The following is a 72,089-nucleotide window of genomic DNA, read 5'->3' on the forward strand; positions in this document are numbered from 1 at the left end:
ATACCTTATATTTTAGAGTTCTGAATTTTTATTTTGTATTACCAAATAGTTGTGCTGTCCTTATTTCAGTGGCCCAATTGTAGCCTAAATTCAGGTGAACTTCTGTAGTCAAAGACAAGAGTTGACCACTCTTGCTTTGAAATTCTTCTTCCTTGTCCTTTGTGACACTATCTTTTCTTATACATCTTCCCATGTTCCTATGAGGATCTCACCCGCAGTCTCTTTTTCAAATGTCCCAGTTTCTACAGTTCCACTGGGTCTCAAGTGAGATCTCATATGTGGTAAGGTTGCCATTAAATTCATCATTTCATGAAGCTAGCCATCCCTGCTTGCCGCTTAACCTTGAGGAAAACCCAGAACTTTGCAACATTTCATTTGAGTGCTGTTCATCTAAAAAAATAAATTTTAATGTTTATTTATTTATTTTGAGAGAGAGAGAGAGAGAGAGAGAGAGAGAGCAGGGGAGAGAGAGAGAGAGAGAGAGAGAGAGAGAGAATCCCAAGCAGGCTCCACACTGCCAGCGCAGAGCTGACATGGGGCTCGAACTTTTGAACCAAGAATCAAGTTGCTTAACTGACTGAGCCACCCAGGCACCCCCAACACCCCCATTTGATTGCTGTTCAAAGATGACAATATACCTACCTCATTAGGTTTTTGACTGCTGTCATCCTGTTGAAACTTACAACTTAAATCAGTCAGTCCCACCCTGTGTGAGTTTCATTCCTATCTTCCACCATTGTTCCAAATGCAAATATCCAGCTTTCTTTTCACTATGCTGTACTTTTTACCCTACGCTTTACTTTCTATTGCTGACCTCACTCCAGTCTTCTCTAATTTGCCCTCTGAAATCCTTAATCCATGATAAATGAGTTCCTTACATGTTAAACCTCTTTGCAGAGTGCTGCCCCCAACTCGGCCCTTAAATCCTCTGAAAAAAAAAATAGACGAGAAACTCCCAGCAATAGATATCTGTAAGGAATAGCATATGGGGATGAGGGGGACAAGAGTGGAAAAGATTCTAATTTGACAATTATTACGGAGTGTTTATTATGTGCCAGGCAGGTCTGGAAGTAAGGCTGTACTTTTCCTATATTATCAATCCAATGTGGTTTTAGCTTGAAAACATTCACATTTATATGTAGTTGGCAACCTAACTTTATTGAATGTGAACTTTTTTTTTACATTAATGGTTTTGCTCTCTACATATTGTTCAACATTTATTTATTTTTGAGAGGTAGAGCACAAGCAGGAGAGGGGCAGAAAGAGACACACACACACACACACACACACACACACAGAATCCAAAGCAGGCTCCAGGCTCAGGACTGTCAGCACAGAGCCTGACACGAGGCTTGAGCTCACGGAGATGCGAGATCATGACCTGAGCCGAAGTCGGACACTTAACCGGCTGAACCACCCAGGCGCCCCTCTACATATTGTTCAGAACCTAATTTTTCACTTAATAATATGAGGGGAATATTTTTCAATGGCATTAAATATTTTCCACAACATGGCTTGTAAAGATTCCTTGGCATTTATAAAGAAGATAATATAGAATTAATTGAACCAATACTGTATTGTTAGACCTTAAATTTAGAACTTAAGTTGTTAGGCCTTAAACTGTTAGACCTAATTTCCATTATAAACTATGCTGTAACAATCAACTTTGTACATCAATCATTGCAGTCATATCTGATTAGATAAACAGATCCTAAATTCTGATTGGGGCATATTCTTCGATGTTGAACTGTTGGGTCAGTTGGGTCTAAGTGTATGAACGTTTTCAAGACTTTTTGTTTTTGTTCTTCCAGGTGAACTTGTTTTTTAAAACTAACATGTTTGTCTTCATTGGAAAGTTTATACGTGTTCATCAGAGACAATTTGGAAAACATAGATGAGCAAACAGAATAAAATACAATTAATATATAATTCTAAAGGTGATCAGTATTAGCACTCCAGTTTCTTTCTCCTCTGTCTTTTGTAAATAGAATTGGGATAATAGACATCCTATTTTGTAATCCAATTTTTCACTAAATACATCATGAATATTTTACATGTCATTAAAAAGTTTTCAGAAACATTCTTTTCTTTTTTTTAATGTTTATTTTTGAGAGAGAGAGAGAGAGAGAGAATGCATGAATGGGAAGGGGCAGAGAGCAAGGGAGACAGAGAATCCACAGCTAGGCTTCACATTGTCAGCACAAAGCCGGATGTGGGGCTCGAACTCCTAGACCTTGAGATCATGACCTGACTTCCTGACTGAGCCACCCAGGCTCCCCAGAAACATCATTTTCTAATCGCTCTATATAGGTACGTTATATTAGTGTACTATATTTTATTTATCTACAGTTTTAGGTATTTGGTGGTTTCTTAATTTATTATTATAAATAAAACTGATGAATATCTAAATCTTTACACATGTCTATAATTGTTCCCTTAGGGTAATTCTAGAAATGGAATTGATGGGTCAAACTGTGTGATTATTTTAACTGACATAATTAGAAGAGAAAGATTGTACTGATTTCCATTCCTGCAGCAAGATATTAATGTGCCTGTACATCCCTTACTCCTACAAACATTGGACTTTAAAATCATGTTAATCTTATCAGCAAAAATATTGGTATTAATTTGAATTTATTTGACCGTTTTCAGTCTTTCACCTTTAAGTATACCATTAGCTGTGGTTTTTTATAAATGCCCTTTATCAGGTTGAGGAGAGCTGTTCTATTTTTAGTTTTGTGAGCTCTTATCATGAAAGGGTTGGATTTTTGTCAAAATTTTAAATATTTATTGACCATAATCTATAAAAATGGAGGCAAGACTATACAATGGAGAAAAAAAAACAGTCTTTTCAATGAATGGTGTTGGGAAAACTGGACAGCTACATACAAAAGAATGAAACTGGGCACCTTTTTTACACCATACACAAAAATAAACTCAAAATAGATTAAAGACCTAAATATAAGACCTGAAACCATAAAACTCCTTAAAAAAAAACATAGGCAGTAAACTCTTATACATTGGTCTTAGTAATAGTTTTTTGGATCTGTCTCCTCAGGCAAGGGTAACAAAAACAAAATTAAATAATTGGGACCACACTAAACTAAAAAGCATCTGCACAGCCACGGAAACCATCAACAAAATGAAAAGGCAACCTACTAAATGAGAGAAGATGTTTGCAAATCATATATCCAACAAGGGGTTAATGTCCAAAATATATAAAGAGGTCATACAACTCAACACACACCAAAAAAACCCAAACAGATTAAAAAATGGTCATTTTTCCATCGAATAGATGCTTTTCCAAAGAAGATACAGATGGCCAACAGACACATGAAAAGATGTTCAACATCGCTAATCATCAGAGAAATGCAAACTGACACCACAATGAGATGTCACCTCACACCAGTGAGAATGGCTAGTACCAAACAAACAAGAAGTAAAAAGTGTTCACCGTTGGTGGGAATGTAAATTGGTGCAGCCACTCTGGAAAACGGTATGGAGTATCCTCAGAAATTTAAAAATGGAACTACCATACAATACGGTATTTCTACTTCTGGGTATTTACCCAAAGAAAACAAAACTACGTGTTTGAAAAAATATACGAACCCCTATGTTTACTGCAGCATTATTTACAACAGCGAAGATATGGAAACAACCTAAGTGTCTATCAACAGATGAATGAATAAAGAAGATGTGGACAAGGGAATATTACCCAGCCATAAAAAAAACACATCTTGCCATTTGCAACAACATGGATGGGCCTAGAGGGTATTATGCTAAGGGAAATAAGTTAGAGAAAGAAAAATACCACACGATTTCACATATATGTGAAATGCATAAAACAAAACAAATGCACAAAGAAACAGAAATAGAAATAGACTCTTACGTACAGAGGCAAATTAGTGATTGCCAGAGGGAAGGGGGTGAGGGGAGGGGCAAAATAGGTGAAGGAATTTCACAGGTACAAAATCCCAGTTACAAAACAAATAAGTCATGGTGTGAAAAGTACAGCATAGTGAATATAGTTAATAATACTGTAATAACTTTGTACGGTGGTAGGCGATAATTACACTCTCATGCTGAGCATTTCATAATGTAGACATTTGTGGTACGCCTGAAACTACTGTAATATTGGGTGACCACTATACTTCAATTAAAAGTAAAAAGTAAAAATATTTATTGATAATGTATTATTTAACGTTAGAAATTAATTTTAATTATGCAAGTGAGGTCGAACTCAAACATTAAAGGCTAACGTCCTTTTGACGTTGCCCTAAAATCTGAGGCCACTCTCTCTCCCTAGAGGTGACTACATTTGTCAATTTGGTGATTATCCTTACAAATATTTTTATGTATCTCCATAGAAAATCTGCAGTATTATGTTTATATGTATACACATAAATGGTATCATAATACACACACACACACACACACACACACACACATATATATATAATAAGGCAAATTACTCTTTTTCTCTCAATTATGTCATATATATTTTGATGTTAGTACACAAAAAGCTACCTTATTCTTCATAAGCCCTATGTTGTATATATGCTGGAGCGTGTTTAGTTTGTCAATATGGAAATGCTGTGGTTTATTTAAGCAGGCGATTTGAATATAGCATATTTAGCCATTTCCCCTACTCGTGGCTCTTAGGTTATTTCCAGCATTTTGCTGTGTAAACAAATGCTTGGGGCGCCGGGGTGGCTCAGCCGGTTAAGTGTCCAACTTCGGCTCGGGTCATGATCTTGCCGTCAGTGGGTTCCAGCCCCACGTCGGGCTCTGTGCTGACAGCTCAGAGCCTGGAGCCTGCTTTGGATTCTGTGTCTCCCTCTCTCTCTCTGTCCCTCCCCTGCTCACACTGTCTCTCTCTATTTCTCAAGAATAAATGAGCATTACAAAATTATAAAAAAAAAACAAATGCTGCAGTAACCATATTTATACACATCTTCTTGTACCTATGTGGTTTTGATTACTAACTACATGCTGATGGCCAACAATGTTTATATTCCTAGCCATCCAGCCCAGATCCACATTGAAGAGAATAAAATAAAATATAAATAAAGAAGTTCTGATTAATATACATAATATGCCATATTATAATTAATATGCTACATGGACTAAATCTAATTTTTTAATTTTTTAAATTCTTTTTAAAAAAACTTTTTTAACGTTTATTCATTTTTGAGAGACACAGAGAGACAGAGCGTGAATGGGGGAGGGGCAGAGAGAGAGGGAGACACAGAATCCAAAGCGGGATCCAGGCCCTGAGCTGTCAGCCCAGAGCCCAACATGGGGCTTGAACTCACAAACCGTGAGGTCGGGCCTGAGCTGAAGTCGGACGCACAACCAACTGAGCCACCCAGGCACTCCGGACTAAATCTAATTTTTAAATGTCTATGGGACATTTACAAAGTTAGATGCTACAGTAGGTTTCATTCTTTCTTCTTTTTTTTAAATTTACTTTATTTTTAATTCTTTTTCTTTTTCAAATTTTTATTTAAATTCTAGTTAGTTAACATATAGTGCAATATTCATTTCAGGAACAGAATTTAGTGATTCATCACTTACAGATGACACCCAGTGCTCATCCCAAGTGTCCTCCTTAATACCTGTCACCCGTTTAGCTTCCCCCCCCCCCCCCCCGCCCATCTCTCCATCAACCCTCAGTTTGTTCTCTATAGACAAGAGTCTCTTATGGTTTATTTCCCTCTTTATTTCCCCTTCCCCTATGTTCATCTGTTTTGTTTCTTAAATTCCACATATGAGTAAAATCATATGGTATTTGTCTTTCTCTGACTTATTTCATTTAGCATTATACTCTCTAGCTCCATCCATGTCATTGCAAATGGTGAGATTTCATCCTTTTTGATAGCTGAGTAATAGAGTAGTATTCCATCATATATATATGTATATATATATATATACACACACATATATATGTATATATATATGTGTATATATATATACACACACACATATATATATATACACATATATATTTCATATCTTCTTTATCCATTTATCAGTCGATGGACACTTGGGCTCTTTCCATAGTTTGGCTATTGGTGATAATGCTGCCATAAACATCAGGGTGCATGTGTCCCTTCAAATCAGTATTTTTGTATCCTTTGGGTAAATACCTAGTAGTGCAATTGCTAGGTTCCATTTTTAACTTTTCGAGGACCCTCCACACTGTTTTCCAGAGCGGCTGCACCAGCTTGCATGCCCACCAATGGTGTAAGAGTTTCCCCTTTCTCCACATCCCCGCCAACACCAGTGGTTTCCTGTGTTAATTTTAGCCATTCTGACAGGTGTGAGGTGATATCTCATTGTGGTTTTGATTTATATTTCCCTGATGATGAGTGATGTTAGGCATCTTTTTATGTGCGTGTTAGCTGTCAGTACAGTAGGTGTTGAATAAAAACCTCTGCAGAGTCTAAAAAACATATTTTACGTACCCCACCTTCTCTGTTTACTATGCAAAAAATTATATAACCCGCATCTTCCTTTTTACTCTTCCATTCCCCAATAAATTAGACATGAAAACTACCCATTTATATATAAACCTGAAATTGCAGAGAAGATTGTCACTGCAATTACAGATTACAGTGATTAGAAAATATCAATAATGAGAACTCAGCATATCACAACTTATGCGAAACATGAAAGCCAAACTCAAATTCATAAGCACAAATGATTCTATCAGAGGAGGAAAGAAAGTAAATGAATAAAGCACCCAACTCATGAAGTTAGAAGAACAACAACACAAATGTATGGAATGTAGGAGAAGGAAGGTCAATAAGATAAACTTGGAAGTTACAAATTAGAAAGATTTGATTGATTAGAAAGATTAAGATTGATTAAGAAAAATCCAGAAGTCATTTGCATGGAAACCCATGCACATACATTCATAAAAAGTTTCAGCAGATCAAATCAAGAAAAAAAGAAAGAAACTTTTGAGATTAGGAATTACCATCGGGACATAAACATAGGTAAGTGTTTCTATAAAGCTTTTAAAATTTGAAAATCTTGGTGTAATTAAAAATGTAAGAAAATACAAATGCTCGATGCTGTCTCAATAACTGGGAAAACATGAACAAACCCGTAATACACAGACAATACTGAAAAGCTGTCAAATTACCATGTTCGTACAAGACGGAGACAGGTTTATAGCTTTCCCCCAACCCTCCTAAACTTCCATGGGACAAATAATTCTTGCCTTAAGCAATTTCAGGGTTAAGAGTAATATTCAAAGTTTCTTAATTCATGCTTACAAAGTTAGCGTAACCCTGTTAGTGAAATCTGACAGTGAAATCTGGCTCATAAATAACTCATGTTATTTATGAGTATATATGGAAAAATCCCAAATGCTTTATCAGCAAATGGTTTCCAGTGTTACTTTAAAAGCATAACACATGTGACTGAGGAGATTGTGTTCATGAAGGGCACTGGCATTTCAGAGTTAGGATATCTGTTAATTAAATTTATCCCAATTATATCAAAGTGTATTTAATACACTGACATAAGTCAGTCAATTAAAAATTTAAATTTGTTCTTGAATTTAAAGAAGCAAAAAGCCCCTAAAATCTAGGCTAGGAATGCAGGTATATTTACATGATATTGTAAAATTTTCTCTAGCAATGATCTCATGGTTCATGAGTTCGAGCCCCGCATTTGGCTCTCTGCCGTCAGCACAGGGCCTGCTTTGGATCCTCTGTCTCCCTTTCTTTGCCTCTCCCCTGATTGCTCGCTCTCTCTCTCTCTCTCTCTCTCTTTCAATAAATAAATAAAGGAAAGAACACAAAGTTATCATTATTTACAATTGTAAAATTGCTCCCTCCTAAAACCGAGAGAATCATCTGAAAAATTATTTGTAAAACAAAAAGAGACCTCAGTAACATTTCCAGCTGCGAAACACAGGGCAAAATTTAAGTTTGATTATCTACCTACAGTAATAAATTAGCACCTATAATGGGAACAATTGTATTCACAAGAGCAAGAACTGTAGCAAAAAAATGTGCAGTTTTATAACGAAAGCTATTAGATTTTATGAACATACACGAGAAGAAACATGAGTAAATGTAGATTCTATGTTTTGGGTGGGAGGACAATATTGCGCTGAGGCCCATTCGCTCCCAAAAGATATAGATGTGTTTATTTCATACAATTCCAATCAAAATTCCCAAAGCTACCGTGATAGTGTGGTGCTGGTGTTAAAATAAATAGCCATAAAAAGGATAAGGAGTGGAAACCCTCCACATAACCCAAACACATTTAATACTTATTATATGACAAAGCTTTCATGTGGCTTGTTTGAATATTTCTTTATTTATTCTCGTGTATGGGTATAATTGTAGATAGATATAGGTTTATTTTATTATTTTTATTATTTTTTTAATGTTGTTTTATTTTGACAGAGAGAGAGAGAGACAGAGCATGAGCGGGAGAGGGTCAGAGAGAGAGGGAGACACAGAATCCGAAGCAGGCTCCAGGCTCCGAGCTGTCAGCAGAGAGCCCGACGCGGGGCTTGAACTCACAGACCATGAGATCATGACCTGAGCCGAAGTCGGACGCTCAACCGACTGAGCCACCCAGGCGCCCCAAATAGATATAGATTTAGATGCAATTGCCAATAAAGATGTAGATATAGAAACAGGAAATGGTTTTTACCCAATTCCCTTTATTTAATGTGTATCTCTTTTGTGAATCCTTTTATTGGGTTTATGGTTTTGATCCAATCTGTGTTTCTTTGACTTTTTTAAAAAAAATGTTTATGTATTTTGAGAGAGAGAGAGCGGGGGAGGGGCAGAAAGGGGAGAGAAAGAGAGAGAAAGAGAGAGAGAGAGAGAGAGAGAGAATCCCAATCAGGCTCCGTGCTGATCAGCCTGGAGCCCCATGCAGGGCTCAGTCTCATGAACTGCAAGATCATGACCTGAACTGAAATCAAGAGTTGGACGCTTAACCAGCTGAGCTAGCCACCCAGGAGCCCCTAGGGATGATTGTGTCTTTTTAAAGTTAGCCTGGGGCTGCCTGGGTGGCTCCGACAGTTAAGCGCCTGACTCTTGATTTCAGCTCAGGTCGTGGGTTCAAGCCCTGCGTTGGGCTCTGCCTTGGGGTCCGTGCTGGATGTGAAGCCTACTTAAAAAAAAGTCTGAAATATGGTGCAATAAATTGATTTATTTTTGAATATCAAATTAGCTTTACATTGCCAGAACAAACCCCACTATTTGCTAGTATTTTGCTATTTTTTGTGTGCCTGTTCATGAGGATTATTGGTTTCTGGGTTTTTTTCCTTGTGATGTGTTTGTCTGGTTTTGATATCTTCGTTAATCTGTGCTTATACAATGATTTGCTAAGACTTCTTCCCTCTTCTGTTCTATGAAAGAGTTTGTGTAGAATTAGTATTATTTCTTCCTTAAAGGTTTGCTGGAAGTCACATGTGAAAGCATGTTGGCCTGAAATTCTATTTGTTGAAATGTTTTAAAATATAAACTCAATTTTCTTAATAGATACGGAAGTGTCCCATTTATCTATTTCTTTTTTTCTAAATTTTTTTTTCAACGTTTATTTATTTTTGAGACAGAGAGAGATAGAGCATGAACAGGGGAGGGGCAGAGAGAGAGGGAGACACAGAATCTGAAACAGGCTGCAGGCTCCGAGCGGTCAGCACAGAGCCCGACGCGGGGCTCGAACTCACGGACCATGAGATCATGACCTGAGCCGAAGTCGGACACTTAACCGACCGAGCCACCCAGGCGCCCCTGTTTTTCCATTTTTAACTTCATGTATTTTTGTTTTTAGCTCTACAATTTTCTGACATCTCCTTGCTTTGGGTCGAATTTGCTTTCCTTTTTATAGATTACTGGTTTGAGACTCTTCCTCTTTTCTAATACAAGCTAATATAAGCATTTAATGCTATACATTTCAGTCTAGTCACTGCTTCAGAACTCCAAAAATTTTGATATCTAATTTCCTGCCCATTCAGCTAAAAATGTTTTATTTTTGAAACTTTTGTTAAAATTATTATCATTTTTTTTAGAGAGAGAGAGCACAAGTGGGGGAGAGGGACAGAGAGAGAGAGTGAGAGAGAGAGAGAGTGAGAGAGAGAGAGAGAGAGAGAGAATATCTTAAGCAGGCCCCATGCTCAGTGCAGAGCCTGACGTGGGGCTCGATCCCACGACCCTGGGATCATGACCTGAGTCAAAATCAAGAGTTGGAGGCTCAACTGACTGAGCTCTCCAAGCGCTCCTAAAAACTTTTTCTATTTTTCCTTGAGGTGTTTTTATTGATGCATGATTTATTTAGAAGTGTTTAGAAATGTTTGAAGTTTTTCTGTTAGTACTTCTTAAAATTTATTTCTAATGAAAGAACTTACTTCATATGCTTTTGATTCCTTTCCATTTTTAAGGCTTTGAAAAATCCTTATACTTTTAATACCATTCAATTTTTAAAGCTTTGATGGCCCAGAGTATGGTCTACCTTAGTGAATGATCCATTTGTATTTGAAAATACTGCTTACTCTTAGGTCTGGTTTCAAGTGTTCAATGAATGTCAATTGTGCCAAATTGGTTGACAGCGTTTGTCAGATCTTCTACGTTCTATGATTTTCTTTCCGCATGTTTAATAAATTAATGATATAACAGCATGATGTCTCCAAGTATATTTGTGGATTTTTCTCTTTTCCTTTCCATTTTATCAGTTTTTGCTTTATGTGTTTTGAAGATCTGTTTTGAGATGCTCTATATATTTAGGATAGTTTTTGCAAGGTACATGTGTTTCTTTCCTATTCCTTTTAATGTATCTTTATCATAATATTTATTTTTTTTTTTTTTTTTTTTTTTTTTTTTTTTTATTTATTTTTGGGACAGAGAGAGACAGAGCATGAACGGGGGAGGGGCAGAGAGAGAGGGAGACACAGAATCGGAAACAGGCTCCAGGCTCCGAGCCGTCAGCCCAGAGCCTGACGCGGGGCTCGAACTCACAGACCGCGAGATCGTGACCTGGCTGAAGTCGGACGCTTAACCGACTGCGCCACCCAGGCGCCCCTTTATCATAATATTTAAAGTGAGTCTTAGTATAGTGTAAAATCTTTTTTCTTTTATTTTTCTTTATTTTAAAAAATTTTTTATGTTTATTTATTTTTGAGAGAGAGAGAGAGAGAGAGCGTGAGCAGGGGAAGGCAGAGAGAGAGGGACACACAGAATCCCAAGCAGGCTCCAGGCGAGCTGTCAGCACAGAGCCCGATGCGGGACTCGAACCCACAGACCGCGAGATCATGACCTGAGCTGAAGGACACTTCACCGACTGAGCCACCAAGGCACCCCAAATCTCTTTTGTTTTAAAACCTAGTGTGACTGGGGCACCTGGGTAGCTCTGTCTGTTGAGAGTCTGTCTTCCGCTCAGGTTATAATCTCACAGCTCATGAGTTCGAGCCCAGCGTCGGGCTCTTTGCTGGCAGCTTGGAGCCTGGAGCCTGCTTAGCATTCTGTGGCTCCCTCTCTCTCTGCCCCAACCCACTCACACTCTGTCTCTCTCCCTCTCTCAAAAGTAAACATTAAAAAAAAAATTTTTAAATCTAGTGTGACTATCTTTGTCTTTCAATTGCTGTCTATAAATCATTTATATTTAATGGTATTATGGGTATATTTGTATTTAGGTCTATCATTTTAGTATTTGTTTTCTGTTTATCTCTTTTGTTTTTTGTTCCTTTGTTAAGTTTTTCCCGATTTCTTTTGGATTATGAGAATATTTATTAGTCTTCTACATTAATTTATTAATTGGCTTTTGGCCATATTTTTGTACTTTTTTTAGTCATTGCTCACAGTGGACTTAGAATATTTTCTCTCTTCATGTGAAATGTAGAAATCGTACTATCTAGGGTCACTCACCCATTGCCATTTGTTATAATTTTAAGATGGTATATTCAAATACATTGAAAACCAAAGTGCACGATTTTATAGATTTCCTTTTAACTCTCATACATATTGTAAAGAACTCAAGAGGAAAATATAGGCTACAGTATTAAACAAGATATTAACCATATTTCTTGTTCCTTCTTCATTCTTGAAGTTACAAATTTCCTTCTGGTATCATTTTCTTTCAGCCTTAAAATTCTGTTAGCTTTTCTTTCAGAGTGTCTTCTGGCAATAAATTCTTAGTTTTCCATTATTTGAGAATGTTTTCATTTTACATTCACTTCTGAATGTTATTTTACTGGATATAGAATCCTGGGTTGACATTTTGGCACTTTACAAGTGTTTTTCTCTTTTTTTTAAATTTAATTTTAAATTTTTGTTTATTTTTAAAATTGAAGTATAATTGACATACAATGCTGTATTTCAGTTTTTTGTTTGTTTGTTTTTTTACCGTCCTCCTGTCTCTGTGGTCGCTGGTGAGAATTCCATAGTAATTTGAATCCTTTTTCCATATACACAATGCTTAATTTTTATCTGGCTGTTTTCAGTGATTTTTTTAAATAAATATTTTAATGTTTTATTTATTTTTGAGAGAGAGAGAGAGAGAGAGAGAGAATGAGCAGGGGAGGGGCAGAGAGAGAGGAAGACACAGAATCCGAAGAAGTCTCCAGGCTCTTAGCTGTCAGCCCAGAGTCTGATGTGGGGCTCGAATTTATGAACTGGGAGACCATGACCTGAGCTGAAGTTGGACGCTTAACCGACTGAGCCACCCAGGCGCCCCACTGGTGATTTTTTTAAAAAATAATTTTTAGTTTCTAGCAATTTATGATATGTAAGGAAATTCTTTCTTTGGAGCTTATCATCTTTGTGTTTCACTGAGCTTCTCACATCTGTAATTTATGTCTTCAACCAAATGTGAGAAGTTTTCAAGCCATGATGTTTTTGAAATACTCTATAGCATTCTTTTTCTCCTCTGTTTCTGGGAATCCAATGGCATGAATGTTGGACATTTTGATATCTCCCATAGGTCTGAAGCTTTCTCCATTTTTTCAATTGCCTTTCACTGTGTTTTTCAGATAAGATAAATGTTATTGCTATATGTTCGTCTACTTTTTCCTTTGTCATCTCCATTATGTTATCAAACTCAAGCAGCAAACTTTATTTCAGACTGTATTTTACTATTCCAAAATTCCAATTTATTTTCATAGTTTTTATTTCTCTGCCGAGAAGTCCTGTGATTTTTTTTTTTTTTTTACTCAAGAATGTTCACATTTGTATCATAGAGAATGGGTATAATAGCTATTTGAAGTCTTTGTCAACCCCATCATGAGTAATTCAGTGTTGGCTTTTTTACATACTTTTTTCTCTTGAGAATTGATTGCATCCTTGACTACCCTTTCATTGTCTATCACACGATTTTGGATTGCATTCTGGCAATTTTTAACATTATGTTTTGAGATTATATTGACCTATTAAAATTATTCTACGTATTATGTATAATACGTGTATGTATACACATGCCTATTAAAGAATATTGATTTTGTTTGTTTTGGCAGGCATGTTAAGACCAAAAGCTTTGCCTTGCATTCTATGGATGGTGGTTTCAATGTCAACTCAAAAAAAAAAATGTCTTTTTTTTTTTAGTTTGTTTACTACTTTATTCATTAAACATTTATTTATTTATTTATTTATTTTTAATTTATATCCAAGTTAGTTAGCCTATAGTGCAACAATGATTTCAGTAGATTCCTTAATGCCCTTTACCCATTTAGCCCATTCCCCCCCCCCACAACCCCTCCAGCAACACTAAGTTTGTTCTCTCTGTTTAAGAATCTCTAATGTTTTGTCCCCCTCCCTGTTTTTATATTATTTTTCCTTCCCTTTCCTTATGTTCATCTGTTTTGTATCTTAAATTCCTCATATGGGTGAAATCATATGATATTTGTCTTTCTCTGACTGACTAATTTCGCTTAGCATAATCCCCTCTAGTTCCATCCATGTAGTTGCAAATGGCAAGATTTCATTCTTTTTGATTGCTGAGTACTACTCCATTGTATCTATATACCACATCTTCTTTATCCATTCATCCATTGATGGACATTTGGGCTCTTTCCATACTTTGGTTATTGTCGATAGTGCTGCTATCAACATTGGGGTGCATGTGCCCCTTCAAAACAGCACACCTGTATCCCTTGGATAAATACCTAGTAGTGCAATTGCTGGGTTGTAGGGTAGTTCTATTTTTAATTTTTTGAGGAGCCTCCATACCGTTTTCCAGAGTGGCTGCACCAGTCTGCATTCCCACCAGCAGTGCAAAAGAGTATTTCCCTGATGTTGAGCATTGTTTCATGTGTCAGTTGGCCATCTGGATGTCTTCTTTGGAGAAGTGTCTATTCATGTCTTTTGCCCATTTCTTCACTGGATTGTTTGTTTTTTTTGGGTGTTGAGTTTGATAAGTCCTGTATAGATTTTGGATACTAACCCTTTATCTGATATGTCGTTTGCAAATATCTTCTCCCATTCTGTTTGTTGCCTTTTAGTTTTTCTGATTGTTTCCTTCGATGTGCAGAAGCTTTTTATTTTGATGAGGTCCCAATCCTTCATTTTTGCTTTTGTTTCCCTTGCCTCCAGAGATGTGTTGAGTACGAAGTTGCTGTGGCCAGGTCAAAGAGGTTTTTGCCTGCTTTCCCCTCTAGGATTTTGATGGCTTCCTGTCTTACATTGAGGTCTTGCATCCACTTTGAGTTTATTTTTGTGTCTGGAGTAAGAAAGTGGTCCAGGTTCATTCTTGTGCATGTCGCTGTCCAGTTTTCCCAACATCATTTGCTGAAGAGACTGTCTTTATTGCATTGGATATTCTTTCCTGCTTTGTCAAAGATTAGTTGGCCATACGTTTGTGAGTCCATTTCTGGGGTCTCTATTCTGTTCCATTGATCTGTGTGTCTGTTTTTGTGCCAGTACCATACTGTCTTGATGATTGCAGCTTTGTAATACAGCTTGAAGTCAGGGATTGTGATGCCTCCAGCTTTGGTTTTCTGTTTTCAAGATTCTTTGGTTATTTGGGGTCTTTTCTGTTACCATAAAAATTTTAGGATTGTTTGTTCTAGCTCTGTGAAGAATGTTGGTGTTATTTTGATAGGGATTGCAAAAAAAAATTTTTTTTTAGAAAGGGTTCAAAATAGCAACATGGGAAGACCCTGAATTCACACTCTTTCACAGACACAAAATCCACAGCTACATATGGATTATTTCTCTCTGAAAAAGATCTAAAAACTAGATGAACTGCACTCTACAACAACAGAGAAGGGGACCGTATTGAGGTGAGTAGGAAAGTCAGAGACATGGTCTCACATTAAAAACCCCACCTTCAATGTAGAGACACACAAAAGGGAAGAAACTCAACAGACAGGCACTTCTCCCAGAGGAGTGAGGGCTTTATGCCCCACCTCAGGCACCCTGATGCCTGGGATCTGTAACACAGAGATGAGCCTTGGAACATCTTCTTGGAAAACCATCAGAACTGACATCTTGGGATCCCAAAGTGTTATAGGAAACTGAGATTCCCCTCTTGTAGGGCTTGCACTCGGTCTTTACCTGCCTGAGACCCAGGGGGAAAAAAAACCCCAACAGCTCGAGAAGTGCCTATTAGTGACCCAAAGGTAGGAGGAATATCACAGGTGCAAAGGTCATCCCTGAAGAACAAGAGGTCCAAACTCCATGCTGGGCACCACCATCCTGGGAATGTATGACTTAGAAATCCACTGGGGCTTAACTCCTGGAGATCTAGAGGGCTACAGGAAACTGAGACTCTACTCTTTTTTTTTTTTAATTTTTTTTTAACGTTTATTTATTTTTTGAGACAGAGAGAGACAGAGCATGAACGGGGGAGGGTCAGAGAGAGGGAGACACAGAATCGGAAGCAGGCTCCAGGCTCCGAGCTGTCAGCACAGAGCCCGACGCGGGGCTCGAACTCACGGACTGCAAGATCGTGACCTGAGCCGAAACCGCCCCTCAACCCTCAACCGACTGAGCCACCCAGGCGCCCCGAGACTCTACTCTTAAAGGGCCAGCAGCAAACAATACCACTCGCTGTGAGCCCCAGCCCAGAGGCAGCAGTTTGAAAAGCACCTGGGCTATATGTGAAAAAGATTTATTGACTAATTTTATGGCATGTGTTGCAGGGGCAGGGATCTGTAGAAACTGTTTCTAGGAATGGAGATGTTGGTAGGCACCATTTGTCTTGCCCGCCTTCAATATAGCTGGCCTGATGTTGGTGGGCCGTAGTTCTGACATTCTCCGTTCACCTTGCTAGCACTGCTCCCCCAGCCACAGCATATTCCCCTGCAGACCGGCTCCACCGAAGCAGCCCGCCCTCCAGGTGTCCCTCCAAAGTGGTGGCTGCCTTGCCACACCTGGCGGGTAGCCTCGGTTAGGATTGGCATCCCCCCCTATGGTGCCGATTGCCTCACCACACTCAGTGGGCTGTCCTGGCTGGGATGGGTACCCTTCTAAAGTGACTACTGCTCCGGAGAAGAGGAGGAGCCAGCCCTAGCCAGCAGTGCGCCAGCACCAACCACAGTGGGGCCTCTCAGGCAGCCACGCCGTGGTGGGGGTCTATCCCCACCCACCAGCAGGCCTGTAGCAGCTGTCGCCAGGCCTCTTAGCCAGCTGCATTGGGGGCCAGCCCCCCCAGCTAGCATGCCTGTAGTAGTTGTGGCTCAGTCACAACAGAAGAGTGCGTTCATCCCGTTCAGGGGACACACCTGGAGCACCTGATTCTGGTGACCATGGGGGATTGTGCTGCTGAGCCCCACAGAATTCCTTCGACATAAGGCCACTAGCTTCAAGACCAGGAGATGTAGCTGACCTACCTAACACATAGAAACAAACACAGAGAGTCAGACAAAGGGCAGAGACAGAGGAATATTTTCCAAACAAAACAACAAGAGAAAACCTAAGAAGTAAATGAAACAACAAGCAATTTACTTAATAAAGAGTTGAAAGTAGGGGCGCCTGGGTGGCTCAGTCGGTTGAGTGACCGACTTCGGCTCAGGTCATGATCTCACGGTTTGTGGGTTCGAGCCCTGCGTCGGGCTCTGTGCTGACAGCTGGGAGCCTGGAGCCTGCTTCGGATTCTGTGTCTCCCTCTCTCTCTGCCCCTCCCCCACTCATGCTCTGTCTCTCTCTCTCTCAGAAATAAATAAACATCAAAAAAAAAGATTTAAGAGTTGAAAGTAATGGTCATAAAGATGCTCACCAGACATGAGAGAAGAGTGGATGAACTTGTGAGAACTTCAACAAAGAGAAAATATTAAAAAAGAAACAACCTGAGCTGAAAGATACAATAGCTGAATTGAAAAAACACTTAGAAATTAAAAATAGAACTACCCCATGATCAGCAATTGCACTACTAGGCATTTATCCAAGGGATACAGGTGTGCTGTTTCGAAGGGGCACTTGCAACCCAATGTTTATAGCAGCACTATCAACAATAGCCAAAGATGGAAGGAGCCCAAATGTCCATCGATGGATGAATGGGTAAAAACGATGTGGTACATATATACAATGGAGTATTACTCGGCAATCAAAAAGAATGAAATCTTGTCATTTTGCAACTACATGGATGGAACTAGAGGGGATTATGCTAAGCGAAATTAGTCAGAGAAAGACAAATATCATATAACTTCACTCATATGAGGACTTTAAGACACAGAACAGATGAACACAAGGGAAGGGAAGCAAAAATAATATAAAAACAGGGAGGGGGACAAAACAGAAGAGACTCTTAAATATGAAGAACAAACAGGTTTACTGGAGGGGTTGTGGGAGGGGGGATGGGCTAAATGGGTAAGGGGCATTAAGGAATCTACTCCTGAAATCATTGTTGCACTATATGCTAACTAACTGGGATGCAAATTAAAAAAAAAACACTTAGAAGGACTCAACAATAGATTAGAGGATGCAGTAGAGGAGATCAGTGACTTGGAAGACAGGGTAGTATAAATCATCCAAGCTGAACAGCAAAAAGAAAAAATGAATTTGAAAAATGAGGATAGGCTAAAGGGACCTCTGGGGCAAAAACAAGCATATTGACCTTCACATTATAGAGGTACTAGAAAGAGGAGAGAGAAAAAAGGGCAGAAAACTTATTTGAAGTAATCATAGTTGTAAGCTTCTCTAACCTGGAGAAGGAAACAGATAGCCAGGTCCAGGAAATAAAGACAGCTCCAAACAGAATGAATCCAAAGAGGTCCACCTCAAGACACATAGTAATGAAAATGTCAAAAATTAAAGATAAAGAGGGAATCTTAAAAGTGGCAGAAGAAAAAAAAAACAGTTACATACAAGAGAAACCCCATAAGACTATCAGCTGAGTTTTCAGCAGAAACTTTACAGGTCAAGGGAGTGGCATAATATATTCAAAGTGCTGAAAAGAGAAAACCTATAACCCAAAGATACTGTACATGGGGAAATTATCTTTCAGAATTGAAGGAGAGGTAAAGTATTTTCCAGACAAACAAAAATGAAGAGTTCATTACCACCAAACCAGCTTTAGAAGAAATGTTGAGGGGACTTTTTTAAGCAGAAAAGGCCATACATTGAAGCAAGAATATTGTGAAAAAAAATTTACTAGTAAGGGCATACCTATAGTAAAGTTAGAACATCAATCACTTATAAACTTGGTGTGAAGGTTAAAAGACAAAAGTAGTCAAATCAATTATACCTACAATGATTAGTTAAGGGATGTGCAAAATGAAAAGATGTAAACCATTTCATCAAATATATAACATGTGGAGAGGGGAGTAAAGGTGTAGTCTTTTACAATGTATTTAAACATAAGCAACCACTGACTTAACATAGACTGCTATATACATAAGGTGTTATTTGTGAACCCTATGGTGCCCCCAGACCAAAAATCTATGTTAGAAAAAGAAAAAAATAAAGAGAAAGGAATCCAAGCATAGCACCTAAAGCAAGTCATCAAATCACAAGGGAAGAGAACAAGAGAAGAAGAAAGGAACAGAGAAGAACTACACAAACATCCAGAAAACAGTGAAAAAAATGGTAATAAGTACATACTTATCAATAATTACTTTAATTCTTTTCAATGTTTATTTATCTTCGAGAGAGAGACAGAGCGTGAGTGGGGTGGGGCAGAGAGAGGGGGAGACACAGAATCTGAAGCAGGCTCCAGGCTCTGAGGTATCTGCACAGAGCCTGATGTGGGGCTCACACCCACGAACCATGAAATCATAGCCTGAGCTGAAGTCAGATGCTTAACTGACTGAGCCACCCAGGCACCCCTGTCAATAACTACTTTAAACGTAAATGGACTCAATGCCCCTATCAAAAGACAGAGGATAACCGAATGGATTTTTAAAAAGACCCATTCATATGCTGCCTTCAAGAGACTCCATTCAGACCTAAAAACACATACACTGAAAGTCAAGGAATCAATGAAGATAATTCCATACAAATCGAAGTACAAAATAACTGGGGTAACAATACTTATATCAGACAAAATGGGCTTTAAAACAAAGACTATAGCAAAAGACAAAGAAGGATATTACATAATGATAAAGGGATCAATCCAACAAGAGGATATAACAACTATAAATATCTATGCACACAACATAGGGCACCCAAATGCACAAAGCAAATAGTAACAGACATAAAGGGAGAAGTTGACAGTAATGTTATAATAATAGGGAACTTTACACCCTACTTATATCAATGAATAGATCATCCAGATAGAAAATCAATAAGGAAACAGTGGCTTTGAATAACATATTAGACCAGATGGTCTTAACAGATATATAACAGAACATTCCATCTAAAAACAGCAGAATACACATTTTTCTCAAGTGCACATGGAAAATTCTCCAGGATAGATCATGTTAGGCCACAAAACAAGTCTCAATAAATTTAAGAAGATTGAAATCATATCAAGCATCTTTTCTGACCACAACACTATGGAACTAGAAATCAATTGCAAGGAAAAAAGCAAGCTGGAAAAAACACAAACACATTGAGGCTTAAACAACATTCTACTCCACAACCAATGGGTCAACAAAGAAATCAAATGGAAATTAAAAAAACACCTTGAGACAAATGAAAATAGAAACACAGCATTCCAAAACCTTTGGGATGCAGAAAAAGCAGTTCTAAGTGAGAAGTTTAATAAATTGCTAAAAACACACTTTTCCAAGACTGAGTCAGGATGAAACAGAAAATTTGAACAGATCGATTACTAGCAATGAAATTGAATCAGTAATAAAAAAAATTCACAACAAACAAAAGTCCAGAACCAAATGGCTTCACAGATTAACTCCATCAAACATTTAAAGAGGAGTTAATACCTATCTTTCTCAAACTATTCTAAAATTTGAAGACAAAGGGACACTTCCAAATTCATTCTACAAGGCCAGTGTTACCATGGTACTAAGACCAGAAAAAGACAGTACTAAATAATAAAATTACAGGCCAATATCCCTGATGAATATAGATGAAAAAAATCCTCAACAAAATATTAGCAAACTGCACCCAACAATGCATTAAACGGATAATTCATCATAATCATGTGAGATTTATTTCAAGGATTCAAGAATGATTCAATATCCACAAATCAATCAAGGTAATACACCGCAATAACAAAATACGGTATAAAATCATATAATCATCTCAATAGATGCTGAAAAAGCATTTCATAAAATTCAACATTCATTCCTGATAAGAACTCTTAGCAAAGTGAGCATAGCAGGAACATACCTCAACATAATAAAGGCCATTTATGACAAACCCACAGCTAACATCATATTCAGTGACAAAAAGCTAAAAGAACATCATATTCAGTGATGAAAAGCTAAAAGTTCCTCCTCTAAGATCAGGAACAAGACAACGATGACCACTCTTTCCACTTTTATTGAACATATTATTAGCCACAGCAATCTGACAAGAAAAAGAAGTAGAAAGACATCCAAATTGGTAAGGAAGAAGCAAAACTGTCACTATTTGTAGATGATATGATACTATATACAGAAAACCCTAAAGGCTGCACAAAAAACCTATTCAAACTAAGAAATGAATTAAGTAAAATTGTAAGATGCAAAATTAACATACAGAAATCTGCTGTTTCTATATACCAATGATATACTAGAAGAAAGATAAATTAAGGAAACAATCTTACAATTGCATCAAACAGAATAAAATACCCAGGAATAAATATAACTAAGGAGGTAAAAGGCCTGTGTTCTGAAATCTAAGACATTGATGAAAGAAATGGAAGATGACACAAATAAATGGGAAGATGTACCATTAGACCCATGGTTTGGAAGAATTAATATCATTAAAATGTCCATACTATGCAAAACAATCTGTGGATTCAATGCAATCTGTATCAAAATACCAGTAGCATTTTTCACAGAACTTGAACAAATAATCCTCAAATTTACATGGAACCACAAAAGACCCTGAACAGTCAAAGCAATCTTGAAAAAGAAGAACAAAGCTTGGAGGTATCACAACCCTAGATGTCAAACTCTACTACAAAGCTATAGCAATCAAAAGCATATGCTGCTGGCACAAAAATAGACAAGTAGATCAGAGAATAGCATGTAGAGCCCAGAAATAAACCCGTGCTTACCTGGCCAATTAATCTGTGACAGAGGAGGCAAGGATACACAAGGGGGAACAGATAGTCGCTTCAGTATATGGTCTTGGGAAATTTGGACAGCTACATGCAAAAGAATGAAACTGGACCATTTTTTTTACACCATATAAAAAATAAACTCAAAATGGTAATGCTTGATAAAGAGCATATGAAATTTTGTGATAATGAACTTCTTTTCATTGTGAGGGGTGCATTAGAATCGTCGGAGTTTTCAAAAATATTATTGCTACTAACTTAGAATCCCTGGGTGTGTACATTCTAAAAAGTTATTATGCTTAATTGTGACATGTATATCATATTAAGAAATATTGCTGCAAATCATATCCAGAGAAAGCAGAATTGGACACTATTCAGGGAAACCTGAGGATCTAAGCCTTTATCAGAGCATATTAATAATGACTGTGACATACAATTTGCAAAACCTTGTGGCACAGAACTAGTGACTTCCATTTGGGCTAATATCCAATAATCCACTCTCTTCAGTATGGTTATATAATCAACAATGAATCAATGGATTGGACCATCCACGTGTGTAGTTTCAAAAGCACTCCAGGTGATCTGGGGCATGCATTTGGTTAGTAACTTCTTTTGAATGGACAAGCCCCTTTGGATCATGATATTAAGGTTTATTCCACCATTTTGGAAGCATTTTTAACTCACAGTATTGTGTATGTCATCTGAAGGCTTCCTTTCTTCTAGATTTGCTATGTTTCCTGCACAAGAGAGAGCCTCATCCATAGGCCTTGCAGTCTGGTGCCTAAGGAGTATGATTTGAGGGGTCCATTATGGTATCTTTATCTGTGCTCCAAAGATTCATTCCTTTAAGCTAAGCATTGCCCCTTCCCCATCCTTGGCCTTCTTTGAAAATGGTAAAAAAAAAAAAAAAGTCCATCACTAAATGTTAGTCTGAATAAACACATCAGGCATATTTTAACATGTAGACCTTGGATTCTTAGAGGAGATGTTTCAAGGCACTGACTGGAGAGATGAACATTCTATAAATAAATCATCCTTCCTCAGGACCTCTACCTTTGCAGATAAAAAAGGAGAACCTCCTAAAAATCTTTCTGAGCTTTTCATTTCCCCCTTGACATCTCTCACTGATCATTGCTGCCGCCATCATGTAGGCAGTGAGATCCTACTCCCCTTTCAAAGATCTGATTCAACCTGGTTTGGCAGAACAAAGCACAACTTTACTTATGGCCCTGAAGTTACAAAGGAGAGATAAAAATAGAGTGTCCTGAAGCCAGAAAACCTGAGTGTCGTGGAATAGCTTGCTTTACTAAAATAAGTACAGCGTCATGGTGGACCATCACAATTTCTAAGGTCCATCTGTCTGGATTCTATTCCCAACTCTAATCTTTATGAGCTTTGTGACTTGGGACAGTTAATTTAATCTCCTCATGAATCCTTTCTACTAGTCGTATGAAGGTAACGGTAGTTCTTATCTCATAGGTTTGTTGCAACCTACATTACTTGGATCGGCACATAGCAAGTACATCGGTTTCAATACACGTTATTGCCATCATTATTCATTTCAACTGTATATCCTTTCTTCCAGGGAGCCCTGAAAAGAAGAGATCTGAGTTACTTCTTACCTAGCTCCAGAACTTTTTCCAAATGTCAGGTAGTATCTTGGATACTTCTTGCCTGAAAATACAATAAAAATTCAAGTGAGGAGAAGAAAAGTTATTTTCTTTACTCGCCCAGAGCCTATACTAGCCTTCACTCTAAGGAATATTTTCTTTTCATTGCAGGCCAGAACAGGATAACTGTCCCAAGGGAGTACCACAACCCCAGCATTCATATTCCCAAATGTCATCCCCAATTTTGCCAAGGCCGGGTTATTCTTTCCGATAATAGTTTGGCTCTCAATAATTGCTCATTTGACACTGAATGATGCCATAACAATCATGCTAGGCTATGATGAGTTTTCCACTTCTATGGAGTGGCCCTTGCTCAACGATGCAGAGGATTGTTCTGATTTATATGTTCGGCTAGGTACACAGTATGTACCTTTCAAATTAACTGTTTCTTGTCGACTGATTAGAGCGAGGAAGAAGTATATTCCAGAACTGATGACAGTTTGCCGTCTTAATCAGTTTGGGCCGCTATAACAAAAACACCATATGCTGGGTGGCTTAAACAACATTTATTTTTCACAGTTCTACAGTCCAAAATCCAGGTGTTGGCAGATCCAGTGTTTGGTGAGGGCCCACTTCCTGGTTTGTAGATGGCTGTCTTCTGATATCTTCACATGGCAAGGAGCAGAAGAGAGAGGAAGCAAGCTCTCTTCTGTCTCTTCTTACAAGAGCACTGATCCCATTCATGAGGACTCCATCCTCATGACCTAGTTACTTTTCAAATGGCTCCATCTCCAAACCTTTATACTGGGGATTAGGCCTCATCATATGAATTTTTGAGGGACACAAACAGTCCATAGCACTGTATCTTATTGGGAATTACCCTTTCAGGCCAAGGTCACCTACGGGTGCCAGGCTAGAATGGACCTAAGCTGCCAACAGAGATAATCTGTTACGGAGACTGAATTTTGGCTTGGTGATGCGGATTTTAATGAAGTCCGCCTTATGTATGTCTTTTCTTCCCATTTTATAGAATTCCTTTATTTGTCCAGCTTTGGTGAAGTATGATTAACAAATAAAAATTGTATATATTTAAGGTGCACAATGTGATATTTTGGTATGTGCGTCCCTGTGAAATAATCAACACAATCAAGCTCATGAATATGTCCATCACCTCACCTCACATAGCTATCATTATTTTTGTACTAAGGGCACTTCAGATCTACTCCTTAGCAAATTTCAAGTGTATTATTACTTGGCTTACTGTATTATTATTGGCTATATTCACCATAACGTACATTAGATCCCCAGAACCTATTCATCTTATAACTGAAAGTTTGTATGCTTTAATCAAGTATCTCCCCTTACCTGCCCTTCAGTCTCTGACAACCACCATTCTACTCTCTCTTACTATGAATTCAACTTTTTAAAAAGTTTTAGAGAGACAGAAAGAGAGAAAAGAGAGAGAGAGAGAGAGAGCACAAGCAGGGGAGAGGGGCAGAGAGAGAGAGAGAGAGAGAGAGAGACAGAATCTTAAGCAGGTTCCACACTCAGCTTAGAGCATGATGCAGGGCTCGATCCCAAGACTCTGGGATCATGACCTGAGCTGAAATCAAGAAGTCGGATGCTCAACTAACTGAGCCACGAGGTATCCCACTGTGAGTTCAACTCTTAAAAAATATTTCATATGTAAGTGAGATCATGTGATATTTGTTTTTCTGTCTCTAGCTTATCCTTGAGGTTAATCCACGTTGCTGCAAATAGCAGAATTTCCTTCTGATTTAAGGCTGAATTATATATATGTATATACATATATGCATGAGTTTATTTCTGGGCTCTCTGTTTTGTTCCACTGGTCCATATGTCTATTGCTATGCCGGTATCATACTGTCTAATTACTGTAGCTTTGTAATATAATTTGAAATCCACAAGTGTGATACCTCCCGTTTTGTTCTTTCTCAGGATTGCTTTGGTGACTTGGGGTCTTTGTGGTTCCATATGAATTCTAGGATTGCATTTTCTATCTCTGTGAAAAATACCATTGGCATTTTGACAGGGATTGTATTAAATCTACAGATCAGTTGGGAGTAGAATGGACGTTTTAACAATATTAATTCTTCCGATCCATGAACATAGAATGTCTTTTCTCTTTATTTGTGCTTTCTTCAATTTCTTTCGTTACTGTTTTGTAGTTTCAGTGTACAAATCTTTCTACTTCTTGGTTAAGTGTATTCCTAAGTATTTTATACTTTTTGGCATTAGTATAAATGGAATTTTCTTAATTTATTTTTCAGATAGTTTGTTGTTAGTGTATAGAACTGCTATTAATTTTTGTGTTTTGATTTTGTAACCTGAAACTTTACTGAATTCATGTATTAGTTTTAAAGTATTTGGGGTGCCTGGGAGGCTCAGTCGGTTACGAGCCCAACTTCGGCTCAGGTCACGATCTCACGGTTCGTGGGTTCGAGCCCCGCGTGGGGCTCTGTGCCGACAGCTCGGAGCCCAGAGCCTGCTTCGGATTCTGTGTCTCCCTCTCTCTCTGCCCCTCCCCCACTCATGCTCTGTCTCTCTGTGTCTCAGAAATAAATAAACATTTAAAAAAAATAAAGTCTTTTAGGGGACTATTAAAGTTTCTGTATAGAAGATCATGTCATCTGCAGATAGAGATAATTTTACTTCTTCCTTTCTGATTTGGATGTATATTTTTTCTTGTCTAGTTGCTCTGGCTAGGACTTCCAGTACTATGCTGGGTAGAAGTGGTGAAAAGGGGCACTCTAATCTTGTTCTTGATCTTATAGGACACGCTTTCAGCTCTTGAGTGTGATGTTGTCTGGGCCTTTATTTTGTTGAGGTACGTTCCTTCTATACCTAATCTGTGGGTTTTTCTTTTTTTTATCATGAAGAGATGTGGAATTTTGTCAAACAATTTTTCTGTGTCTTTTGAGACGATCATATAACTTTTGTCCTTCATTCTGTTTACTATGATACATCACATTTACTGATTTGTATATGTCGAACCATTCCTGCATCCCTGGGATAAATTTCACTTGATCATGGCGTATGATCCTTTTAATGTGCGAATGAATTCAGTTTGCTAGTATTTGTTTGTGGAGAAGTTTTGCATCAATGTTCATCGGGTATGTTGGTCTATGATTTCCTCTCCTTGTGGCGTACTTGTCTGGCTTCTGGCATGAGGGGAATTCCGGCCTTTAAAATAAATTTGGAAGTGTTCCTTAATCCTCAGTTTGGGGGGAAGAGTTTGAGAAGGACTGATATACATTCTCTTTTAAATCTTAGGTAGAAATCATCACAAGGAATCTAGTCTTGTATTTTTCTTTGCTGGGAAATTTTGATTAATGATTCAATCTCTTTACTCATTATTGTTCCGTTTAGGTTTTTTTATGCCTTCGTAATTCGGTCTTGATGCATTGTATGTTTCCAGAAGTTTATCCATTTCTTCTAGGTTGCCCAATTTGTTGGTGTATGATTATTCACAGTAGTGTCTTATGATCCTTTTTATTTCTGTGGTATCAGTTGTGATTATTTGACCTGTCTGGAAGATCTCTGAAAACACTCAGTCACTGAGTTTATTTTTATTTGACCTGACTCAGAACTTGGTCACTGGGAGCAGCTCTGATGCCAGGGATATTTATTAAAGAAACCAAAGATAAATTTTTAATATTGAAAGCTAGCCAGATGTCCATCAACTGATAAGTAGATCAATAAAATGTGGCACATCCATAAATCAAATATTGGTCGGTAATAAGAAGAAATGAAGTAAAGATACATGCTACAGTATGTATTAGCACTGAATACATTTTGCTATGTGAAAAAGTCAGATACAGAAGGCTACTTAATGTGTAATTATATTTACATGAAATGTCCAGAATAGGCAAATTCATACAGATAGAAGGAGTTTGGTGATTGCCATGGACCGAGGGGGCAGCAAGATACGGAGCGACTACTAATGGGTGTGGGATTTCTTTCGGGGGGGCTAAAATAGTCTTTTAAAAAACTTTTTTTAGTGCCTATTTAGTTTAGAGAGAGAGAGAGAGACAGACAGAGCATGAGCAGGGGAGGGACAGAGAGAGAGACGGAGACACAGAATCCAAAGCAGGCTCCAGGCTCCGAGCCATCAGCACGGAGCCCGACACACAGAGCCCGACGTGGGGCTCGAACCCACGGACGGTGAGATCATGACCTGAGCCGAAGTCAGACACTCAACCGACTGAGCCACCCAGGCGCCCTGGGGTGCTAAAATATTCTGAAATTAGATAGTGATGAAATTAGATAGTGATGATAGGCATGTTTCATGAACCATGTTGTATTTCCCCAGTAGTGAGTTTGAACATCTTTTCATGTGTTTGTTTTATTTTTTTTAAAAAACCAACTTTTTATTTATTTATTTAATTTTTAAGTAGGCTTCATACCCAGCGTGGAGCCTAATGCGGGGCTTGAACTCATGACCCTGAGGTTGAGACCTGAGCTTAGATCACGAATCAGATGATTAACTGACTGAGCCACCCAGGCACCCTATTTTATTTTTAATATTTTTCCTCATTTGAATTGCCTGCCTGTAATTGTTGACTGCCTTTCCTTTGGTTGTTTGACTTTTTCTGATTCATTTGTACCTGCTCTTCATATATTCTGTATATGAATTTTTTAGGCACATATATTGCAAATACCCTTTCTCAGTCTATTGATTGTTTTTCTGCATTTCTAGGGTTTTTTTTTTTGAAGTACATTCCTTTAAATGTCACATGTGATCAATCTTCTGGTTTGTGCTTTAAGAAACTCTTCCTTACCCTTAGGTCATGTTGGTATCTGTCCTGTATTCTTTATTTGTTTTTCAAGGTCCACATAATAATTAAAATTAGTTTTTTTCTGTAATTAAAAATCCCTCTGTGACAGGGTGTCCCTGTAAACAGAGCCCTTGAGGAGTGCCTGGGTGGCTCAGTATGTTAAGCATCTGACTTTGGCTCAGGTCATGACCGCACAGTTTGTGAGTTCGAGTCCCCCATTGGGTGAGCTCAAGCCCTGCTTTGGGTGATCACGAGCCTGGGTGAGCCCTGCTTCCCTCTTTCTGCCCCTCACTCGCTTGTGCCACCTCTCTCTCTTTCAAAAAAAAAAGAAAAGAAAAGAAAAGAAAAAAGAAAAGAAAAGAAAAGAAAAGAAAAGAAAAGAAAAGAAAAGAAAAGAAAACAGAGCACTTGAGGCACCACCTTCTTCTCTCTGCCAAGTTATATCATTGATCCTAAATTGGAAAGTCCACATTAACACTTTTAGGTCGAAAACCATACACAGAGGGCAGTTGTAAAATATGAGAAGACTTTTCTAAGCAGAAAGAATGGATGCACTCGGGTCCTTCTTCCTCTTTAGCTCCTCTTAAGGTAATCCTTCAGGCCGACTCACTTAGAACTTGAAAACGTAAATGATAATCAAGGCACACTGCGCTTAGAAACCTCAGAGTTCCTTTGAATCTCCATAGCTTCTTTACAATGCTTTGCCTTTTAGATCGTTATAATTATATGCCAATTTAATCCTTGAATTTTGACAGTGAAACCACCCAGTCTTTGTGACATTGGCAGAGAATATGGTGGGAGATAGTTTTTCTCTGGGACAGTTCGTTTTCTTCCTCTGCGCTGATGCTTTCAATGGGAGTGTTTCTGTTGACTGCTTTTGAAAACTTTTACGTGTTTTTGGTAACATTGAAATTGTACGTATATTAACTGAGAGAGTGGGCAGGAAGATTCAGTGGAATCTTCTTAGGCTATGAAGAATCTAAAGGAATCACCGTTCAGAAAGATAATAGATACATTTTTAAATACTTGGGGAAAAGGGCAAAGGGGTGCCTGGGTGGCTCAGTCGGTTAAGCGACCGATCTCAGCTCAGGTCATGATATCATGGTTCATGAGTTTGAGCCCCACATCAGGCTCTGTGATGACATCTCAGAGCGTGGAGCCTGCTTCGGATTCTGTGTCTCCCTCTCTCTGCCCCTCCCCTGCTTGCACTCTATCTCTCTTTCTCAAAAAATAAACATTAAACAAATTTTTAAAAATAAATAAATATATGGGGAAAAGTTCACCTTTACCTGCTGATGTAGTTTATAGATCACGGTTGGTAACTGATTTGTCTATTAAAGCTCACTGATCCACAGAAATTCAGGAATGCGTATGTAAAAACGCAAATTGTGCTTTCATTTAAGAAGAAAATGATAAAATTACCCATTAACCTAACAAAAACAGAGAACACACAATCAATACAACTTATGATAAATGTATGCTTCAGTTCTACATCACTGCTAGCACATTTCTCACATTTAATAACGACTTACATTTGTCTATTGGTTTAGAATGTATGACATTGTCATATACATTCATATATATATATTTTTAATTTTTTAATTTTATTTAAACCCAAGTGAGTTAACATATAGTGTAATAATGATTTCAGGAGTAGAATTTAGTGATTCATCAGTTACACAGGACACCCAGTGCTCATGCCAGCAAATGTCCTCCTTAATGCTCGTCACCTATCTAGCCCATCCCCCCACCCAACTTCCCCGCCAGCAGCCCTCAGTTAGTTCTCTGTATTTAAGAGTTTCTTACGGTTTGCCTCCCTCTCTCTTTTTATCTTATTTTTCCTTCCCTTCCCCCATGTTCATCTGTTTTGTTTCTTAAATTCCACATTTATATTTGATTTTCAAAATAAGCCAATGACAATGGACTTTTTGTTAGCACTCTAAAATCCTTGGCTTAGAGCTGTCCTGACATTTATTTACCTTACCGTTGTAAGTTTCAAGTGGCATTAAGGGGCTGCACCATTTTACAATCCACTTAGCAGTATACGGGGGTTCCAATTTCTCCACCTACCTGCTGAACCTTGGTAGTATGTCTTTTTGTTTATAGTCATTTTACTGTGGGTAAAATGGTATCAAGTTGTGTGTATGATCTGCCTTCTCCAGATGGTTAATGATGTGGATTAGCTTTTCAAGTGCTTATCGGTCACTTGTATACCTTCTGTGGTATACAAAGTCTATACTCCGTTTCTTTGGAGAAATGTCTGTTCAGATCTTTTGGCAAGTTTTAGTTGAGATATTTCTCTTTTTTTTATCGAATTTTAAGGGTTCAATTTCTTTTTCCTTTGTTTGCTTGAGCCTTTGGCATCCTATCTGGAAACCCTTTGCCCAATGCATGGTTACAATGATTAACATCTGTGTTTTCTGCTAAGGATTTTATAGTGTTATCTCCTTATGCGTATGGCTTTGATCGGTTTTGAATTACTGTTTGTGTATGGTTCAGTTTTTTGCCTGTGGACATCAAGTCGTCCCAGCATCATTTGTTGAAAGATTATTCTTTCATCATTGAGGTGTTTTGGCACCCTTGTCAATAGACCAGTTGAGCAGAAATGTACGGGTTTATTTCTAGGCTCTCACATCTGTGTCACTGACCTCATGTTTGTCTCTATGCCAGTACCATACCGTCTTGATCACTATAGCTTCGTAGTAAGTTTTGAGATCAGAAAGTGTAAGTCCTGCAGCTTTGTTCTTCTCTTTCAAGATATTTTTGGCTACCCTGAGGCCTATAATTTCCATGTGAGTTTTAGGATCAGCTTTTTAATTTCTGCAAGGAAGGCAGGTAGGATTTTGATAGGGATTTTAGCAATACCGGGGATGAATTTCGGTAGTATTGCCATCTTAACCGTATTACGACTTTCCAGTCTGTTGATATAGAATATCTTTTTACTCATCTAGGTCTTTTAAAATTCCTTTCAAAAGTGTTTGTATTTTCAAGGCTCATCCATATTAATTTTTTTAACGTGTTTATTTTATTTTTGTGAGAGAGAGACAGAGCACGAGTGGGGGAGGGGCAGAGAGAGAGGGAGACACAGGATCTGAAGTAGGCTCCAGGCTCTGAGCTGTTGACACAGAGCCTGACGCGGGGCTTGAACTCACGGACCGTGAGATCATGACCTGAGCTGAAGTCAGACGCTTAACCGACTGAGCCACCTAGGTGCTCCAAGGCTCATCCATATTAAAACATCTATCAGAACTTTATTGTTTCTGGGGCGCCTGGGTGGCTCAGTCAGTTAAGCGTCTGACTTCAGCTCAGGTCATGATCTCGCGGTCCGTGAGTTCAGGCCCCGCATCGGGCTCTGTGTTGACAGCTCAGAGCCCGGAGCCTGCTTCAGATCCTGTGTCTCCCTCTCTCTGTGCCCCTCCCCCACTCATACTCTGTCTTTCGAATTGAATAAATGTTAAAAAAATTTTAAAAAACAACTTTATTCTTCCTTTTACGGGTGAGTAATATTTTATTGTTGGACTAGAATACCACATTTTGTTTATCTATTCATCTGTTGATGGACATTCAGGTTGTTTCCATCTTTTGGTTATTGTGAATATGACTGCTATGAACACTGACGTACAAATGTTTGTTTGAGTCCCTGATTTCAGTTCTCTTGGGTATATACCTAGTAGTGGCATTGCTAAGTCATATAAGAATTCTTTGTTTAGATTTTGAGGAACCACCAAACTGCTTTCCACAGTGGCTATACCATTTTACATTCCTACCAGAAATGTATAAAGGTTCCAATTTCCGCATATCCATGCCATTACTTGTTATTTTCTGTATTTTTCACGGTACACATCCTAATAGGTGTGAAATGGGAATCTCATTGTGATTTTGGTTTGCATTTCTCTAATGACTAAAGCTACTGAGCATCTTTTCTTAGCCGTTTGAATATCTTCTCTGGAGAAATATCTATGTAAGTTGTTTTTTTTTTTCCATTTTTTATTTGGATTTGGGTTTTCGCTGTTGAGTTGAAGTTTGTTATGGATTCTGATAATCCTTTGTCAGGTATATGATTTGCATATATTTTCCCATTGTGTACATTTGTCTTCTCACTTTTTTTATAATATCATTTGATGATAGAAGAGTTTTAAATTTTGATGAAGCCCACTCTATTTCTTTTCTTTTGTTGCTTGTGTTTTTGGGGTCATATGTAAACATTCCTTGCCCAATCCAAGGTCACAGAGTTTTACCCCCATGTTTGCTTCTAAGACTTTTATGGTTTCAGTTTTGCATTTACATTTGAGTTAACTTTTGTATATGGTGTGTGGTAGGGGTCTAACATCATTCTTTTGCATGTGGACATCCAGTTGTAAAACCTTTTCTTTTTTTTTTAAATTTTTTTTAACGTTTATTTATTTTTGAGACAGGGAGAGACAGCATGAACGGGAGAGGGTCAGAGAGAGAGGGAGACACAGAATCTGAAACAGGCTCCAGGCTCCGAGCTGTCAGCACAGAGCCCGATGCGGGGCTTGAACCCTCGAACTGTGAGATCATGACCTGAGCTGAAGTCGGACGCCCAAGCGACTGAGCCACCCAGGTGCCCCATTGAAGTGAGTTTTTAATTTGAGAAGTGTAAGTTCTGTGACTTTATTCTTTTTTTAATTTCAAAATTTATGATAAAGCTATAGTAATCAAGAGAATGTGGTATTAGTGCAGGAATAAATAGGTTAATGGAAGAGAATACAATCCAGTAATAGGCCCACATATATAAAGACAACTGATTTTCAACCAAGGCACCAAGGCAATTCAATGGGGGAAAAGAAAGTTTTTCGATAAATAGAGCTGAAACAGCCGGAAAAACATGCAGAAAAAAAAAAAGAATCTTGGCCTCTGTTGCACACCACACACAAAAATTAATTTGCGATGGATTGGTTCTTTTTCAACATTGTTTTGGCTTTTCAGAGCCCCTTGGAATCCCATATGAATTTGAGGATCATCTTTTCCATTTTCACAAAAAGGCTATCGGGGTTTCGATAGGGACGGTGTTGAACCTGCGGTTAGTTCTCTTTGGGCAGTATGGATATGTCAACAATATTATGTCTTCCTACCCTAATCCTGTATTATTGGCCTGCTGTGCCTGGGTTAGAGTTTCTGCCCAGGAGTGGGAGCTGCTTGGAGTGTGGGAGCCTGCAACCCCTCAGTTACACTTACCAGATTTAGCCACTTCAACTTAGAGTTGGAGACGGTGAGAAATGCTGGTGGCCTGGGGGTGTGCTGTAACCCCTTGACTGGGAACTGTGAGGAGAAGAGCCCCATCTTCTTGGCTGCACCTTTTCTGCGTGAGGCGGGTCGGGGAGGCAGATTTTGTTGATTTCCTCTATCACATATACTTTTTCTATTTTATTCACCCCTCTTCTTATCTTTATTATTTATTTCCTTCTTTTTTTCTTTTATGGTTGATTTAGTGCTTTTTCTACTATCTTTAGATGGTTACTTAGATTACTAAAGTTCAATCTTTCTTCTTTTCTAATGTACACATTTAAAGCTATATATTTCTTTCTATTTTTGAGTAATCTCTACTCCCATCATGGGGCTTGAACTCACAACCCTGAGATCAAGAGTCACACGCTCTCCTGACTGAGTCAGCCAGGTGCCCCTAAAGCTATATATTTCTTTCTAAACACTGCTTTAGCTGCATACCTCAAACTTTTTCTCATTTTTTTTACCCTTCCGCTTTAAATATTCTCTAATTTCCATTCTGATTCTTTTTTGACGCATGAGATATTTAGAAGTGGATTTCTTAATTTCCAAACACTTGGTAGTAAACTAGAATACTAGAAATTATTGTTTTTACTTTAATTCCACTGTGTTCAAAGAATATATTCAGAATGCATTCAAACAGTTCCTATCTGCTGAGGTTCATTTTACAATCACATCTGTTCGACTTTGGAAAATAGTCCGTGTGTACTTAAGAAAAATGTACATTTGACCCTTAGCAGTCTGCCAACCCCCTATGCAATCAGAAATCTACGTACAACTTTTGACTTTCCAGTTAACTACTGATAAACTACTGTTGACTGGAAGCCTTACCAATAATATAAACAGTTGATGAACACATATTTTATATGTCATATGTATTATATACTGTATTCTTACAATAAAGAAAGCTAGAGAAAAAAGATGTTATTAAGGCAATTATAAGGAAGAGAAAATACATTTACAGTACTGGGCTGTAGAAAAATCCATGTATCAGTGGGCCCGTGCATTTCAAACCCATGTTGCTCAAGGGTCAGCTGTGTATTCTATTGTACTTTGCATGTAGTGTAAATTAAATTAATTTCTTTTTCACATAAAATCTATATACTAGGTCAAATTTGTTACTTGTGTTTTTTAGGTTTTCTCTATCTTTATAGATTTTTTTCCCCTGCTTGTTCCATTCAGCTATTTTGAGAGATCTATTCAAAATATCCAACAATGATGTTTGTGAATTTGTCAGCTTTTCTTCTTTATTTTGTCAATGTTTGCTTCTTGCATTTTGAAACTATTACAGGGTGTGTGAAGAGTAAGCAGGTCTGCACCGTCTGAGGGAACAGTGCCCACGGATTGCCCTGACTTCAGACACTAGCCACAAGTTTAAGAATCCTGAGGCCTACAAATTTTGGGGTTCCCATGATCGTTCTCAGCTTTAATAATTCACTAGAATAACCCACAGGAGTCATTATGATTACAGTTTTCTTAAAGCAAAAGGATACAGGGGCGCCTGGGTGGCGCAGTCGGTTAAGCATCCGACTTCAGCCAGGTCACGATCTCGCGGTCCGTGAGTTCAAGCCCCGCGTCGGGCTCTGGGCTGATGGCTCGGAGCCTGGAGCCTGTTTCCGATTCTGTGTCTCCCTCTGTCTCTGCCCGTCCCCCGTTCATGCTCTCTCTCTCTCTGTCCCAAAAATAAATAAAAAACGTTGAAAAAAAAAATTTTAAAAGCAAAAGGATACAAGTTAGAACCAGTCAAAGGAAGCGAGGGATACGGCAAAGCCCGGAAGGGTTCCAGTCGGGAAGTTTCCATCTTCCTCAGGGGCATGTTACCCTCCTGGCACCAGTGTGTGACAATATTGAAAGAATACTGCCCGCCAGGGAAGCTGACTTGAACTTTTGGTGTCCGGGGTTTTCACTGGGGCTTGATCACATCCTACCTGCCAAGAGTATTGTATCCTAGGAAATCTTTTGTTCATGGGTGAACTGGGAGGGCTGGTTATCCTACTCAGACTTGAACCCAGTATATCTGTAGCTTGAACTCAGGTTCTTTTTTTTTTTAAGTTTATGTATTTTGAGAGAGAGAGTACAAGTGGAGGAGGGGAAGAGAGAGAGAGAGAGAGGGAGAGAGAGAGTCCTGAGGAGGCTCCATACTGTCAGTGCAGAGCCCGATGGGGGGCCCGATCCCATGAACCGTATGATCATGACCTGAGCCGAGATCAAGAGTCAGACGCTTAACCCACTGAGCCACCCAGGCATCCCTTGGACTCAGCTTCTTACTTACTGCGTCATATTGCTTCCCTGAGATAATATACTCAGATATTTGATGTCACTCAGTATGATTTGCCGCGTCTTGCCAAGTCATTTGGTGTTTTCCTGAGTGCTTGGGTAGAAAACGCCAAGACCATGAGATAAAAGTTACAAGATGTGGTGTCATTTCGATACAAGAAGGAACTTTCTAACAGCCAGTTCTGTCCAAACATAGGGCAAGTTGACTCAAAGTGTTATACTCTGCCTTGTGCTCTGGTTAAAACCGAGCGCGAGGTACTCGGTTAAATTTTTATCTTATTGGCTTCAGCATATTGCTGAAATCTTTAAATGTTGTTTTCAGTTCAGATTCTGTGATACAGCATTTTGGATACACCTTCTAAATTCATGTGATTCATAATGATCCTTGTATGCCTTCCACCCAAGCCATTGACATATGAGCCGTGTGTCTGGTTATTGATTTAGAACTCTGCCTCAAACATTTTGAAGCATCTTGCAATGAAAAAAACATGAAACAGTTTGTTAGTACAGAAATAGGGAATCTTTAAATACTACAGTGAAGATAATTCTGGAAAGGACTCAAATAACAGGCTAAATAGTAAGCCTTCATCTGGATTCACTTAATTGAAGGCTATAACAATATCCAGAAGAATGGATCGTGCTTCAATCTTCTAAAATGTAACTTTTCTGCGGTGTTTGAAAAATAGGAACTCTATAGCGCTTGGCTTGAGACTCTATTAAAGAGTGAGGGCCGGATGCTGCTTTAGACACTACGAATGCAGACACGACATAACTCGGTTGTGTTACCATGTTGACAAATAGGAATTTTTCTCAGCAGACATTATTTTCTGTACATTTCACTTCCAACCAAACAAATCGATATTATGTAAGGGCTACTAAAACAACATTTATGATTGGTACTTCAAAGGCTGAAAAAAATTGTGTGAATCTGTGGTTTTTCATTTGGGTGGCAATAATATAATAATAGCATAATTGAGTCCCACTGCCTGGATTCAAATCCCAGTTCTGACACTTAGAAGCTGATGGCCTTGGGACATGAACTTCATATTCAATTTTTTTTTAATGTTTATTTTATTTTTTGAGAGAGAGAGAGAGAGAGAGAGCGAGAGAATGAGTGGGGGGGGGGCAGAGAGAGAGGGGGACAGAGGATCCAAAGCGGGCTCTGTGCTGACAGCAGAGAGCCCTATGCGGGGCTCGAACTCATGAACCGTGAGATCATGACCTGAGCCGAAGCTGGACACTTAACCGACTGACCCAGCCAAGTACCCCCACATTTTTCTGTCAAGTTTTCTCACGTGTCGCTGAAATGGTGATGGTGATGGTGACGATAAGAAAAAGCACCCCACATCAAGGGGCTGTTGTAGAGATTAAATGACTTGATGTATCCGAAACAATAGCTCTCAGCCTCAGTTGCCTACTGTGGTCACCTGGTGACTACTAAATGCTTGGACTGACATCACTCCCAAATATTCTAATTCAATTGGCTTCCATCGAGGCCTGGTCATCTGGAATTTTCTAGCACGCCAGATGATTCTAATTTGTAGTCAAGGTTAAAAACCCCAGATCTAAAGTAATTGTAAGAGCACCTGGAAAATATTAAGTCTTTGGTAGGTGTTATTACCAGTCTTCAGAAGTTGGGGTGACAGTTTTCTTAAAGTTTTATAAGCAATATCGGGAAGTTGTCTGCGAAGGAAAACTACCTTTCACTTATTCTTGTTAACATAACTTCCCTTTCTCAATAGCATAATAGATTTAAGATTTTGTTTTGTTTGGTTTTGTTTACACAATTTATTCCCACTGTGGTCTATTTTTCTTTACCCTGGCAGGGAAAAGCAAGCTGTAATCCAATAATACTGACCTGATGCATACAGATAAGTGTGCAATTTGTTCCAGATTTATTCCATAAACTGCCTTTTAAAAAGTATTAAATTGAGAAGTTCTTCTTTTTTCTTGTCCCATTCTGATTTACACAGCTAGCCCTAGACGATGGGTTTATAGGGAAATCAACCTTCGGGTCCATGGAGAGTCCATGTGCAAGGTCTTGATAACCTCCCGCCCACCACAACATTGAAGTCATCTGACTATTATCTTAAAATTTGCAAAGAGTTCATAGAGATTAAAGGACTTTAAAACTGTAGTCACATCTTTAAAAACAGTATGGTCCTTAGGAGAAGACAAGAACCCTAAATTATATTGCTTATTGACGAGACAAATCATGACACAGAAGGAAAAGATTCTTCCTACATGAGTCCGTGATGTTCCTCCTTGGTGTTCTCCAGACATGAAGTGTCTGTACCTCAATTAATATATTTTCATCTCTTATGTAGAAAGTAAATTGCCCAAAAGCCTTGAAAATGGGGATTCTTGTTATAAAATATAGGTCTCTTTCAAACATCTGAAACTAAAACTCAGAGGAAGAGCTTACACATTATAAGTTTTATGTTTTGGGTCTTGATTTAGCCACATTCTAGGAGTAAAATCTTAGCCATTAAAAGATATTTTTAAAAAAGGGCCTCTACCCTGTCTAGAAGGTACAACTATGAATTTGAGCCTTAAAATTTTTTTTAATGTTTATTTTTGAGAGAGAGACAGAGACAGAGAGAGACAGAGAGAGAGAGAGAGAGCTTGACTGGGGGGAGGGGCAAAGAGAGAGGGAGGCACAGAATCCGAAGCAGGCTCCAGGCTCTGAGCTGTCAGCACAGAGCCTGATGTGGGGCTTGAACTCAGGGACCGTGAGATCATGACCTGAGCCAAAGCAGGACGCTTAACCGACAGAGCCACCCAGGTGCCCCTGAATTTTTTTTAAGTCTTAATTGAAACCGTAAATGCAGGTTGAATGAGACCACCTGAAATTGGCAAATCTGTTTCATTCAGGTTTGGAAGTACTCTAGGCTCAGGCAATTTTTTTTTTTTTGTAGTGGAAATGTCTGAAGGTTTTTAGATCTAAATGATCTGCAATGAGGTAGGGGCAGATAGAGATTTAATTCAGTGAAGAGAGTTACCCTAAATCAATGATTCTCAGTTATAGACGTCTTGCCACAGATATCTGGATCCCTTCCCCAGTCATACTAAGTCAGAATCTCTGGGGGTGGACAAGAATAAATATATTTAAAAAAAAAATCTTAAATGTGACTTGTATAAACTACAGCTGGAAAGAGTTGAACTAGACATTACCCAGGGATAAACTCGCACAAGGAGATAAAATATTTACTTCAACTGCAGTAAGTGGAGAGCCTTCTAGTACCGTACTAGCCACCTGCCCCCAGGGTGAAACTGATCCATTAATCAACACGCTTTAGTATGTTGATTTAACTAACTGTGAACCCACTTGGTCCCATCATTAGACTCATATCCTTCCATTTAATTCATGAAGCTATCAAGGAGCATTTTGCAAAAGCAAAAACAACAACGACAACAACAAAAAACACCTTCAAAACAATAAAAGAGGAAACATTTTGCCAATGCTTTCGAAAGCCCAGATACGTTATATTTGTTAATACCAGTTTAGCAACCTTATTTTGGGAGGAAGTGATGATACTGGAAACTTTCACATGGTTCTGAAAAAAGGAGAAAACTGTACACATACCTAAAGTATATTTGTATATATATACATTTGTGTATGCACAGTAGTCTCCCCCTTATCTGTGGGGGATACATTCCAAGACCCCAGTGGATGCCGAACTGGTACCGAACCGTTTTTCTACTATGTGGGTTTTTTAAAAGATGTTTTATGCTATGTTTCTTACGTTACTGTGGTTTATATACCTATGATAAAGTTTAATTTATAACTTGGGCACAGTGATAGATAAACAACAGTAACTGAGAGTAAAATAGAACAACGATAACAATAAAGTGTAGCAAAGGTTATGTGAATGCGATCTCTTTCTCAAAATATCTTATTGTACTGTACTCACTTTTCTCCTTCCGGCGGTGATGTGAGATGATAAAATGCCTACGTGATGAGAAGGGAGGGGAATGACGTAGACCTTGTTATGGAGCCTTAGGGTAGTCATTCCCCTCCCTTCTCATCACGTAGGCATTTTATCATCTCATATCATCGCAGGAAGGAGAAAAGTGAGTACAGTACAATAAGAGAGAGCGAGGGGGAGGGGGAAGGACGAACTGGGGGGAGGGGGGAGAGAGAGGGCTAGTGTAGAATATTAACATTTGGAGAATCTGAGTGCAGTATGAATGTGTTCATTGAATTACTCTTTCCGCTTTTCTATAGTTGTAATTTTTCAAAATAAGAAAGCTGGGAAATAAAAGAAGTGAGGTGGGCGCTTGGGTGGCTCAGCTGGTGAAGAGTCCGACTTTGGCTCAGGGCATGAACTCACGGTCTGTGGGTTCGAGCCCCGCGTCGGGCTCTGTGCTGACAGCTCGGAGCCTGGAGCCTGCTTCGGATTCTGTGTCTCCCTCTCTCTCTCTCTCTCTCTCTCTCTCTCTCTCGGCCCCTCCCTTACTCGCGTGCTCTCTCTCACAAAAATAAAATAAACATTAAAAAAAAAAAAAAAAGTGAGGAAACTCTAGTGGGCTTAGCTACTGATAAATCCATGCCGGTTCCTCAGGAATACTACTTTTAAGTGTTTGCAAATCTGTCTGTTACAACTGTCCTGTGATCCAACTTTTCTCCAGTGTTGAAAATTAAGGCAACATTTGTCTATATTCAAATTCACATTTCTCTTCCTTTGTTTTATGTAGTGGGTACTAATCTTTATCAGGCACCATGCTGGATACACAGTGCTAAATAACAGACCGATCCCTATTTAACTATCTTAGTGACCCATATAAATCTGTCACGTATCTCAATTTCTCCCAAACTGCACCCTTTACAGTCCCGAAATAAACCCCGCACTCTTGCACCCCAATACTCCAATGATGTGACCGGCACACTCTTATCGGCTTATGGTATCCTTCCATCCCATTTCTCCCCGTGGAAGTCTTATTCATTTTGAAAGTGCATATTAGATAAGACATTCATTATAAGCCCTCTTGAGATTTTACAGGAGGAATTAATTTCTCTCTCCCTTAACTCAAAACTAGCAATTTTTACCTGCTATAGGCTACAAATTGCTTTGTAGTTTTGAAAATATCTCAATCAGGTAATGAGCCTTGGAGGGAAGAGACTGTTTTATTCAGCGTGTGTACGGCCAGACTTCAGTAGAGAAGCCCAAGCAGGCTCCTGGCTGTCAGTGCAGAGCCTGACGTGGGGCTTGATCCCACCACCTGAACCATGAGATCATGACCTGACCTGAAATGAAGAGTCAGACGCTCAGCCCAGTGAGCCACCCAGGCGCCCCAGAGATGGAATTGTTTGGGATCCGTAAGTTTTACCTCACTTAAAGTAGCACGGAGTTCTATTACTATTTCTTTCTCTTAGAATGCCCTTTCGACCACATTTCTGTCTTTCAAGTTGAAGGTTGTTCTCTTGGCTGGAAAAGGAAGAAGAAAAGTTGAGTCACGTTGCTTACGTTTTGTCATTTGGTAATATTATAGCATTTGATCCACGTAGTTACCTTGTCGGCTTTTGTTCTTTTCATCTCAAATGTAGCTAAACAGATTAAAGAGATTCTTTTTTGGTCTTTACCATGGTTTTTAGCTTTAAGCTCACACCGAGATTTAGCTTTGTGGATACTGCTTGTGTATGTTTGGGCCATGCTTTTGTTTTTTTGTCGTTGGCTGTGTGATGTTCTTTGTCTCTTTTGTGCAGATCCTTTGAAAGACAGGCAAGCAACAAAGTGATTTTATCCCCTTCCCCTCCCTTTGCTAACAGCCATAAACACATGTCGAAAGATGAAGTACAGTGGTTAGGAACAAGTACTTAGAGGTCAAGCACATTTGGCTTTAATTTTGATCTTGTCTTCCACTAGAATTTCTTTCTCTGTGACATTGGGATAAGAAAGTTTATCTCCTCAAGAAATAGGATTATAAGATAGAATGAATGTAGGGATGCCTGGGTGGCTCAGTTGGTTAAGCCTCTGACTTCAGCTCAGGTCACGACCTCATGGTTCATGAGTTCGAGCCCTGCATCAGGCTCTGCGCTGACAGTGCTAAGCCTGCTTCGGATTCTCTGTTTCCCTCTCTCTGCCTCTCCTCTGCTCATGCTCTCTCTCTCTCTCTCTCTCAAAAATAAATAAACGAACATTAAAAAAAGATAGAATGAATGTAAAGTATTTCAAATAATGACGATAAAGGACGCCTGGATGGCTCAGTCGGTTGAGCATCCGACTTCAGCTCAGGTCATGATCTCCTGGTTTGTGAGTTTGAGCCTTGCGTCGGGCTTTGTGCTGACAGCTCAGAGTCTGGAGCCTGCTCTGGATTCTGTGTCTCCCTCTCTTTCTGCCCCTCCCCTGCTCACACTCTGTCTTTCTCCCTGTCAAAAAGAAATAAACGTTAAAAAAATAATAATAAAATAAAATAATGACTGGCATGTAATAAACTTGTATTATTAGAAATAGTCACAAATGTTGGGATGAGATTTTCAAGACTAGAGATCCTGCAAAGGTGAGTGGTAATGTGTCAGAATATTATAGTCAAATATTGGCTATTATTATTTTTGTTGTTAAAAAGGAAACATTCATGAAAGAGGCTTGCACTTTTGAGGCTTCGGAGATTCAAATGCTAAAACCTTAAAGCAGTAATTTATTTTAGACAAGAGATTAAAGCAGGATTGTTGCGTCTCTCCTACAATTAACGCCACTCAGTTATGTAATCACAGAATCGTTCCTTCCTTCTTGGATATTGTTTTAATAAATAGTCTCCTGATTCACACAGAAAATCTCTGTGATTACATCACTTCCTTTTTAGAATATTTCAGGGTCCCAAATATTCACATTCAGTGATGAAAATAGACAAATCATCTGAACTGACGCATATTGAAAAATACATTTGTACTTCAATAGTACGTTAACATAAGAGTTGTATTCTGAGCTGATTGCCCAAAGGATAAAGGAGGGGACGTATCCCCTTTGTGTTTCTATTGTGTGTCAGAAACGGTGTTAGGCGCTTTATATACATTATGTTGCTTTATTCTCACAAGATTGGTATTTTTTAATGGAGGAGGTAACTAAGGCTCAAGAAGATTTGGCAAGTGGTCTAAATTTGCATAGCTAGAGAGTGACAGAGTATGGATTTGAACACCCTTCACTCTGACACAGGAACTCCAACTCTACCGTTCTCCCTCCCCCAACATCCAGCTGTTGCCTTTGCTGCACTGGTACTTTCTATAAGGTATTTCGATGTTCACGCTTCCAAAGAAGATGCTACTTCGGAACAATAGTCAGGAGACTTTGTTGAATGTGATCCCAGATAGATCTGCCTGTTACTACCTAGAAGACAGCATTAAAGCGAAGTTACAGTCTATTACCTATGGCTACATAACTGTATTGTATTGGGGTATGTGTTGGGTGGCGAGACACAAAATATCGTCATCATGATGCAAATATGAGTGCTGAATAAGCGATCATATGCCTGGCATCTGTTTCATTTCATTAGGAATAAAGAGTAAGTGACAACTACAGCATCACAGTTGACTCCCCGAAACAAAATGTCACACTTCATAGATGACACCCATTCAAAGAGACAGTTTGTGAAAACACGACTGGTGCCTAAAAAGAGACTCATTTCATGGGTCTAATTTTGTCTCAGTACCTTGGATTTCAGCACCGATTAGAAACAGAGCAAAAATCCCTTCTATTTTGGTTTCCCAAAGACAGCTTCTATTTTTCTACCTGTAGGTTTTAATGTTCCCAGGTCGCGGATGTGGAGCCCACCCTGGATGATCACGAACACCCCATCTGTTCACCTTCAATAATCGGGACATGTGCTGTTGGCCTGTCATTCAGCCAGCCAGCAACTGCCCTCAAAGATTTTGTCTTCTCCTCCCATTTCGGCTATAGGAGGCAGATAGAAGACAAAACAAAGCCATGAAACATTCTAGTTGTGCTCAGAGAGGCAATTATTTATATGGAAACAAACAATTCCCCCTAGTTCTTTCTGTCTTTTATCCACATTTGATTACTATATCCTTCAAAGCTGAGTGTGGGGGCTAGAGGAGCTCTCTTTGAAACATACATTGTTTATTTCAGAGAAGACGAGAAATAGATGTCATGTGTGGAATGCTTGAGAATCTGAGTCATTGTAAACTGAAGCTAAAAGGCCATGGCCCTTCCAGGCTAGGGCTCTGGTTGGGGAGTTCTCTCCTGGCTTGCTCTCCTCTCCATCACAAATAGTGTCTCGAGACTGACAAACATTTCAAGTGTTGCATTATGTGCTGAGATTAATAATAATAGCAGTAGTGGTAATGATAACGACACTCCACTAGGAAGCAAATGGAAATTCACCTTGGTATAGTTGAGAGGATGGCATTACTCTGTGTTAGCTGAACATTTAGGGATTACCTTTGCAGAGGAAGGCAGAGCTGAATGGGAAATAATTTTGTTTTCTTTTTTATTTTTATTTATTTTTTTAATTAAATATAATTTCTTGTCAAATCGGTTTCCATGCAACACCCAGTGCTCATCCCAACAGGTGCCCTCCTCAGTGCCCATCGCCCACTTTCCCCTCTCCCCCACCCCCCCCCCAATCAACCCTCAGTTTGTTCTCAGTATTTTAGAGTTTCTTATGGTTTGCCTCCCTCCTTCTCTGTAACTTTTTCCCCCCTTCCCCTCCCCCATGGTCTTCTGTTAAGTTTCTCAGGATCCACATATGAGTGAAAACATATGGTATCTTTCTCTGCCTGACTTATTTCACTTAGCATAATACCTTCCAGTTCCATCCACGTTGCTGCAAATGGCCAGATTTCATTCTTTCTTGTTGCCAAGTAGTATTCCATTGTATATATAAACCACATCTTCTTTATCCATTCGTCAGTTGATGGACGTTTAGGTTCTTTCCATGATTTGGCTATTGTTGAAAGCTCTGCTATAAACATTGGGGTACACGTGCCCCTATGCATCAGCACTCCTGTATCCCTTGGGTAACTTCCTAGCTGTGCTATTGCTGGGTCGTAGGGTAGTTCTATTTTTAATTTTTTGAGGAACCTCCGCACTGTTTACGGGAAATAATTTAAAAAAGACAAGACGTCTCCTGAATAGCTACCAAAAATGATGCACGCCTTCTCAAAACAAAGGTTTTATTCTAGGTTTGAGTCTAAGAGGGCCAGAACGAGGCATAAGGCAAAGCACAAGTTTTCTTAGCGAGCAACAGGAAAAGACAACGTGCTCTTCTATACGTGACAAATGTAACAAGGTAGGTCATGATTCTAATTCCTATAATATCTCAAAAAGGAAACCAAATCTCAAGCCTTTGGAATAATGTAGTATGTGAACAAGAAACTTATTAAAGAAAATTGAGGCTGTTTTCAGTAGGATGTGTTGCTGGGCGACATGAGCCTCCAAGAGGGCACGACAAAGCCACTGAGAATTACACGTAACCTTTTGGAAATTCTGATTTCCCATAATCGATGCATGTGTCGATCCATGAATCCCGATCACAAATGTATACGCTGCTGCAGTAATAAATTCACTACAGAAGCATATCGTGTTTGGAAGTATTTTAGGGTAGAAAAAATGGTGAGAATCACCAGTGCGAGAGAGTAAACCATCAAAAGTAACAGGGAAATGGAAGAAGTTTATAAACTGTTAATCATTCAACAAGTATTTATTGAGCACTGCACTAGTAAGAAGCGGGGAGGTCCTCAATTTCAGAGCAATCAGAGGACATTGTGACACCATGCTTACCTAATACCAATTAAAAACAATTTTTTTTAAGTTTACTGATTTATTTTGAGAGAGAACACAAGCAGGGGAAGGGCAGAGAGAGAGAGGGAGAGACGAAACCCCAAGCAGGCTCCACGCTGTCAGTACAGAGCCTGATGTGGGGCTCGAGCTCACGAACCCTGAGACCATGCCCTGAACCGAGATGGAGAGTTGGACGCTTAACCGACTGTGCCACCCAGGGGCCCCACCCAACACCGATTTTAGATGAAAAGGATCTAAAGACAAAAGAAAAGTAGTGCCTTGAAATAGTATTCCGGAGAGTTGGTTCTGATTTCTATTGAAGAAAATATTGACGCGCTGTTGACTGAAAGGAAAATTTGGGATCTTTGTAATACGGCTCCTGTACCTCATACTCAAGAACAAGCAAAATCTGTAATCTCTAAGCTAAGATTTATCAAGTTTTATTTTGAAAGTATTTTAGTTTCATACAAAGATGTGGTATTTCAGCTACCTAGCTTTCATAAATATAAGTCTTTTTTTCTAAGTTTATTTATTTATTTTGAGAGAGACAGAGACAGTGCGAGCTGGGGAGGGGCAGAGAGAGGGAGAGAAAAAGAATCCCAAGCAGGGGCGCCTGGGTGGCTCAGTCGGTTAAGCGTCCAACTTCGGCTCAGGTCATGATCTCGCGGTGTGTGGGTTCGAGCCCCGCGTCGGGCTCTGAGCCGATGGCTCAGAGCCTGGAGCCTGTTTCAGATTCTGTGTCTCCCTCTTTCTCTGACCCTCCCCTGTTCATGCTCTCTGTCTCTCTGTCTCAAAAATAAATAAACGTTAAAAAAATTTTTTTAAGAATCCCAAGCAGGCTCTGCACAGTCAGCGCAGAGCCTGATATGGGGCTTAATCCCATGGACCATGAGATCATGACCTGAGCCGCAACCAAGAGTCAGATACTTACCGACTGAGCCACCCAGGTGCCCCATAAATATCAGTCTTACAAGCTTCATGGTTTCTCATGAGAATTTGATGAAAACTATGGACTTTCTTCTGAGAAAACTATACACTATCTACACATATTTTAATTTTTTAAGTTATTCCAGGAATTTCAAGACTCTTTCAATTTACTCATGGAACTTCTAAAGGCACCTGAGCTTCCTAAGAGAGGATCCACTTTATCAGAGGATATTCCAGAGCTCATGGTGTACAGATATTAGTTCTGGGGTTCGGGGAACTGCCTACTTGGAAGTCCTTGCTTGGGTAGAGAGATCTTTTAATCTTGCTGGGAAGGTATAACTTGCTGATTTCCAAGCAGTCTTAGGCTCAGAAGGATAGAATAACTTTGACTAGTGAGTCATGTTTTCCAAGATGGCGAGCACAGGCTCACAACTGGCTCCAACTAGACTTCAACTCATGTTTAAGAGTTTTGATGTACTGAGAGATGGGTTTCTTTAGTCTTTTTTTTTTTTTTTTGGAAGCGAGAGCAGCAGGGGCAGGGGGAGAGGGAAAGAGAATCTTAAGCAGGCTCCGCGCACAGAGTGGAGCCCGATGTGGGGCTTGATCTCATGACTGTGAGATCATGACCTGGGCCAAAATCGAGAGTCAGATGCTCAACCGACTGAGCTACCCCCAGGCACCCCCTGAGAATGTTTTTTTGTAGGAAGTTCTGTGATGACATCACTATATCTGTGATGACACAGATAACATGGATGTGTGTTGGACAGTCACCAGGAGAGGGAGACTTCTTCCAAGAGGTATCTAGGACCTAGCACTTCCTAGAACAATCAGAACCTGTAGCCTCTTATTCCAGGAAAGAATGGCCCCCAGAGACTTAAGACACTAGAGTATACACAGGACCCTTGAAGGAATAGAATATTCCCTATTTGGGTGAAGTTGGTTGGTTACCTAAGTAGGATGAAGATAATGCCTTTAATATGTAGGACCCCTGAAGGAATCGACTATTCCCCTGTGTGGATGAGGTTGGCTTCTAACATGCTACACTGCTTGTAGGTTATCAGAAGGACGGTTGAAAATATGAATCTGGACTTTGAATACAGGTTGGGGTTGCCCTCATAGTTTTGGGAGTCGCTCATTATTTACTTATCTTTTCCCACTCAGTCATTTCTCCTTTATTTCCTTTTCTTGTTAATGATATCACTATCTGGCTATTGGTTCAAACTGAAGACCTGGAAATATTTTAACACTTTCTTTTCCATCATCTTTTACTTTTACCACATGTGAAGAATCGCCCAGTTGCTCTATCCTTGTGTCATTACTTAAGTTCAGGCCATGATCGGTCCAGGCGGTTATGATCACCCCCTCGCTGACCTACAAATCAAACTCTCTGTGCTACCAGTCAGCCTCACCATGATAGAGCTATCTTCTTAAAATTAACCTCTGTCATTCCCTTACATAAAAGGTCTGTTGTTCTGATGAGGGACGGTACTGCATAATATACCTAAAGCAAAGAATCTCGAGGTCAAGTAACTTTGGAAATTCTGCATGTTATGTTTTCTTCTTCTTCTTTTTTTAAATTTTTTTTATTAAAAAAATTTTTTAATGTTTATTTATTTTTGAGACAGAGAGAGACAGAGCATGAATGGGGGAGGGTCAGAGACAGAGGGAGACACAGAATCTGAAACAGGCTCGGCTCGAGAACGCGGGGCTTGAACTCACGGACCTCGAGATCATGACCTGAGCTGAAGTCGGACGCTTAACCGACTGAGCCACGCAGGCGCCCCTGTTATGTTTTCTTCTAGGAGATTCATAAATATTATATTCAAGGCTCTGATAAGTCCCTCTCTTGCCATATGATCCAGCATTTTCCCTCATGCATCTGCTCATGGAATTTTTTTTTGCAGAATGTTTATTAAAACCCTCTCAAGTTAGTGTTAGCCGAAACACATTTGGGGGGAATGTGCTGCTATTGGCTAAAACCCAAAATAGCTTGGAATAGCAAACCACTTGAAATTTCATTCCTTATTGCTATAGACATTTTATTTTATTTTTTTTCAATATATGAAATTTATTGTCAAATTGGTTTCCATACAACACCCAGTGCTCATCCCAACAGGTGCCTCCTCAATGCCCATCCCCCACCCTCCCCTCCCTCCCACCCCCCATCAACCCTCAGTTTGTTCTCAGTTTTTAAGAGTCTCTTATGCTTTGGCTGTCTCCCACTCTAACCTCTTTTTTTTTCTTTTTTTTTTGCTATAGACATTTTAAAGCCACTTATGGCTTTTGTTTATTTTCATCTCACTGCATACATTACAAGTAGCAATTGCAAAAATAAATGAAATCATGAGTGTCGATTTAGTTTACTCATCCCTTATTCACCTACTTAAAGTTGAAGGTGCAAAGAAAGGAAGATGAGGCACCGAAAAAGTCGAAATCGTGGGGAAAAAAGAATGAGGACCACACAGTGGCATTTATGTTTACTTGTTCTTAAGGAAAGATGGAAAAAAAGATACAAGAAACATGGACTTTTTGGAGGTTCTTGGGTGCTCAGTTGGTTGAGCGTCAGACTCTTGATTTCTGCTCAGGTCATGATCTCGGGGTTTGTGAGTTCCAGCCCTATGATGGGCTCTGTGCCAATGGTGCGGAGCTTGCTTGAGGTTCTCTCTCTCTCTCTCTCTCTCTCTCTCTCTCTCTCTCTATCCCTCCTCCAGTTGTGCTGTCTCTCTCTCTCAAAAACATAAACAAATAAACATAAAAAAAGGAAAAAGAAAAATTGACTTTTTTGGGGGGGAAATTTACGTATAAAATGAATGCCTACTATGTCATGAGCCTCGTGCAAACATCTTATAATGCATGTTTTAATCCCATTCTGAAGCTCAGTGAGAGAAAGCAAATACCAAATCCAACTTCAAATGCAGATGTTTGACTTTTTCCATAGCATGGCACAAAAGTGAATTGGAAATAAAAATAAAGAATAAGGGAAACATTATGGATTAGCATACTACTAGTCATAATAATAAAAAAAAACAGTTTGAAAAAAAAAACAGTTTGAAGGGCCCCTGGGTGGCTCAGTCGGTTAAGTGTCTAACTCTTGATTTCAGCTCAGGTCATGATCTCATGGTTCATGAGATCGAGCCCTGCATTAGGCTCTGTGCTGACAGGGCAGAGCCTGCGTGGGATCCTCTCTCTTCCTCTCTCTCTCTCTCAAAATAAGTAAACTTAAAAAATGCAGTTTGATAACATTTACTGAGTCCTTACTATGAGCTAAGCCATGTTCTAAGGAATGAAGCTATTTCCTTTCTATTTGTTATTTCTGGTTTCCACCAGCAGAGTGCATATTATTATCAATGCCACCATTTATTAAGGACTCCATTGAGACTTTATAAGCAGAAAGTAAGCAAAGTACTTACCCATTGGAAAAGGGGGCTTAGAAATGATAAACACATACTTTTTTTTACTTTACTTGGTGAACAAGTCGAAAATGAGTGTCTCAGAGTAAGAGACATCAGCAAGTGATGTGGGATTTCAGATGAGAAAACATTCTGTAAAAGAAGACGTCTTGACAAAAAGCAGTCGACAACCTATGCGTCAAGAAATATTTCATGTGAAGATTAGGAATAACTGAAAGTTCACAATTATAAACTATGACGAAATGTATAGCAAATTATCCGTTGAAGCCAAAATAGAAGTTATGAGAGTTGAATCACTCACTGCAGATAAAAAGTGAGGCAAAGGGGAAAAGAAGAGACACCTGATGTCTAATTGTACAGCCGCAGAAAACTCTTACACCATACATATGAATGCATTGGGAAACTGTATTTATGTACAAAAGTGGGAAAATAACTCTAAGGGGGATCGGGTGAGGAAGGAGGAGGCAAGGGGATACGAGTGAAATTACTTGGTTATCATACAAAGACCCCATGGACTAATGGAAATTCTGGAACGTACAGAAGATTAAAGTTGTAGCTGACCCTCTTTACCTCGCAGATGAGGTGGTGATAGAGAAAAGGGATAAAAAACAAACATATACTTCGGGCGATGATGCAGACTCTGGTACTGATCTGACTAATTTGCAAGGCAGAGTGCTGGAGAAGAGGGAACCGTGCGGAAAACAAACTCTCCAGACCTTCATTGGTGGTCTCCTGGAGTCTTTGGCTGAATACGTGTATTCAGAATATACAAAGAACTTTGAAAACTCACTAATAAGAAAATGAGCAATCTTATTCGAAAAATTTTTTTTAATGTTTATTTTTGAGAGAGAGAGAGAGAGAAAGAGTGCAAGTGGGGAAGGGGCAGAGAGAGTGAGAAGCACAGAATCTGAAGCAGGCTCCAAACTCTGAGCTGTCAGCACAGAGTCCGATGCGGGGCTCGAACTCACGGACCGGGAGATCATGACCTGAGCCGAAGTTGGAGGCTTAACCGACTGAGGCACCCACGTGCGCCATGAGAGATACACTTTTTAAAAAAATCAAATATTTGAATAGACACATCACTAAGGAAGAGAAACAGATGGCAAGCACATGAAAAGCACTCAATATCATTATTCATTGGGGAAATGCAAATTAAAACCCAAATGCGTGATCACTGCACGTGCATTAGCGTCGCGGACCAACCATACCAAGTTGACATTCTCGAATACTGCCTGTGGAAATGTAAAATGAGGCAACCACTTTGGAGAATTGTTTGGCAGTTTGTTTAAAAGTAATCGTACACATACCTATCATCTAGCTATTCCAACCCAAGAGAAACAAACACGTATCCGCACAAAAACACGTACGCTGATGCTCAAGACATCGTTATTTTTAACAGTCAGAAGCTGGAAACAGTGCGATTGTCCGTGAACATGGCATGGACATACGGCTTGTGTTGTATCAATACAGTGGAATATTATTTGGCTATAAGAAGAAATATATTATCAATGCCTGCAATAATAGGGAGGAAGAAATACGCATATTGAGTAAAAGCAGCCACACAAAAAGTACACATTTTACGAATTTATGTGACATTATGAAGGATATATTTTATGAATTCGTATGACATTATAAAAAATGCAAACTAATCTACAGTAAGAGAAAACAGATCAGTTGTAGCTTGAGGATGAGAGGGACCAGGGAAAGGCAAAAGGTGGGACCACAGAAGTAAACATGGATGCATTTGCAGCTAATAGACATAGTCACGGCCATGATTGTGGTGATGGTTTCACAAATATATACATATATCAAAATGTACCATTTTTGAGAATTCAGATATGTACACTTATTGTATGTCAATTATACCTCGATTGAAAAAAACAATCGGCTTGGTCGGTTAAGTGTCCAACTTCAGCTCAGGTCATGACCTCACGGTCCATGAGTTCGAGCCCCGCGTTGCGCTCTGTGCTGACAGCTTGGAGCCTGGAGCCTGCTTCAGATTCTGTGTCTCCCTCTCTCTTTGTATTTCCCCCACTCACGCTCTGTCTCTCTCTCTCTCTCTCTCAAAAATAATTAAACATTAAAAAAATTTAAAAAAGGAAACAAAACCATAGAAGTAACAAAGAAAAAAACCCCGAGAAACATTATAATAAGGGAAGCCCCATAACAATATATCTCATGAATATAGGTACAAAAATTCTTGTAGGATATTATCAAATAGAATCTAGCTGTATATAAAGATAATGTACCATAGCCAACTGGAATTTACCCCAGGAATTCTAGGTTAGTTTTTCATTGGAAAAAGAATCAATTTAACTTTTAAACTACCAATGGGTTGAAGAAGAAATCACAAATTAAATTAGAAAATATATTGAGAACAATGAAAGTGAGAACACAACATACCCAAAGTCATGAGATGTAGTGAAAACAGTTTCCAGGAAAAAAAAATTATAACTGTAAATGCTAATGTTACAAAGAAGAAAGTTCTCAAATCAGTAGCCTAACTTCATATTTCAAGGAACTAGAAAAAGGACAAGCTAAACTCAAAGCTACAAAAGGAAGGAAATAATGAAATTTAGAGCAGCGATAAATAAAATTGTAAATAGAGAAACAACAAAAATAAAACCAACAGTTCGTTCTTTGAAAACACCAACAATATTGACGAACTTCTAGCTAAAATGACACAGAACAAAAGAGAGAAGACTCAAATTAACTAAAATCAGAGAGTGAGAAAATTACTATTGATTTTACAGAAATAAAAAGGATTATAAGAGAGTATTATAAGCAAATGTATGCCGACAAATTGGATGACGTAGATGAAACGGACACATTTCTAGAAGCATGCAACCCACTGAGACCAAATCATAAAGAAATAAAAAATATGAATTGGTCTATAACTAGTAAAGACATGAATCAGTGCATTCTACCAAATATTTAAAGAAGAATTAACACCAAAATCCTCTCAAAAGTTTCCAAAAATTTCAATATCAGCCTTAGGCTGATATTAAACCCAGATAAGTACACCATAAAAAAAAAAAAAAAAACTACAGACCAATATCCCTTCTGAATATTGATGCAAAAATCCTTAACGAAATACTAGCAAACCAAATTCAACAGCACATTTAAAGGATTATACAACATGACCAAGTGGTATTTATTTCTAGAATGTGAGAATGGTTCAACATATAAAAATCAATCAATGTGATACGCCACATTAACAGAATGAAGGGGGGAAACCCCCCCCCCCCGCCGCAACGTGATCGTCGCAATCAATGCAGAAAAAGCATTTGACAAAATTCAACATCCTTTTATAATGAAAAAACTCAACAAACTAGGAATAGATGAAAAAAAAAAAAAAACCCTCAACATAATAAAGGCCATATATAAAAAAGCCTGCAGCTGGTAACATACTCACTGGTGAAACACTAAAAGCTTCTCTTCTTAGATCAGGAACGACCCCAGGAAGCTTGCTCCCACAACTTCTTGTCAACACTGCGTTAGAAGTTCTAGCCAGAGCAAAAGAAAGAAATAAAAGGTATCTAAATTGGAAATGAAGAAGTCAAATGATCTCTGTTCACAGGTGACACTATCTTCTATGAAGAAAACCCTAATGATTCCACATAGAAAAACCCTTAGAACTAATAAACAATTTCAGAAAAACCGAGGATAAAATGTAGAAAACAAACAACAACCAAAAAACTCCAAAACCAGTGGCATTTCTATGTGCTATCAACGAGTAACCTGAAAGGGAAATTGAAAAACAGTTTCACTTAAAATAGCATCAAAAAAAAAAAAAAATCAAATCCTTAGGAATGTGGCTGAAAGAAAGGAAATAAGACGCAAATAAGTGGGAAGACGTTTTGTGCTGTACAGATTCAATGCAGTCCCTATCAGAATTGCAACAATTTTTTTTTTTGCAAAAGTGAAAAAAAATTCATCTTAGAATTGATATAGAATCTCAAGGAAGCCCAAATAGCCAAAATAATCTTCAAAAAAGACCAAGTTGGAAGTCTCATACTTTCTGATTTCAAAATATACTACACGGCCACAGTAGTCAAAACAATGTATACAGACCACGGGTATAAAAGGAAGAGCCCAGAAATATTTTGACAAAAATTTCAAGACCACTCAGTGGGGAAAGGACAATTGTTTCAACAAATCCTGATGGGGAAATTGGTTATCCATATGAAAAAGGTGAATTTGGACCCTTACTTTAAATCATATACAAAAATTAACTCACAATGGACTGAAGAACTAAATTTTTAACAGCTAAAACTATAGAACTCTTTGAAGGGGTGCCTGGGTGGCTCAGTCGGCTGAGCGTCCGGCTTCGGCTCAGGTCATGATCTCATAGTCCGTTGGTTTGAGCCCCGGGTCGGGCTCTGTGCTGACATCTCGGACCCTGGAGCCTGTTTCGGATTCTGTGTCTCTCTCTGCTCCTCCCCTGCTCATGCCCTGTTTCTCTCTCTCAAAATAGATAAATAAACATAAAAAAAAATTAAAAAAAAAAGAACTCTTTGAAGAAAATATAAGGAAATGCTTTATGACATTGGATTTGGCAATGATTTCTTGGATATGACACCAAAAGGATAGGTAACAGAACAAAACATAGATAAATTGGACTTCATCAAAATGAAAACTTTTGTGAAACCAAGGACATTATCAACAGAGTGAAAAGACAACTCGTGGAATAAAAGGAAGCATTCACAAATCGTATGTCTGATAAGGGATTAACGTCAATATAAAGAAGTCTTACAACTGAACAGCAAAAAGCCAAAGAACCCAATTTATAAGTGGGCAAAGGACTTGAGCAGTCATTTCTCCAAAGAAAATATGCAGATGGCCAAAAAGTCCACGAAGAAATGCTAATCACCAGGGAAATGCAAATCAAAGCTATGAGATACCACTTCCCACCCATTAGGATGGCTATTATCATACAAATAGGAAGGAAACCAAGTGTTGGTGGGGATGTGGTGACATTAGAATCCTCGTGCACTGTTGATGGTATTGAAAATACCAATGGTATTGAAAATACCAATACCAATGTTGATGGTGTTAAAAATGCAATTACCATATGATCAAGCAATTTCCCTTCTGGGTATACACCCAAAAGATCTGAAAGCAAGGATGAGAACAGATATGTGTGCACGCATGTTCAGAGTAACATTATTCACAACAGCCAGAGGTGTAAACAATGCAAATGTTTATCAGTGGATGAATGGATAAACAAAATATGGCATTTACATACAATGGAATATTAGTTGGCTTTAAAAAGGGAAGGGAGTTTTGACACATGCCACAAAATGGATCGAACCTTGAAGACCTTATGCTATGTGAAACGAGCCAGGCACAAAGGATAATTATTTTATGAATCTACGTACGAGGTGCCTACAACAGTTGAAGTCATAGAGACGGGAAGTAGAATAGTGGTTGCTAGGGATTAGGTAGAGGAAGAGTGGGGAGTTAATGCTTAATGGGCACAGAATTCTGGCTTGTGAAGATGAAAAAGCTCGGAATGTGAAGGATTGTGATGGTTGAACAGCAATGTGAATATACTCAATGTCACTAAATTGTACATTAAAAATATTCAAACTGGGGGGCGCCGGGGTGGCTCTTGATTTCAGCTCAGGTCTTGATCTCAGGGTTGTGAGTTTGGGCCCCGTGTTGGGCTCCGCCCTGGGTGAGAAGCCTATTTCTAAAAAATGTTCAAAATGGTAAATTCTATGTTACGTGTATTTTACCAGAATAAAAAATCAATGCAGTCTACCATATGAAACTAATCAAAGAGTAAAAACTCATTATGTTCAGAAAAGGCGCAGAAAAAGCATTTCACAAAATTCAGCACACATTCATGATAAATACTCTCAGTTATGTAGGAAGAGAAAGAATGTTCCTCAACAAGATAAAAAGCATATAAAACAAAATAAGATAAAACACAAAAAGCCCCACCCCAACTCCTTTATTTTTAAAAATAATTTTTTAAATATTTATTTTTGGAGAGAGAGAGACAGAGTGTGAGCAGGGGAGGGGCAGAGGCAGAGGGAGACACAGAATCTGAAGCAGGCTCCAGGCTCCGAGCTATCAGCACAGAGCCCGATGCAGGGATTGAACTCATGAACTGTGGGATCCTGACCTGAGCTGAAGTCAGATGCTTAACCAACTGAACCACCCAGGTGCCCCTAACCCTGACCCTTTAGCTAACATCTTGCCTAATCTTGAAAGACTGAATGCTTTCCCTGTAAGACTGGGAGTAGGGTATGTGTACCCTCACTATTTCTACTGGGTATTGCACTGATGTCCTAAGCACTGCAATAAGGCAAGAAAAACAAAAGACATAAAGTTAAAAACAAAAAGTATACTAATTATTTACAGAAAACAGGATAGTATACATAGAAACTCGGATAGAATATATATATATATATATATATATATATATATATATATATATTTAAAAAAATGTTTTTATGCTTATTTATTTTTGAAAGGCAGAGAGAGAGCACAAGCAGGGGTGGGGCGGAGAGAGAGGGGGACACAGAATCCGAAGCAGGCTCCAAGCTCCGAGCTGTCAGCACAGAGCCCAATGCAACTCACGAACCATGAGATCATGACCTGAGCTGAAGTCGGCTTTCATCTCCAAGCTACAACACTTTAAAAATACCTTGTAGAGACTTTAGAAATAGAACAATAGGTATAGTCCAATTGATTGTATACAAATGTGCTAAGTAATCAATGAGAAATGGACAGATTTCGTAACAAATTGTGTTGTACTAACTGGCTATCTGCTAGGAAGAAATTCACCGCTATCTTCATCACTCAACACACATCAGAACTAACATAAAATGGAACATCGACCTAAACATAAAAGATGAAATTATAACATTGTTATAAGAAAACATCCTTGTTATCAGAAAAGATCTTTGTAACCATGGATTAGACAAATATGTCTTAAAATATAAAAACCTTTAGTCAGCACAGGGGGAGCGAGGTGAGTTGCACTCCCACCGTAGTTTCAACACAATAACAAGAATGCATAAGGAAAAGTGCTATATAAATACAGTGGAATATTACGCAGCCATGAAAAAGATGATACGGTGACATTTGAGATAACATGGATGGACCTAGAGGGTATTCTGTTAAGTGACATTAGTCAGACTGAGAAAGAGGAATATCATATGATTCCACTCATAAGTGGAATCTAAAAAACAAAATCAAATAAAACAGATCAACAAACAAAAAGTGGGATCAGACCTATAAATACAGAGAACAAACTGATGGTTGCCAGAGCGGAGGGGGTTGGGGATTTGGGCAATATGGGTGAAGGGGATTGGGGGAAACAGGCTTCCAGTTATGGAACAACTAAATCATGGGACTAGTCGGCCCAGGATAAGGAATGCAAACCAATGATACTGTCATAGCCATGTAATGGAAACATTGTAGCTACATTTGTGGTGAACAAAGCATAAAGTATTAACTTGTCAAGTCACTGTGTTGTCCACCTGAAACTAATGTAACATTGTGTGTCAACTACACTCAAATTAAAAAAAAAATAAATAAAGCTGCTGTACACATTAAAAAAAAAAAAAGACGTAGTCTGTCAACAGTCAGTTACAGACCAGGAACAGAATATTTGCAACATACATATCCTAAAATGCAATTTACTCAGGACATAGTTAAACATTTTCTAGCTAGAGATTATCCGACTTACTTGGAGGGTTTTTTTTTAAAATATTTATTTATTTTGGGGAGAGCACAAGCAGGGGAGGGGCAGAGAGAGAAGGGGACAGAGGATCCAGAAGCGGGCTCTGTGCTGATAGGCTGACAGCAGTGAGCCTGATGTGGGGCTCACAGTCCTGAACTGTGAAATCATGACCTGAGCCGATGTCAGACACTCAACCAACTGAGCCACCCAGGCGCCCCGGGCTTACTTGGAGTTTTAAGTATGGCTGATGTTACCTGTCACCCTGTGAACTAGAATAGAATCTCCCCACCAGCTTTCCAGCGTTCTCTTTATAAAGCAATGGCAGAGTCACAAAGAGAGAAGCGTAGTTGTCAGGTAGTTTCTGCATCATGTTCCTTTTTTAAATCCTGTCATTTTTATGCTTACTTCTAAAAATAGGGTTCTGCTGAACTCAACTGATTTCTACGATGTGTACAGAGATTCCTTGAAGAGGGCAAGATTTTAGAGGAAGGTTGTTTTCTCCTCTGGGTGAAACTTGCACTTGGGAAGCTCACCACTTATTACATCCTTCCAACTTTCCAAAACCGAAGTCTGCAATTCCAAATAAAACTGTAGAATTCAGGTTTATAAATACCTCTTTTGCCACAAAAGATTTGATGCTGGAGGAAAGGCAGATGTTTTCTCACACACAGTTTGTAAGTTTTAATCTTTGTTCTAGGCATCAGATCTGACTGAGTCATTAGGATACATGCCCTCTCCATTCGTAGGTTTCTTCTATAAATGTTTGTGTTCTGATAAATTTTTACATTGGTTAGGGACTGGCGATCATAATAGTGATTGAAAAGAAAATAACAAACTACACTGGAATTAAAATTAAAAAATAAGATAACAGGGGCACCTGGGTGGCTCAGTCGGTTAAGCGTCCGACTTCGGCTCAGGTCATGATCTCACGGTCCGTGAGTTCGAGCCCTGCATCAGGCTCTGTGCTGACAGCTCAGAGCCTGGAGCCTGTTTCAGATTCTGTGTCTCCCTCTCTCTGACCCTCCCCCGTTCATGCTCTGTCTCTCTCTGTCTCAAAAATAAATAAACAGGACGGGGAGGGGGGAGTGAGAGGGGGATTGAGAGAGAAGGAGGGAGGAAGGGAGGGCAGGGAGAGAAAGAGAGAGGGAGAGAGAGAGTCTTGAGCGGAATTCAAGACTTCATAAGGTAGGGCAAAATATATGATCTAGAGTCTAGAAGGAGACATTGTTATAATAGCTACTACTTCCTGAGTGCCTATTGTGTTGCAAGAGCATTAATCTTAAGAATGAGGTATTATTGGGGCACCTGGGTGGCTCAGTCGGTTGAGCATCCGACTCTTGGTTTCGGCTCAGGTCCTGATCTTGAGGTTCGTGAGTCTGAGCCCCGAGATGGGCTCCATGCTGATAGTGCGGAGCCTGCTTGAGATTGTCTCTCTCTCTCTGCCCTTCCCATGTTCTCTCTCTCTCTCTCAAAATAAATGAATAAACTGAAAAAATTCTTGAACAAAAGAATGAGTTATTATTACCCCCAGTGAATTAATAAGGAAATTGAAGCATAGAGAGGTTAGATACCTTACCCAGGACGATACACCTCATAAGTAGTAGATCAGGACGCTGAACCTCCTCTTTCTTACTTTAAAGTTATTTTATTGCCTCTCTTAATCAAAAAGATTTGTGAATTGTGATCCCATTAGACAAACTATTCTCTGTATTATTTTATATTACTTTCTGGGTGTAGGTGGTCCTGGGATGGCTGGTATTGATCGGACTCTCCAGGATGCCAAAGGTTTCTGGGTCATTCCTGACCTGGATGAGGCAGGATAGAAATTTTCCGATGGTCTTATGGCCAAGCTCTGCTTTTGCTAGGAACGTGTGGACACGTGACTGTCAGCAGACGGCTTCAGTGTTTACCACCGCTTAATATAAATACCTTACATTTCTTTTCATGTTTTGTTGAATAGGGCAAGGGCTGAAGTGTTTACTTCCAATGAGTTGTTCGTTTTCAGTGTTCTAAAAAAAATGCAGATATATTCGTTCACACAGCTGACACCTGAGGTACCAATAAAATCTTGGAGTTGAAAGAGACCCCAAGAAATGAACGTTAATTGTTAACGGGGGTTGAATCGTGCTCTCCTATTTTGTGAAAAAGTTATTTACATTGGAACAATTTTTAGTAGCTAGGAACGTCTGGACTAGATAGGATCAAAAGAGATTGTCCAATGAAATGATTTCATTTTACAGACGAGGAAACTAAGGCCACACCTATCGTCGAATTATGCTACTGGCCTTTTGCTTCTGGGTATAATCCTGGCAGTTTAGATTAAAATCATGCCCACAAAATGTTAACTCTAGCCCACGAAGTCTGAGAAGAGTGCCCCTGTCTGCTTCTCCTAAAGGGAAGATGGGGTTAGAACAAAACGGGGTGCGCATGGGTGTGCCCTCGGACATAGGCACGTGCACGCTGGAAATTGCAAAACTTGCTACTGGCCTCGATGAAGAAATGCCACGGACTTGGCTAGTGGCAAATGTAAGATAGAATCATTCTCCCTCCAGAGTCACCAACAAAGCATCTGGAGCCCACACGTGAGATGTTGCAGTATTGTTAGATAACCTGCCAGGATATGTTGAAATGGTACATAGTTTGGAATATTCCACATATGGGTAAGTATATAAGTCCTTAAGTGCTGTTTTTCTGGTCTTTAATCTGGCAAAGAAGTGTAAACATACAATCAGAAACTGTAGCAGCATGGCTCGTATTTAGCGTATTTATTCATCTTTGTTTTAATTACATTTTTTTCTGGGAAAGGACAATTTAAAAGATACATTGTTTAATGTAATAGCCAAGTTGCCTGGAAAATCTTATAGAGAGAGAGAGATCTCGAATGCAACATATTTTCCGTGTGTACATCTCTTTATATAATTGCCATATTTTTCATTGGGACTTGCTCTGGTTCAGTAGTAGTGAAGTCCTGAAACACTGTTGAGAAGGATTCCGAAGTTTCATCAGGGTTCTCAGTGGGAAAAAAATACCTTTAGTGATAAGTGATTAGGGCGTTAGGGTAAAAAGCGAAAACAGTGGGGAAAACATGCCAATTATGTAATACACTGGACATGTTTATGCTTTTCTAATCTTTTGTTTTTGGGAATAGGTAATATATGAACATGATAAACCATGAAAACAGCACAGGAAAACACATACAAAATTATTTTCCCTTCCATTCTTCTCACTCTATCCCCCAGTGCCACTTCTCGTAGGCAACTGTTGCAATTTCTTTCTGAAACATTCTTTTTATTTTTATTGTTTATTTACTTATTCTGAGAGAGAGCACAAGCAGGGAAAGGGCAGAGAGAGAGAGAGAGAGAGAGAGAGAGAGAGGATCCCAAGCAGGCCCTATGCTGTCAGTACAGACCCCAATGCGGGGCTCGAACTCAGAAACCATGAGATCGTGACCTCAGCCGAAAACAAGAGTTGGATGCTTAACAGACTGAGCCACCCAGGTGCCCCTCTTTCTGAGACATTCTACACTTACAAAGCATTTTTGTATAAATATCTACCTTTTGTTTATTTTAATTTTTAATGTTTAAAATATCGACCTTTTATGCTAATTGCAGCATGATGCATGTATTTGTTAAATGTCAATATTTATTACATCTATTTTACCAAAATTAAAAAAAAATATACCCCAAAGCATTGAATTGTGCACTTAAATGCATAAATTACATGGTGTGTAATCTATTAATATGGTTGGATTAATATCTGCCATATTCGTTATTGTTTCTACTAGTGGCCTTTGTTCCTTGTTTCTATTTCTGCCTCTACTCTTTTTCTCCCTGTGTGGCTCTAATTAAGCATTTTGTATGACTCCATTTTCTCTCCTTTCTTAGCGTATCAGCTATAATTCTTTCCTTTTTTTTTTTTTTTTACTTTTTTTAGTGGTTATCCTAAAGTTAGTCACACACACTTACACCTAATCCGAGTCAACTTTCAAATAATATTATGCCACTTCCTATGTAGTGCATGCACCTTGTAATAACAAAATACTTCCAATTCCTCCCTCCTGTCCCTTAATGTCACTTCTGTCATTTATTTTACATGTACATAAGCATATATAATCTAATACACTGTTGCTATTATTATCTTGAATAAGCTATTATCTGTTAGATCAATTAAGAATAAAAAAATTTATTTTACCAGCAATTATTCCTTCTCCAGTGCTTTTATTTATTTTTTTTAAATTATTTTGAGAGAGAGAAAGAGAGAGTGTGTGTGTGTGAACAGGGGAGGTGGAGAGAGAGAGAGAGAGAGAGAGAGAGAGGGAGAATCCCAAACAAGCTCTGTGCTGACAGTGCAGAATGTGGGGTTCGTCTCATGAGTTTGAACTCACAAACTGTGAGATCATGACGAGAGCTGAAATCAAGAGTCATAGGCTTAACCGATTGAGCCACCGAGGGGCCCCTGCTTTTCCTTTTTTACGTAGATTTGAATTTCTGACATATCATTTTCCTTCTCCATGAAGAACTTTTGACGTTTTTTTTGCAAGGCAAGTCTTCTGGCAAGACATTCCTTCAGTTTTGTCTGAGAAAGTCCTTATTTCTCCTTCATTTTTGAAGGATAATTTTGCAGGGTACAGAATTCTAGGTTGGTGGGCCTTTTCTCTCAACACTTTATTTTTTATTTTTATTTTTATTTTACAAAGAGAGAGCGAGCAAGTGGGGGGAGGGGCAGAGGAAGAGAGAGAGGGAATCTCAAGCAGGCTCCACGCTGAGATGAAATCAAGAATTGGACACTCTTGACCCACCTAGACATCCCTCTCTCAACATTTTAAATATTTCACTACACTCTCTTTGTTTGTATGGCTCTGAGAAATCAGATATAATACTTATCTTTGTTTTTCTATTGTGAAAAGGTTTTCCCTCTACTTTCTTTCAAGATTTTGTGTTTATCTTTGATTTTCTTAAGTTTGAATAAGATATGACCCCCTATAGTGTTTTCTTTGGTGTTTGTTTGTTTTTGCATTTATCCTGCTTGGTGTTTTCTGAGCTTCCTGGATCTGTGATTTGGTGTGAAGCATCAACTTGGGGGAAATTCTCAGTCATATTTCTTCAAATATTTCTTTTGTTCCTTTCTCCTCCTTCTGATATTTCCATTATGCATAAATTACATTTTTTATTTGTTCCACTCTTCTTGGATATTATGTTCCGGGTTTTTTTTTCCAGTCTTTTTTCTCTTTGCTTTTGAGGTTTGGACGGTTTCTATTGATATAGCCTCGAGGTCAGAAAGTATTTCCTCAGCTGTATCCACTCTACTAATGAGCCCATCAGAAGCATTCTTCATTTTTGTTACAGTGTTTTTGATCTCTTGCACTTCTTTTTATTTGTTTTTTGTTTTTTTTTTTAGAATTTCCATCTTTCTGCTTACATTGCCCATCTATTCTTACATGTTGCCTACCTTTTGAATTTGAGCTCTTAGAATATTAATCATAGTTGTTTTAAATTTTCAGTCTGATAATTCCAACATTCCTGCCATATCTGAGTCTCGTTCTGGTACTTGCTCTGTTTCTTCAAACTGTGTGTTTTGCTTTTTAGTATGCCTTGTAATTTTTTGTTGAAAGCTGGACATAATATACCGTGCAAAAGAAACTCTGATAAATAGATCTTTAGTGATGTGGTGGTAAGGTGTGGGGGGGAAGAGGAAGCATTCTTTAGTTCTATGATTAGGTTCCAGCCGGTGCTCCTGGGCTGTGAACATTATAAGTGTTTCTCAGTTTTATCCTTCTCAGATGGCCCAGGAGGGCTAGAGGGGACTGGAGTTGACTATTTCCCTTCTTCCAGGTCAGTTATGTTCTGATAAAATAGTTTCTTTGGAGGCCAGGCCTTGTTGTATTTCATTTTCCTTCCCACTGAGGGAAGCGCAAGGGGTTCTTTCTTTGATATTCACTGTGAGAACCTGGTAGAACTCCTAGTGGTAAAACTCACAAAAATGTGGAGACCTCCCTACGACTTGGTTCTCCCTGGAGAACCACACCAGCCTCCAGCAATTTGTCAATTACAGTTCAAATTTTTGTGTCCTGGGTACTGGTTCCCTTGGGGATTTCTGCTTGTGGGTATTTGCTCCAGTGAGTTGTGATTCTCTGCAAATTCTCTGTGTATCTGCTGCAAATTTGGGGCACAGTGTTTTGCCCTCACTTCTCTGACAGATCTAAGAAAAGTTGTTAATTTTTCAGTTTATTAAGCTTTTATCTTGTTAGGATAAAGCAAAAACTTCTAAGCTCCTTGCATGCCAGACCAGAGACCAGAAGTATCTGTACCATGTATTTTTCTATTAGTAATTTATCTTGGAAATTGTTTCATATTATAACATATATCACCTCTTCTTCTTCTTTTTTTTTTAAGTTTATTTATTTATTTTGAGAGGGAAAGAGAGAGAGACAGAGAGCCAGGGAGACGCAGAGAGAGAGGGAGAGAGAATCTGAAGCAGGCTTCGTGCTGTCAGTGCAGAGTTTGATGTGGGGCTCAATCCCATGAACCGTGAGATCATGACCTGAGCCAACAAACCAAGAGCTGACTTAACCAACTGAGCCACCCAGGAGCCCCTCTTTGCTTTTTTTTTTAACAGGTGCATAACATTTCATTATAAGAATATCTTATTATTTAACATTCCCCTACAGATGAGTATGTAGGTTCTTTCAATGTTTTTGCTATAAACAATGCTGTAATAAATAGCCTTGCACTGCTTTGCACATATATGCAAATGAATTCATAGGATAAGTTTTTGGAGTAAAGGATGTAGACATCATTGTTATGTCTTTCTTTGTAGAAATTGGACCAATTTAGACTGTCACTAATAATGTATGCGGGAGCCCAGTTAGGTATAGTCTCACTAATGTAGTATATTATCAATGATTTTAAAAACCTCAAACAGTATTTATGAGAAATGGTATCTCACTGTAGTTTTGATTTGGGATTCTTTAATAATGACTGAATTTGACCATTTTTTCATTTGCCATTTATTTTTCTCTTTTCTGTGAACTCTCGGGCCATGTCTTTGCCTCCTGTTTCTAAGGGTTTGTTTATATTTTTTATTGATTTGTAGGAACTCTTTGTATATTAAGGAAATTAGCCATTTGTCATGTGTATTGCATATATACATTTTCACAGTGTGTAATTTTCTTTTGACTTCTTAACTATTTTCTTCCTATGCAGAATTTAATTTAATTTATTTATTTTAAAAATTCTTTCCATAATTAATTGATTTAGTTTTTACAGTATTATATTAGTTGCAGGTGCACAATATAGTGATTCAACAATTCCATACAGCACCCAGTGCTTTGCAGAACTTTAAAACCATTTAGGTGGTTAAATTTATTGCTTTTTCATTTGATGGCTTCTGGGTTTTGCATTATGCTTAGAAATGCCTTTCCTTACTGTTTTTATATTTTTCCTTCTTGTGTTTAAACTTTTGATTCATCTGGAATTTATTTTGGTATAAATTGAGAATTAGAGATCCAACTTGATTTAGTATTATTTTTTCAGGTGGCTACCCAGTAGACCCAATTTCGGGTTATGCTATTTTAACTAAATACTTAAACATTTTTCTATTTCCTACATAGCTTCTCAGTAATCACATTTCAGTATATCGATACTGCAGTAGTAATACCATATTGAAAAACTGTTAGCAGTTTCCAATTTTTGTTATTACATATTATGCTATAATGGCCTTCTCCATGTATCTTCTTGTTTCTGATGAATTGTTTTTCCGGGATACATGATTAAGAGTGGACTAATTGAGTTTTGCTAAGTATATCATATTGCTTTCCAAAAGTGTGACGGTTATTAATCCCACCATTGATTAGTAAAAATCTCATCAGTTTGAAGTTATTTTCTTTGCCTATTTTATTAAACTGAGAAAAATGGAAATCCAAGGTTGCTTTAATTGGAATTTTATTTGATTTTGGAGGTATGAATGCTTTTTTGGTGTTCATTTACTCTTTTCACCTAGCTTTGGTACTGCAGCCGAAAAATGAGTACAATACTACCTGCTGTGTAAGGTTTTTTTGACAGTCATATGTGCGGCATGTAAAAAGCCTAACTTGGGGACTGATTTAAGGCATACCATCTATTATTATTATTTCCTTTTGTGTGACTTGTCTGTCACATTCTTTGTGAAAAATTACAGTGTGCAGAAACACTAAAGAGGCTGGATGAAAACTGGAATAAGGGCAGGAGCCTTACCAGCCGTGTGAGACCTTGACTGAATCACTTAACTGCTCTTGGGTATTAATTTCCATGTAACAATCGAGATAATAACCCACTTTGTTTTTGTGAGAGTTGAATAGGATAAGTGACAGAACTTGGAAAACATTAGTGTGAAGCATTATTTGCTATTACTGTTATGATGAGGAGAAGTGGGTGCTCAAAACCCCTATCGCTAAGACTGCCTTCCAGAATGTACTATCCCTTTCCCTAATGTTCTGAATCTGAGATGCTGTCAGTGTGGACTATGGTTCCCTTAGAGAACTCTCCACGTTATCAGCAATTTAAAGGGAGGAGAGGAGCAGACTTTCACTTTTGACATATGGTATCCCTAGAAAAAGAACGCATACATGAAACAATTTCAGGCACTTATAGGAAATTGACATTCGCATAGATTTATGCAGAATAACTCATAATAAGCTAAAACAGTCTCAAGGAAAACCCCTAATCGCTGAACCTTTGTAAGTCAGGATCACAGGACCTTTTGATGTCTTAGAACAACGGAACAGAGGAAGCATAGCAGCAGTAATAGATCCTAAAGAAAACTAGATATAGTTATCCTGAGCCAACAGGGTACAGCAAGGGAGTGAAGAAATATTTTTTTTGAGGCAAGCAGACATGAATGCCAGTCTTGAGTTTGTCACGTATCAGCGCCGTTGACCAAATTGTCCCAGCTTCCTGTGAAGTGGGACTCATAACAGTTCCTACCTCCAAGTGTGGTTATGAGAGATAATGGTGCTTGTAACAGGCTTGCTTAGTACAGTTCCTACCACACGGTAAGTACTGAGCTAGCTCTTATTAACACAGTTATTCGCAGTGGTGTTAATGTCTCGATTAATTATCATAACAAAATATGTGCACGTTTGTGTGAATAGAAGTAACCACTAAGGTTACCTCTTGTATTGAGTGACGTTGCCCTGAACACCACACAGAGGTACCTTCCTGCAGATAGAAAATGTGAAGCTTCAGAAATTCAGGAGGAATGAAAGTTAGTTACAAATGGACATTTGGTTAGAAATATGGTAAGCTTGGGAATGCAAGCTGGTGCAGCCACTCTGGAAAACAGTATGGAGGTTCCTCAAAACACTAAAAATAGAACTACCCTACGACCCAGCAATGGCCCTACTAGGCATTTACCCAAGGGATACAGGTGTGCTGTTTCGAAGGGACACATGCACCCCCATGTTTATAGCAGCACTATCGACAACAGCCAAAGTATGGAAAGAGCCCAAATGTCCATCGATGGATGAACGGATAAAGAAGATGTGATACACACACACACACACACACACACACACACACAATGGAGTATTAGTCGGCAATCAAAAAGAATGAAATCTTGCCATTTGCAACTACGTGGATGGGTGTGGGGGGGATGGGCTAAATGGGTAAGGGGTACTAAGTAATCTCCTGAAATCATTGTTGCACTATATGCTAACTAATTTGGATGCAAATTAAAAAAAAAAACAAAAAATAAAACAAGTTAAAATTAAAAAAAGAAAGAAATGTGGTAAGCTTGAGGTAATTGGGAAAAATTACCAAGAGATTTGAATGTTAAAAGGATTGCTCTTAAAGAGTAATCCATAGAAAATATAAATCAGGGGCGCCCGGGTGGCTCAGTCAATTAAGCATCCAACTTTTGATATCGGCTCAAGTCATGGTCTCATGGTCATGGAATCGAGTCCCTCATTGAGCTCCAAGCTCCCTCACTCTGTGCCTCCCCCCCCCCCCCCCCCGCTTGCTCGCGCACACCCGTGCTCTCTTTCTCTCAAAATAAATAAATAAACTTAAAAAAGAGAAAAGAAAAAAAAAAAGAAAATATAAATCAGAAGTTACTTCTGATCAACTGTGCTTGCAGAACAATTTCAGATGCAAATGAAAATCAGTTTATTTGCACATATCAACACTGCTTTTCTATAGAAAAAATCTATAGCAATCTATAGATTGCATCATAATAGGGGAAAATGTCAGACGTTTTTAGGAAATGGTAGCCTTTCCTTCAAACCAAACAACAAACTCTTCTTTTATGATGAATTTCGAGTCATATTTAAGGTTGGTGAGGAACGTAGAGTGTGGACTTTGACACAAACATCCTAACAGGTCTGATAGCCTTAATGTCTTTCCCTCCTCTTACGAATCCGGCTCATTGTTGTCCAAACATTTCTTTTTGAAAAGGACCTAATTATGCTAGTTTTCTGCCTAAAACTTCCTCATTATAAGCAGATTAGATCTAAACTCCAAAGCTCTGTACCCTTACTTTCCATTCTCTCCTCTAAGTACCACCCCTGTTATACACCTGGTTGTGCTATTTAAATTCATTTTTTCATGTTTATGTTTGAGAGAGACAGAGTGCGAGAGGGGAAGGGGCAGGGAGAGAGGGAGACACAGAATCCGAAGCCGGCGCGGGGCTCCAAGCGGTCAGCACCGAGCCCGATGCGGGGCTCGAACTCACGAACCGGGAGATCAGGACCTGAGCCGAAGTTGGATGCTTAACCGACTGAGCCACCCAGGCGCCCCTGGTTCTTCTATTTAGCGTGCATCACAATCAGGCCAGAAGCTCATTAAAGACTACAGGTGCTCGGGCCATATCTTGAAGTCTGGCAGTGGCCTCTAGGAATTGGAGTTTTGAACAGGCCGTGCACTTGATAATCAGATCTCAGTTTGACAAGCAAAGTCCCCCAGTTGGTGAGGTTTCCTCACAAAGTCCACCTCGGTTGGCACCTCCCTGCCTTTGCGTCCTTCTGTTTCAATTCTTTTCTTCCCTTTTTTTCTGCCTGATTGACCTACCAACCCTTCATGACCTGCCTCATCGTTACCCCCTCTTTGAAACTTTGGCCTAAACAGACTTAGTGTTCCTTCCACATTTTGTATGCATGGTGAATGCTCATATTTGTATTAATCTCCCTCAATCAATTCAGACTTTCTTCTAAGGGCTACAATCTTATCGGCCATATTTGTATCACACTCTAGGGCTTGGCATAGAGTCTAACATGTAACAATAGATGTCTGAGAAATGCTTTTTTTGTTTCTTTTGTTTTTTTTGAGAGAGATAGAAACAGACAGATGGAGAGAGGGAATGCACGTGAGGGAAGGGCAGAGCGAGAGGGTGGAACAGGACCGCAAGAAGGCTCCATGGCTCAGCGTGGAGCCCACACAGGCTCGATCTCACAACTGTGAGATCACGACCTGAGTCGAAATCAAGAGTCTGATGCTTAACCGACTGAGACACCCAGGTGCCCCAAGACATGGTGTTTTTAAATAAATGAATAAGTGAGTTGATGGAGGAACTTGGGTTTATATTCATGATCAGATGAAATATATATTGTAGGTTAGAAATGGTTTGGTTGGATTTTGCCCTGGGGCGTAAATAGTGATTTTCCTTAGTCAGTAAGAACAATTCGGAATTTTGCTAAACAGTTCATAGTATTAGGTTTCATTTCTTTTACTGGTAGTTAAATAGTAAAAATCCAGTTCGAATATTGTACTCGGTATGAAATTTTCTAAAATTTGAATAGCCCAAATAAAGCTCTGTGCCCTATAGCTGATGATTGCATTTCAATTACATGACTTTAAATAGACTTTGAAATGTTAATGTATCAAATCCCAGTGAGGACAAATGTTTCTCATAACAGGTGGTATTGTTTTGAACCTAGGAACAACCACAACGATAACAAGAAGGAAAGAAACCTTTACATCCGTACCAGTTTCAGAAAATCCATATTCGGGTTACATTTTTGAATCGAGAGCTGTCGGAAATCTCGGTGTAAATAACACGAGGACCAGATGGAAAATCCAATCCGGTGGTAAGGGCTATGATGCAAGATAAAGCAAGACATGGGGGATATTTTCGTTACAAGGGGATGGGAAAAGCATCTTTACTAAGATGCCATTTGAGCAGAGATCTAATAAGTGAGAGAGTAAGTCACGTGGCTATCTGGGGAAAGAGAATTCCTCAGTCGGGGATAGTGTTTGTGAAGCCCTTGAGGGCCCAAGGGTGCTTGGGGAGTCGGAGGCACACCAAGGAGGCCAGTGTGATGGGAGTGGAGTAAACTGGAAGAAGGAGGTACGAACTGAGGTCTTAGAAGTAGTGGTGTTTGTGGGTCAGGGGAGGGATGTTGTTTATACCACACAAGGCCTTGTGAGCCTTGTTCAGAGAGGAGAAGACACTGGGGGCTTTAAAAAAAGTTTTTTTTTTTAAGTGTCTATTTATTTTTGAGATACAGAGAGACAGAGCACAAGGGGGCGAGAGGCAGAGAGAGAGAGGGAGACACAGAATCCGAAGCAGGCTCCGGTCTCCGAGCCGTCAGCACAGAGCCCGACGCGGGGCTCGAACCCACGAACCGGGAGATCGTGACCTGAGCTGGAGTCGGACGCTTCACCGACTGAGCTACCCAGGCGTCCTGACACTGGGGACTCTTGAACAGGCTGATGATATTCTGTGACATTTATATATTGTCTACGTAAGCTGTGTCTTTTATTCTGAAATCTTTAGTCATTGCTAAGCCACGCTTTCACTCACTACTTTGTTTAGAGGTCAAATAGTGGGATTAAAACAGTTTACTTATGGATAATAATGATTATGCTTAATTGACAATACTTATTATTATTAATTTAAGCATCACAACAACACCAAGAGCAGTAATAATAACAACTATGTGCATAAATTCTACCACTTACTTAGTGCCTGCTCTGTGTACTCCACATATACATTATTTCCTGCAATCCTTGCAATTACCCGCGAGGAGGTACTGCTATTATTCCCATTTCCCATTTGGAGAAATATGAACACGAATCACTTAATCTCCAGAAAATCTCCAGGTACCGTACTAAATGCTTTATATGCCTTGTCTCATTTAATCCTTGCAATAACCCAGACAAAGACACTGGGACTCACACATGTGAAGTAACTTATTCAAGGCCTACCATTTGAATAGGGACCACACGTAGGTGCATCTGACTCTAGGGCTTGCATTAAAATAATTTTTTTAAATGTTCATTTATTTTGAGAGAGAGAGAGAGAGCAGGGGACGGGCAGAGATGGGGAGAGAATCCCAAGCAGGCTCCACACTGTCAGTGCAGAGCCAGATGCGGGGCTCCAACCAATGAACTGTGAGATCATGACCTGAGGCGAAGTCGAGAGTTGGACGCTCAACCAACTGAGCCACCCAGGCGCCCCGGCTTGGATTTTTAGCAACTGTGCTCTATGATTAAATATGGGCGAAACCAGACTGATGCATTCAAGATCTCGAAAAGCATATTTGGTGTGGCATGTTTCGAAACCTTCTTTATTTTATTTTTCATCTGTGAGCACCGAGCCATCAGCGGTTGGATGCTTCAGACCACAGGTGTGGTAGTATAACCTAAGTCCCTATAAACCCGCACCACAACTGTATTGTTCCTTTTAGGCCAGTCTCTGTGACAGCCAGTCACATTATTACCTTGATCTGTCCACATGATCCCTATGTTGTTTATCTAATCATCTGAACTGTCTGGTCCTTGAGACCAATGATGGCCATGGCATGCCTGTTACTTTGAATATGTAACGTGGAAAAATGTATTTTTCATTTCAGTCTGTCCAACGCCAAGTTACAAAAACAGTAACAAGGACAAAATGCAAAGACGAGTTGCTGAAAGAGAAGTGAGAGAGAGGGGAGAGGAAGGGCAGTGAGAGAGAGAGAGAGAGAGAGAGAGAGAGAGAACTCTGTTTGACAAATAAGCAATATATTACCAGTACGAGTCTTTCAATAGTCACCAGTCTACAGTGGATTCTGAAAGATTCTGTTTTCACTCCCTATCCTAATAGAAAACATTCCAGTGGATGAGTGAACCTCACTTTTCATGTGTCCTCATTCATTTCCTGATCCTAAGAACTCCCCCTAAGGCTTGCTCATAGTCACAAAGTCAAAAAAATAAAGAAATTGTTATAAAAAGTTTACTCTTTAGGGGCACCTGAGTGACTCAGTCGGTTGGGCGTCAGACTGGTGATTTCAGCTCAAGTCATGATCTCAGGGTTCGTGAGATCAAGCCCCTCTAACCCCGCCGTGTCGGGCTCTGTGCTGACATCACGGAACCTGCTTGGGATTCTCTCTCCCCTCCCCTCTCTGCTCCTCCCCAGCTCACGCACACGCATACTCTGTACCTAAAAATAAATAAAATAATCTTTAAAAAAGTTTATTCTTTGAAATAAATTAGACTGGAAGTTCCTGGAAAGGAAACTGGCAGGCAACTTTTATTTATCTCTGTATTTCCAGCACGTGGCCCGAGGCATGGTTCATGGTAGGCCTTGAGAAAATGTTGATTGAGAAAATGAGTGCCTCAACGAAGCTCAGGCCATAAGCATGGTTTGGATAATGTCAACAGTATCCTACATAGCACCCAGAGGGCTAGCGTTAAAAAATGTTGAATCCAACTTTGCTAGTAGTGACCGTATTTGACCCAAATGGTTGGTGAAGGGGATAATCCTTCCATTCTTTCATTTTCCACGTCCTTCTTTCCCAGAGACAGGAGGACCATTCTCCTCTCTAGCTTCCATGCTTGAACCTCCAAACAAGCACAAAACTG

Source organism: Panthera tigris, chromosome X (assembly GCF_018350195.1).
Source record: "Panthera tigris isolate Pti1 chromosome X, P.tigris_Pti1_mat1.1, whole genome shotgun sequence".
In the NCBI taxonomy this organism is placed as follows: domain Eukaryota; kingdom Metazoa; phylum Chordata; class Mammalia; order Carnivora; family Felidae; genus Panthera; species Panthera tigris.